General features: G+C 36.9%; 3 protein-coding genes and 1 pseudogene across 5 annotated transcripts; 3 read left to right on the top strand and 1 right to left on the bottom strand.

Annotated features, from left to right (window-relative positions):
• The first annotated feature begins 5,985 nt into the window (after positions 1 to 5,985).
• Positions 5,986 to 12,520, top strand: LOC145801052 (uncharacterized). Of its 3 annotated transcripts, none has more exons than XM_082891228.1 (3): positions 5,986 to 6,412; positions 6,915 to 7,823; positions 11,443 to 12,520. In XM_082891228.1, exons 2-3 carry the CDS (start codon positions 7,801 to 7,803, stop codon positions 12,278 to 12,280), a joined length of 861 nt encoding a protein of 286 aa, XP_082747354.1. In that variant the 5' UTR covers positions 5,986 to 6,412; positions 6,915 to 7,800; the 3' UTR covers positions 12,281 to 12,520. The 3 variants fall into 3 exon arrangements, with proteins under 3 accessions (XP_082747354.1, XP_082747353.1, XP_082747352.1); XM_082891227.1 differs by adding an exon at positions 6,574 to 6,619 and having other exon boundaries at positions 6,000 to 6,412; positions 6,915 to 12,520; XM_082891226.1 differs by having other exon boundaries at positions 6,000 to 6,412; positions 6,915 to 12,520.
• Positions 12,521 to 21,349: 8,829 nt separating this feature from the next.
• Positions 21,350 to 29,427, top strand: LOC145800276 (uncharacterized; annotated as a pseudogene).
• Positions 29,428 to 45,964: 16,537 nt separating this feature from the next.
• Positions 45,965 to 47,640, bottom strand: LOC145800275 (uncharacterized). The gene is made up of 3 exons (XM_082889938.1): positions 47,236 to 47,640; positions 46,675 to 47,148; positions 45,965 to 45,979 (listed from the first exon to the last, which is right to left on the bottom strand). Exons 1-3 carry the CDS (start codon positions 47,638 to 47,640, stop codon positions 45,965 to 45,967), a joined length of 894 nt encoding a protein of 297 aa, XP_082746064.1.
• A 6,574-nt stretch (positions 47,641 to 54,214) lies between these two features.
• On the top strand, positions 54,215 to 54,577 carry LOC145800274 (uncharacterized). The gene has a single exon (XM_082889937.1). It carries the CDS (start codon positions 54,215 to 54,217, stop codon positions 54,575 to 54,577), a length of 363 nt encoding a protein of 120 aa, XP_082746063.1.
• The last annotated feature ends 17,512 nt before the right edge of the window (positions 54,578 to 72,089 follow it).

Below are 72,089 nucleotides of genomic sequence, written 5' to 3'. Positions count from 1 at the left end.
CTTGGGGACTGAATTGAGGCTCAATACTGCATATCATCCATAAACAGATGGTCAGTCAGAACGAACTATTCGGATATTGGAAGATATGTTCAGAATGTGTGTGTTGGATTTCCAAGAAAATTGGGAAACTTACCTGCCTTTGGCCGAGTTTGTGTATAACAACAGTAATCATTCGAGTATTGGCATGTCACTTTATGAAGCTCTTTATGGAAGAAAATGTTGATCACCAATCTGTTGGGCCGAAGTAGGCGATAGACCTTTGTTGGGACCTGAGCTTGTGCAAGAAACGACTGAAAAAGTAAAAGTGATTTAGCAACGGTTGAAAACCACACAAAGTTGTCAAAAAAGTTACGCAGATGTTCGAAGAATGGATAGAGAATATGAAGTGGACGACCGTGTGTTTATCAAGGTGACTCCAATGAAAAGGCAAACACGGTTCAGATCAAAGGAAAAGTTGGCGCCTCGCTATATCGGACCGTATAAGATTATAGAGAAGATCAATCCGGTAACCTATGGCCTTACCTCCAGTCATGGAGTATATTTATAAAGTTTTCCATATCTCAATGCTTTGAGATTACCTAAGAGATTCGTTACATGTTATTGAGCCAACTCATGCACTTTTGAAAGATGGCTTTACCTACGAGAACGGCCAATCCAAATTGTTAATCGCCAGATCAAATGATTGAGGAATAAAGAAATCCCATTGGTGAAAGTTCACTAGCAACAACATGGAGGGACATATGCGACTTGGGAAAAAGAATAAGATATGATGGAAAGGTATCCGGAATTGTTTCCACTAGATCCTATGTTCGATGATAATAAAGGTAACTAAAAGTTTGGAGGACCAAACTCTTTAAGGGGGGAAGACTATAACAACCCCGATCCATAATTAGTCGTTAATCTGTAATTAAGGATGCCTAATAAGTATTTCAGATGAAATTACGAGTTAATTGCGCATTTTTGTGTGTTAATTGTATTCCTATCTGTCTATCGTAGGATTATCTGCTTAGAATTCTATTTCGATATGAAAATTGAAGGGCTTATCGGCATCCGAACACGAAATTGACTAGGTCAATGTATTATTTAGAATTTTTAGAGCCTTAAGGTATGTTAAATTAGAATTCGATTCAGAACCAAATAATTAGAATAAATTAAATAAAATTGAGTTGGATTAATTAACTTTAACCATACTTAATTAAATCCCACTAATCAAGCCTATATAAGGCTAAGACAAATTCTAGAACACACTCAACATTCCTTCATCATACTTGAACATCAAGAAAAACGTAGGGAGAGAGAAAGAGAGAGAGAAAGTTGAATTCAAGTTAGAAAAAAGGGAATTAAAGAGGATTTGGAATAGAATCAAACTACTAAACTCGTGAATTCAAGACACTAGGCAAGAATTCAACTCTTAAACCTTGTATTAAAGACATCAAGTGCATGAATTCAATAGGTTTTAGTGAGCTTTAGTGATTAAACATAAGAATTAAGCTTAGAACGTAGAATTGAGAATCAATCCATTCATGCATGCATAATTCATGGATTTTGAGTTTGAATTTCGACCAATTCTTACAAGAGTTTATTTTTGTCAAATTATGAGGGCTCATTATGATTTCATACTTAAATACTTCATTTGTCCATCTTTTGGAAGTTTGGAGTTCAAATCATTACATCAATACATGTAACATGAAGTTTCAAGTATGATTTTGAAGAATTGGTATACTTTTGGGCCTTGGTTTTGGGAATTGATCTTCATTTCATGTTTTTATACAAGTTTCCAAGTGTTTTCTAAAGTCTTGGCCCAAAAGAATGAGTTTTGATTCATTGAAGTTGAGTTTTGAACCTTGAATGCAATTTTGAAAATTCTAGAATTTGCACATTTCGCTCGAGCGATGAACACTTTGCTCGAGCACGCTTTGAAGGCTCACAGAACTTCAGCACAACAATGGATGAACACAGAACTGCTTTGGTGGATTGGTGAAATGGTGGATTGGTGGAACTGGCTCTGTAAGTTGAAGCTCTATTTGTGTCCAGTCAATTTTGTTACAAACATATTCTTCAAAGGTGGGTTTAGTTTGATTTGGATTTGTGGAATGGTAATATTGCATAGATTGTTATTGATAGTGATAATGATAAAGATGATAATGGAGATGACGATGTAGGTGATATTTTTTTTTGTTTTTAGAGTGATTGATTTTTTTTTAGATTTCTAATTCTATTGCAGCCATTGTTTCTAATTTTTTGTCAATCAGGGTGAATGTTAACATTTCGCATTGTTTGAAAGTTTAAGAAATAAGTGTTGAAATATAGATGTGAACATAATTATATATTTTGCAAGATGTGAATGTTCACATATCATTGATTATTTGTTATTATACTTGTTGTTTGAATAATCATTTTTTTTCCACTAAACAATTGAAATGGTCTTTTTTTTTTCTATTTTTTTTTTCTTTCAATTTTGTTTCATGTTACATTGTGAATGTTCACATTAATATGAATTTAGGTAGCGTTTGGTAAAGTTTGAGATAGAGTTGTATTTTGAGTTTATGAGTTTTGAAATTATGATTTGAGTGTGAAAAATTTGTTTGGTTATGAGTTTTGAAAAGAGTTTGAATTGAGTTTGAAATTTTTGATGTGACATATGATATTTGATTAAAAAAATTACAATTCATAACCAACACACACAACTCAAAATTCTATTAAAAGCTTATAAAATTTTTTAAAAATTTCAAAAATTATTTTTTATTTAAAATATAAAAAAATAACAGGTGTCAATTGCAAAAAAAAAAAAAAAAGAACACTATTTCGGTCATCTGGCCGGACATCCGAAGGGACGTCTGGGTAAACCAAATTTCAAAATTCAAATCCCGCCTAGAAAGTGTTTTCAAAAGTGGGTATGGAAATGTATTTATATTTTTCAACAATGCTACATACCACTAAATTCCTACCACTAACACCACCACTAATGATGTGGCAAGTAAAAAAAAAAAAAAAAAAAAACTAAGACACAAAACACATGTGGCACTGAGTGGGACCCACTGCCACATCCCTAGTGCAACCACTAATTAGTGGTCTGCATCATTTTTCTTATATTTTTTTGTTAAGGCCTCAAGTCTTTCGTCAACCCCTTTCTCTCTCTCTCTAAATTGGAGTTCTTGGACGAAAGTAGACCCAGATTTCAATCTTCATCTTCTTCTCTCTCTCTCTCTTTCTTCTTCTCTTCGTCCTCTCTTTCTTCTTCCTCCAATCTGAGCCCCTCAAATCCATCCTCTTTTGGTTTGCCCTCTCTCTCCTGTTCGGCCTTCTCGCCTCCTCTACCGCCACTGGCGGCAACATTCGCGTCGGCCTCGGAAAACTCATCGATCTACCCCTCTCTAAACTGACCACCTAGATCCGGCGACGACACGATGATGAAGAGCTATTCGGCGTCAATCGTGACTCCTCCAGCGTCAATCCTCCTCCTCCGACCTTGATCCAACGTCGATACTTTTTCTCCGGCGTCGATCCTTCTCCTTCAGCCTCGATCGTGGATTTTTTGAACAATAAAGTGAAGAAAGAAGATGAGTAGAGTTAGAGATAACGTATATATTACCGTTGTAGTTGGAAAATTGAAAAATGCTCATCCGCAGATTCGAACCATGGTCTGTGTTACTGTAGCTCTGCGTTTTTGGGCTTCCGTTTTCTGTTTAAAAACCAATGTAAACTCATTTTTTGAGTTTACAATTTTCCTCAAATTTACAAACTGAAACAACCATTTATAAACCAAAAAAAATTATCCAACAAATTTTTATGATAGCTTTTAAAATTTTTGTAAATATAAATTGAAAATTGAAAAAAAAAAGGTTACCAAACAGCCCCTATTGATTCGTTTTTTATTTTTTTATTTTTTTATAGGTAAATTAGGTTTGATTAAAATATGAATTGCTTCTTGTGGTTCTGAAAATTACATTTCTCTTTCTGAGATTTTGAATTTCATAATAAATCATTCATTTAGTTAATAAATCATTAAATCAACTAATAATTTTTAATGATATTACAAATAAATCATTAAATCCATTAACAGTTTTTAATGATATTACAAATATATTTCAATTAATAATTTAGATAATTTTATTATTGTAGAGGAGTGCAATTATGAATTTCATTTTTTTAGTTAATTATGTTAAATAAAAAAAATTTGACAAAAGAATATTTATAATTTTTCAAATTACAGGAATAATCTGTATTTTAAACAAACTTCAAAGGCGTATTTGTAATTTACCCTTTTTTTTGTTATTATTATTATTATTATTTTTTATAATGCTTGCTTATGTGAGTGCGTGAGCTGTCAATGCTTTATTTAGAGGAATTTTAATATATATTTCTTTAAAAATAGTGTACTATATGTATTCTTAATTATGTTATTTTTTTTTTAGTTATGATAATTTTTTAATTATATCTCATATTGTATTTAGTTATGAGATATATTTTTTGGTTATAACTCAAAAAATTAAAATTATGCTATTTTTTTTTTTAATTATAAGGTGCATTTGAAGAGTGTTAGCATAATTTTTCCCTAATTTAGAACTATTAATAAATTTGTAAGTAAGCGTAGCATTATTGTTGAAATTTTTATATTTAAAAAATAAGATAAATTACACTTTGCCTTTTTATGTTTAGTTACTTTTCTATTTTGATTTTTAAATTTTTTTTCTCACTGACCTTTCATATTTCAAGTTTTTCTCAATTTACTATTAAAATTAATTTCTATTAAAAATTAGACAAAAAAAATATTGACAATCATGTGACATAAAAATATTTTATTATATATAACTCATATATCTGACATAAAGTTAAATTTCAATATAATAATATATATTTTATATTATATGACAGTTATTAGGATATTTTTTTGTCTACTTTTGAATAGAAATTAAATTTAGTAATAAATTTAAAAAATTTAAAATAAAAAAGATCAAAGTAAAAAATAAAGAAATTTAAAGAAATAAAATAAAAAATTGATCAAATATAAAGTGACAAATTATAATTTATCCTAAAAAAATTATGGGATTTCACATGTAAAAGAAAGAGAAATGAGAAGGACATAAGAGAGATTTGTTTGAGAAGTTAGTTATTTTAGTAGATTATTTTAATTTTTAGTTATTTTAATATGTTAAAATTGTTGGGCTTGGAAAGAGGGTTATATTTTTTTTTATAATTAGATGTGATATTTGTGAGATAAAAAATAAAATAATTATAAATTTAATAAAATATTTTATCTTATTATTATTTTAATTTATTTTATGATTTCATAAATTTTTGTCAAAAAAAAAATAGTCAAAAAAATCCAAACTCAACTTGCCAACCATGGAGAGAGAAGAGAGAAAGAAAAAGAGGGTTGAAAAAATTCCACTTCTGGGTTGGTTCTCTTATAATTATTTTTAATGCAATGAACCTTCAACGAATTCAACCCTTTGATCTCTTTGGACCTTTCCTTTCTGTATAGACCTAATAAAAAGTAAATGGTGCAATAACAAAGGTGATGCCCCCTGTTGACGGAGAATTGGGATCCTCCGTTTGCACTCCCTTTCTATATCTTTCCTTATAAGGTTTTTGGACTCACTTTTAAGTCTAGTTTTGATAATCTGAACCGTTCATATTTTAAGATTTATTCATTATATTATACTTGTAAAAAATTAAGTTGATCGAATATCAGAAAACATGTGCTCGGAAAACTGTTTATTAAATTCTTTAAAAAAATAGTTTTTAGTTCGATTTTTTCGAACACATACTTTCTGAAATCCGATCAACTTGATTTTTTACAGGTATGATATACTGAATAAATTTTAAAATATTAACGGTTTGAATTATCAAAATTTAGCTTAAAAATGGGCCCGAAGGCCCTGAAAAGAGGGAGTACAAGGAGGGAGCGCAATGAGAGGATCTTGACTCTGATGGTGACACCGTCTGATAATGTTTGTCACCACCCATTGTCTAAAGTGTAGATACCCGTGTGAACACGCAAAATACCCCCACACCCATCTTTCGTTGCCATCTATATTTTGTGTTCCCGTTGCCATCTATGTTTTGTGCTGCTATCTATCATCTTTCCTATGTTCTGAATTTTGCGTTGATGAGATGGCTAAAATACCTTTGCTGCAGCAAGCTCACCACCGCCGGTTTCCGATGGCACTTGTCAGGAACACCGCCGATCTCAGCCGTCTTCTGCCGCCGCTGGCGATTGTGTTGAATCTGGCTTCTCTCCCCGAAACGTCTCAGATCTACAACTGGTGGTGGTGATTCTCGCTCTTTCCCTCTCTTACCGATGTCACTCGTCAGGATCTCAGCCCTCTTCGGCCGCCGCTGGCGATTGTGTTGAATATGGCTTTTCTCTCACTAATCTCGCCGAAGCATCTCAGATCTGCGTATGATGGTGATGATTCTCGCTCTTTCCCTCTCTATAGTCTTTCTTTCTCTCTAATCTCTCAGAAACATTTCAGATTTGAGTTTAATCTGCTGTCTGACGTCCAAAATTAGGTTTTTATTTGATAAAAATTTGTATTAATAAAATCTGTTTGTTTTTCTGGTGGCGAGTGTCGGGTCTGTACGAGTCGACTCGAAAGACGAGGTTTAAAAAACGGTGAGATGGGTTTCTTCTTCATATATGAATCCATCTTCAATAACAACCCCACCTTTCATTTTTAATTCACAATCGTTCAGGGTTTTTGAAGATTTTCAATCCAATCTCTTTCTGGGTGTGTGTGCTTGTATATATATATATATATATGGCTCTAGACTCCCAAGTTTACTGAAACATGATTAAATCTGTTTGTTTTTGTGGCTTGTGTTTGCGGAGACTCAACATGATTAAATCTGTTATATCCGATCTGCAGTTTTTGTGGATTGTACTTGATAATTTGCTATTGAATTTGCAGGGACTCCCAAGTTTGCTAAAATATGGAGCCCTTGTTATCCTTTTGAAGTTTTTTCCGGTGTTCTTTCGGTTTTCCGGAAGATTTGATGGTGTTTGGTGTGTGGGAAGGTTCACGCGCTGTGTTGGCCGGCTAAGTATTGAAGATCCTTCTAGAGCATGGTTTAGAAGAGTCAAATTGGGCCTGACGATGAGTCGGGCTGGGCCCAGATCTCGTGGGCCAAATGGGTTTTGAATCTCCTTTTAGAGCGGGTTTTGGAATGGTCACATTGGGCCCGACGATGAGTCGAGTTAAGCCCAGCTCATCTCCAATCCCATGTCCAAATCCTGATTGCAAAAGCACGACCCGACAAAACACCCACCCCCATTTTAGTTTTAATTTTCTGAATTCATTTTTTTAGAAATTGAATTTTTATCTTTTTATTTTTAGTGAATATTTTTAAAATTTTGAACAATTTTTTTAGAACATATTAAAAATTAAAATATGAAAAAAATATTTTAGAAATTAATAAATACATCAAAATATGAAAAATATGCTGAATTTATATATATATATATATATATATTTGTATTTTTTTGGTATTTAGTGAATTTTGTAAAGATATTTTCACAAAAATTATATTTTCAAGTGTATTTAAGTTAAGTGTGTTTAAAAACTAAAAAAAAATTGAAATAGAAAAAATAAAAATGGAGAATTTTCTAAAAATTAAATTTTGGAAACCAAAACCAAGTAGTAGAGTGGATTACATTGCTGACTCGCGTAGACTTGTACATCTTTAGCTGGTTTTGGGAAATTTGTTTTTAGATCTGTGACTCTATCTCTCTCTCTCTCTCTGGGACTGATTCTGGTTTCATATCTCTGGTCTCTTGGAATTTTGGGCGAATTGAAAATGGAGAACCCCGAGCATCAAAGGTTAGTTCAGTCAACTCTCTCAGTCCGTTTTACATAGCTAATATTGGATTCTAATTGTAATGATTAATTTTATTGGAGAAAACCAATTTCCATAACTTCAGAGAGTTGGATTGATGGTGGATCAAATTGTGGGTAGCAAAGGTGGATTGCCAGAGGAAATAGCAGAGCTGGTTGTGCTTTGGTGGAGATGGAGGTTGAGTGTGGTCGTGTAGTTGACAGAATGAAGAGAAAAAAAGAAGAAAGAGAAAGGTGGTCGATGAGAGAAGGATGAAGAGTAATTTAGGATGAGTGATGTGTGAGAGGTGCAAAAAAAGGCAATGAAACATTGCCATGAGTGCCATATAGTTTAACATTCTTAACAGACTATGGATGGATTGCTTAAATTCTACTTGATTTAAAAATTTAGGGTTTATACTGTAATAATTAAGAAGTTAGGGTTTAAATTGTTACAATGATCAAACCTTAGCGTTTTATTTTATTTTATTTTTTAAAGTTGAAATTTACCCTTTCTAGATAAATATTCAAAACATTTTTTCCTCTATGTGCGGCCTTCCTTCTATTTATCCTCTCCTTTTCTCAATCATTTTTTTTCCATCTCTCTCTAACTATCGATGCCTTGAATGGCATCAACTACAACCATTATTCGTTCCTCCTACACCACATATTACCCCTTACACCACATTTCCACCTCCATTGCACCATAGCAATGCCAATATATGACCACTGCACTGCCGTACCAGGCACTTCACCACCGGTCCACCAGCTCATGGCTACCGGTTACCACACCACTCTAGTGCACTAGGTACTTCTGGCATATGACGCGTATGCAAAAGTACTATGCTGAGTGCGGGTATGACATGTTTGTCGAAGTATACATGCTTTATAATAGCTTTAATTTAAGAAACCTTACTTTTGTAATTTTAAGAATAATACATTTTTTAATGTATTGTTCACTCAAAATATTTGTATTTTCTATTACTATTTTTTTTCCTGTCTATATTTAAAGACGTTAAAAAGTCTTGTGATCCACTATACGATATGCTATGTGATTTAGAAAGATAAAAAAAATGATACACAATTCGTATCTCAATTTGACAACAATGATCCTAGTGGCTGTTAGGGGATGGAAAATATACTAATTTGTTATGATGGTATCTACCACCACTAGTTTGTGGTTCTAACAAAATCTTAGTCGACATGGTCATGTTCTGATATGTTATGATATGCATTCTCCGGATGGGCCTTATCACTATGTTTGGCAATGGAAATGCATTAAATATGTTATGCTTAAAATGCAAATTAAGCTTCTAAGATTTTCGTAGACTTACAATTATTGAAATAGGAGATATCCTTGTCCTAAAATAGCTTTGCTGTATCATTGTTTATTGGGCTTTGGCTCACCTCTCTTCCCTATAAATTTAGGTCATAGTGATATAAAACATAATAATTTTGTGTTTAAAGCTATGTGCATATCTATATATAGATGCTTGTATGCCTAGATGTTGAATGGAAGGGCTAAATGTTTGAGATCTTTGTACACATTCAGCTTTGGAAAGAACAAGTTTGTTTTTTCTCTTCTCTTTATAATATCTTGTGCTCCTTGTGTTTGAGGCTGGGAAGGTATAATAAATGGTAGTGAATGTTTCATTTCATTTATTTATGCAATTGTTCTAAATGGATGTTTTTGGGATAATCAAGCCAAGGAAATTAAAATGTTTCCACCACGTAATCAATTATACCTCAAAATATACAGGGGTGTTACATGTTTGTATGACTATTGATTGTTCACTACTCTCTCAGTTTGGAATTGGATAGGGCCATGATGCGCGATATGCAATGGATACATATGTGTGTGTATTTCTTGACATACAAGCACACATAAATCAGTATGTATATGGAAGTTGTAACCTTGATTTTTTGGAAGCATTCAATTTGTGTTATTTATGTGAATATGTAGATATATGCATGCATTCCTCTCTATCAAATACAAAAAATATTTAGAAAACAAATGGTATATTTAGAAGAGGAAGAGAGATGGATGGGTAAGATTGTCATTTCAGTTTATAAGGCCAAGTTTGACATCTTTAAAAAAAGTTAAAAAGTTAAAAAGTCACTATCCTATTTCACATCATCTTATTTAAGTCACATCACCTCTCTATCACATCACTTCAAACCCAATCCATATTTTATAAAAAGTCAAAAAGTGCATTTACTTATAACATCTCAAACAACCCCTAAATTTGCATGTGACTTGCATATGTTCAATTTTGCGATAGACTATCAAAGGGGCACAGGATCTGAGTTTAACGGGTGTACCCATTAGGTAATATAATTTAGGGGGTGTGAGTTCAAATGGGTCATAGTTGAGGGTTGCCTATATAAATATTCAAAGAAAACAAATAAAAAGGAAAGAAAGTAAGAAAAGAGAAGAGGAAACTAAAAGAAAAAACTCAACTTAGCTAAAAGGAATGGAAATGTACCTCCATGAATGTGTATACGTAGAAATGTGTGTATGTAAAATTGTGTTACAACTCTTTCATAACCTTTTTGTCAGATTTGCTTTTCTCAAAAATTGACTATTGGATTTTTTACTCTTTTCATAGCCATAATATATACCATATTACCAAATTTCCAGCCCGACAAAGATTAAGAATTTAAGAGCCATCTCGTAGTTATGTCCACATTTCTTCACAGAATACAACTCTGATAGGAGGGCTTGTAGATGAGAGCTCTATCTATTTCTGTTCAACTTGAAATTTTCATGTGCAATTTATGGAAGAAATACTTAAATCGTAGTTTGTGGAGTTAAGATCCAATAAGAAGTCATGAATGGATGTAAGACTAAAAACTCTATATCAAGCATAGTTGATTATGTCCCATACGTTATGTTTATATGTGATGTGTATGTAAGTTTACATATTTAATAATATATGGATGGTATATTTATATATATGAAATAAATGTGTATATGCTTAAATTTACATGATATAAAATAAACTCGTATGCAAGGAAAAAAAAGCACTCAAAATGCAAACCCACTAACCTATGTAAGTTTACATATTTAATAATATATGGATGGTATATTTATATATATGAAATAAATGTGTATATGCTTAAATTTACATGATTAACATCATGTGCTAATTGGTCAAGTGGTTTAAGTATCTTTTTTGATGTGTAATTTATGTAGACTCAAAGTTGTGTTTTATTGGGGAAATGTGGCCTAAGCTGTTGGGGTGCCCCCTTAGGAGACTCTAGTGGTAAAGTATCTTCTTTTAACTTCAAGCCTTAATTTGCCCAAGTGTTGCATAATTAATTAATTAATTTTTATTTATTTCTTTTTAATCTATTTCTTGCCCCATGCTGTTAGGACTGCATACAGGCATCCTTTAAACATCAAGGTTTCCAAATGCGACCTTACATGTAAAAATAAATAAACCTAAACCACTAACTGGTAGCGGATTTGGCTGGGTTCCTGTGTCTGAGTTGGCATTGCATTTGCCACCCCTTGATCATACCTAGTGCATTTTTACTGCTTTTATTGTGCATTCAATTGTATTGCAGTTAACCCTTTATTTTGTATTCTAATGCCCGTTTCATTCTCTTGTGATGGTTGTAGGGAGCGGGCAGCTAACTTTGATAAATTCCACAGAATGTGTTGGGTTTTCATTGGATTGCTGGCTACTATACTCCAAACAATGTATCAACCATTTGAAACACATTATCCAGAGGTGGTAGCATTCATTTCCACTATAACGATCTATTTTTTATCATTGTTGGCTGAATTTGTACAACAAACCTATGGCATAAATCTTGTGATAGTGAACAAATTAAGTTCATTCTTGGGTGTACTTGCTGTTTTTTTGCTGGTACTGATCATTGTGCCAGCCATAGGGTGGTTGGTTTTGGGCCTATGGGGCTGTGTTCTTGGAATTGTTGCACGTAACTCGTATTTTCAGATCAAAAGTGACTTTGTCAACACTGTTGAAGAAATTAGAAGGGTAATGAATACATTGAGGAATGGCAATGCAAATGAGCAACAAGTTAATGGAATGCAGGGTGAAAATCTCGATGCTGTTGAAGAAATTAGAAGGGTTAATACATTGAGGAATGACAATGCAAATGAGCAACAAGTTAATGGAATGCTGGTTGAATTTCTCAACACTGTTGAAGAAATTAGAAGAAGGGTAATGGATACATCGAGGAATGGCAATGCAAATGAGCAAGAAGTTAATGGAATGCAGGATGAACTTCTCGAAGCTGTTGAAGAAATTAGAAGTGCAATGAATGCATTGAGGAATGGCAATGCAAATGAGCAACAAGTTAATGGAATGCATGATGAACTTCTCAAAGCTGTTGAAGAAATTAGAAGGGCAATGAGAATGGCAATGCAAATGAGCAACGAGTATGGAATGCAGGATGAAAATCAGCATCAGCATCACGAACTGCCTGTGTAATTTATGTTCATGCTGAACCAAGCTTGGGTGTTTGGTGTCTAATTTGTTGGAGACATTGTTACCAATTTCCACTGTTTGTAAGAAATAGCTCATCCCCGCCCTGGGGTAGCTTGTTATGTATGTTGTGCTCCGCTTGTTTTTCTGTTATTTAAGGAGGTCCCAAGATACTGCTACAAGTAGAAGGATGCCACTGGAATTAAAATGTGGAAATAATTTGGAGTACGTATTTTTTTGTTTGTCTATTAGAAATCTTATTTTAAAACGAAAAAGAACAAGAAAATCAAAACCAAAATAGTTTGTGATAGATGAGTGGATTTGAATCACCAATGTGTAGTTGTGTACTACCCAACAACCTTGGTTCATTTTCAGAGGAATTCTATCACGCGATGAACCCTGGTTAAGGGTATTATTTGTATAAAGTCTTCTGAAATTCAGTGGTAAGGGTAGTATTTGTATAAAGTCTTCTGAAATTCAATGTGTTAATATATGTATGGTATATATTCTTAGATATATTAAGTATTGAATTTTTAGATATATTCACCTTTCAGAAAATTTTACACTCTTATTTTTCATGTTTTTTTGTTTTTACTGAATTTTTAAAATATTTTATGCAATTTTTTTATTTTTTAGACACACCTAACATAAATATACTTAAAAAGTAAAAAAATTGTAAATTTTTTTTTTAAAAATTCATTAAATACCAAAAATATAAAAAAAATACAAGAATTTAGTATATTTTTTGTATTTTTATGTATTTCTTAATTTTTTAAAATATTTTTTCACAATTTTTTTACTTTTTAGACACATCTAAGTAAGGTGTATCTAAAAAAGTAAAAAAAATGTTTGAAATTTTAAAAATATTTACTAAAAACAAAAAAATACGAAAATCAAAAAACTTAGATTTTAAAAAACTTAATCCAGAAAACTCAAACCAAACACAGTGATTTGTATTGTCATAGTTAGGTTTCTTGTAGGATACTCTTTCTCATAATAGGATATTCTTTTTCAGGTTATATATACAGGTCTTCTATTATATAAGATTAATTCATTTAATATAATATATATTATTTTTTCCCTTTTTTTACTATTCTAACATAGTATCAGAGTTAGGTTAAGTACCTAATAATTTTGTTTTACCGGCAGGCGGTGGTAGCTTTGCCTTGGCCGCCAATCGGATCTTATTCCATTTTGCTGCTATATTTTCTTTTCAGCATTGCTCTGTGGCGATCTTTCTCTGTCTACTAGTTTATTCATATCTCTATCATATTTTTTTTACTCACAATCTATTTTTTTGTGTGTTTTTGCTCCACTTTGTCATTCCCTCTGTTTTAACCTCAAATAAGTTTTTATCTTCAAACCTATTTGAATTTGAGAGGGGTATTATACCTATATTATGGTGAGTATGGTGATATACCATATGAACCACCTAAGTCGCCTTCTCTAGCACACAATTCAAGCTGTCCCTTGTGGCGCACCATCCAAGCCGCCCCTTGGCGTACCATCTAAGCTGCCTCTTTTGGCACGCAACCCAAGCCGCCCTTGGCGCACTCAGTCATCTGTTGCCATCATCATTCAGTACCACGTCATAAGTTATGTGTATACCACGCTTGCTTGGTTCAACATCCAATCTCTAGCGCACAAGTTAAGCCGCTCCTTGTGTACCATCCAAGCCGCCCCTTAGCACACTTAGTCATCTGTTACCATTATCGTTCAGTACCACGTTATAAGTTGTGTGTGCCACACTTGTTGGTTCAACATCCAATCTCTACAAGGGTTCGGCATGACCCCGTAAACTGTTCCAACATTGATTCTAGTCAGTTCCTACAACGGTCCGGCATGACTTTAAACTGTTTCGGCATTAGTTTTGGCCAGTTCTTATAACGATTCGACACGATCATAAAACTATCTCCCGGTATTAGCTCTAGTCTCTGATATATCTCAAGCGCTCTTGCGCTTCCGTTCTAGACTTTGCAATCTATTTGTCTTTCATTTTATTTAGTTTTATTTCATATTTTAGTTTCTCTCTCCAAACTCAAGATGTTTATCCTTCTTGAGTTTGACGGGAGATATTAATATATATATATATATATAGTATATATTCTTAGATATATTAGGTATTGATTTCCTAAATATATTTATATTGTCATAGTTAGGTTTCTTATAAGATACTTTTTCTTATAGTTAGACTTTTAGTAGGATACTCTTTTTCAGCATATATATACAAGCCTTCTATTGTATATGATTAATTCATTTAATACAATATATATTATTTCCTCTATCTTTACTATTCTAACAATGTGAAAATTATGTAAAAATGAGTTGGAAGTGTAAAAGAATAAGTTATTATTAGCAGTTGACTTGTGTAGTGTACAGAATAAATATAAATTATTTTTAACTTTTAACCTTTGTAATGTATATTTTACAAGAAAAATATTTTTCTTGTAAAACTTTTTACTTGTAAAATAATTCATTGATCTTATTTTTTAATATTTGACAGCAAACCTTACAAAAAATAGCAGCTAATGCGAGAACCAAAAAAAGAAATCACTGCAAGGCTGTGCCTAAACGATGGTGAATTGGTCTCATTGCAAGTCCAATAAGGCAGTTTGAAACAAAATTACTAGTTTCTAATTATATAATAATTTAATTTCAAACAAATTATTAATTTTTTTAAACACAATTTGGGAGTAGAAAAGAAATACAGAAAGTTCTGAATTATGCAATAATAATACTCGAATATGGACATTACATTTAGGGGATTTTTTTTTAAGGTCCATGGTATTAAAATTTTATAGTATAATTGACACCAAATATTTTCATAATGTCTAAGGTCCCTCAATTTGATCCAAAGAAATTTCATCTAGAGAATTTCTCTAGACTTCCCAGAGAAATTTCTCTCCAGAGAAATTCTCATCCAGAGAAATTTCGTCCAAAGAAATTTCTCTCCAGAATTTCTATGGACCTTTGAATGTGAACGTGGTAAGAATGCAAGCATCAAACAACATTGATTTGCTTCTATTTCCCCTAACAGCAACAGGTTTAACTATTGTATCAACATCAAGGATACTTCTGCAGGCATGTTTGTGTACTTCATCTCATCATGTTTTCTCTTTTCAACATCATTTCTTGAAGCAAAATATATCCATGCATGATTTGCAGCTGGAGAAATATTTTTCAACAGGGAACATTGATATTGCTTTGTGGAAGTTTGAGACCACCAAATACTACTGCATTGTCATTGATGCTCCTGGCCATCGTGATTTCATCAACTCCACCACTGGTAGTTTTGAAGCTGGTATTTCCAAGGATGGTCAGACGACTGAGCAGCATGCTTTGCTTGCCTTCAATCTTGGTGTCAAGCAAATTATGGGAATTTCTCTGGCCTTTTTCAGAGAATAAGAGATGAAATCGAACTGCTTGAAGCTTAGTGAAAATGGTATAGAGATCAAGTAGCGAGAGAGGGAGAGAGAGAGATGAACTCGAGCTATGAGGAACTCATATTCATCTTCTCTGTATATTGGATGAGTCACATTATCTAAAACCCAATCTTCTTTGATTTTTAGAGAATTTCTCTGGATTTTTTCTGAATTTTCTTTGGATTTCAAGTGAACTATAAAGCATAAAGTTTGTTTGGTTGCCAAGAAAAATAAGTGAAAAATAATTTCCATCTACAGAATACTATGCTAATTGATGATAAATACCAAGTTAAACCACATCTTTTCTCCTTTTCAAGCACAGTATTGTATCTTCATCATCTCACTATGATTACTAAGCAAATGAATATAAAGAAATATATATAAAAAAAAAATTAGATACTTTCAACTAAACTTAATAATTTCATATCATAATATGCAATGTGCATTAAAAGCAGCTGTGGCTCAGCATTACAATAACAAACAACACAATTTACAGCATAGAACATCAATATTCACCTAATTTAAGCACCGATTCTTCTACTTTTAGTTTCAAATTTGGTAAACGCAAGTGCATATATATAGTATTATGTACCAGGATTAAAGCTAGAACGCATGGCGGAGAAAACTGACAATGCCAAGTCAACAATGTTCCGATCAAACACAGCAGATATGATCAAACAACAATCTGAACCGCTCACAACACCACCACCACTTGGATTCAATGCAGAGACTCAGTTAAGCAAGTCATCATCATTATTGAACAATTCAGAAACAAAGGAGAGCTCGGCGTAGAGGTCGAAGATGGCGCGGGAGGAGCAGAGGAAGCTGAATTTGGACTCGAACTGGATGATCTTCCATGCGACACGAGATTTATAGCCGTGTTCTTGTGCTAGGTGGCAGTACTTGTCCAAACGATGCTTGCGCTTGACTTTGCCCATCTCTTCTCTCTAGGGTTTCGGAGAGAAAGAGAGAGAGAAAGTGCTGCTCTGCAGTAGAGGAGGAGAGACAAAGAGTCAAATTTCTCTGATATATGTTTAGGGACCTTAGACATCAAAAAATAATTTTGTGGATCTCTTCCATTACTGAAAATGGGAGAGGGACCTTAGACTAATTTTCCCTTACATTTACAGTAATATTATAAATTCAGATTTAACTATTCAGAATTATCTTGTGATTCATATTTATTTTATACATAGATCCCACACTATATAAATTTAATTTTCACCATACAATTACTCAACCAGAAATTTAATAACGGGATACTTCATCCAGTAAGTCAATCTTTGATCTCTACCTTATCAATCATGTTGGATTACTTATTAAAAACAACAAAAATAAAATTCTTGGTACTCATTAATTTAATAAAGAAATATAACTGTAATACTTTTTTTTTTCACATTTAATACATTCTCTTTTCTTTCTAAATTTTGTACTTTACAACACAGACTTCAAAGTCGATCAGAAAGTGCAAACATAAAAGTAAAATTTTAATCTTATAATCATATTTGCATTTTAGGATTTGCAATGGAAGAAGAGAAATTAGCAGTTACTCTGATTACATATTTTCAAGACATAACAAGTAAATGGTTTTGTTGCCAATCTAATGTCGAAGTAAACAATTTTCTAATGGTTCTGTTCTGGTGTTCCTCAACCTCATTGCAGTATCTTTGTTTCTCTTCATCACAGCTGATGATAGGAAGCATCCATTGCCCAATCACAAAATCAACCGCCTCTGATCCCTCGGAAGTGGATCATTCGGATGTTCATCTAGTCAGTGGAGACTCCAAATTTTTTTTTTTTTTCAAGGTGTTCACTGTGGGTGACTTTTTTTTCAGAGTAAACATTTAAAAACTTAATTTTTTTTTTTTTACTTTTCAGATCACACAAATAAATAAATAAAATGAAATTCTAATATATTAATATCATTGTTTTAAAAAATAAAATGTAAATACAAAAATTTACATAAATATATTTTGTTTTTATCACTAGCATGATAAAGAAAAGAAAAAAAAGAAGAAGAAATCTCCTTTAATTTAAATTGAGATAAGGTATAAAACTGTTGATCGATATTAACATTCAAGTGGTATACTTGTTGGGAATTGTAAATTACATAATTTTGTCAAAGAAATACTTTGCACACATGAGGAAGCAAAACTTCAAAACATACTATGTATTGCTTCACAAAGCATATATAATTAAAGGGTTATGAGTTGGGTTGGGTGTTTAAGAAAGTGAGCTTGAGTGGGTGTTCAACTGAGTTGGATGTTCAGGAAGGTGGATTAGAGTGTTCAACATAAAGTTTTAAACTAAATTACATATATGTATCAAATAAAATAAAAAATTTCAAGGTGTCCAATTGAACACCTAATGATAGCTGTAGAGTTGCCTCTGTATCTAGTTGATCTGAGTGTCGATTGCAAATATTGATTTGGATCTGACTGGTGGAAAATGGACCAGCTGTAATTGAACGAGACCAATATAAACAACATTTGTATTGTGTGCCTCTCTTCATATAGGAGAATTAACGAGGACAGTGACAAAATATCATTTTCCTTGAAGAAAAATTGAATCATGGATTGTGAAGAAAGGGGAGGGTAAAAGAAACCAGAAAAAGTAAGAAGAAAATGGGGGAAAAGTGTGAAATTATTTCATAAATTTCATTTCATTTTGTTTGCCTTGATAGTGTTCAGAGCATTGGTATCTTTTGGGAAAAACATATTATTCAGTTGCACCATCCTCTCTAGTTGCAAATAGAAGAGCAATAAGTGTAGTTAATTAACATTTTCATCCTAAATCAATTCCTCTTGAGAGAGTAAGAATGATTTAATACTGAAATCAAGAAGCCAACTAGTGTGAGACTTTTTATTTATTTATTATTGGCTAAGTGAGCAAAATTTATTACAATAAAATATATGATACTTTCCCAAGGCTCAATACAGCTAAAAAAAAAAAAAAAAAAATTCACAAAAGTGAAAAAGAAAATCTCTTAACACGAGGAAAATACAAAACACATATGCTCTCAATCTTTCCCAGTCACAAAGCTGTCCACATTACCATAAATCAACCAGAAAAGGTTTCATTCAAGTGTCGTGCATTGAAATCCCCTCTTTCAAGTAAGTTCATCACATAGGCTTGTGCTCTGTCACAATTCTACTTCAGCTTATACTCTTTTGGGAGTTTTTTTGGGTGAATACTCTTTTGGGAGTTTGTCTCCATTAATTGGCTGAAAAGGCACAGACATTCAGATTGTTGTGACTTGATTGATGCCAATGTTATAGTGTGATAAAAAAAAATTGACATGTAACATCTATCTAGTAAAACTGGTTGTCGAATGAGATGCAATTTGGGTACTAATGGGAAAGCCGATTGATAAGGTAGATATCAAAGATTAACTTAACCTCGTTTGTCAATACGCAAAAATAGACAAAAAGCTAAAAAGACACTATAAGTTGTCACATCAGTCTTTTTAATTTTTGCAATCTTTTCATAAAAAGTTAAAAAGTTAATTAAAATAATCAATTCTCAAACGAGTTTTTAGTGGATGAAGTATCCCGTTATTAAATGTAATGTCCATATTAAAGTATTATCATTGCATAATTCAGTGTTCCATAGCAATGATTAAGCGAGAAGCTAATTGATAAATGGTGTCACTTGCCAGCCAAATCATACGAGCAATAAACTCAACTCAACTCAACTCAAGAGCCTTAATCTCAAAGAAAAAATGACAATTATTCAAATTGTTTTCGCTCAATCTACTTATGGGTTTCTAAAGAAAATAAAAACATCATGGGGAAATTGCAATTCAGTGAAACGAAAACAATTCAAAATAATTGCATCTTTATGAAAATACAAATGGATCTGTGTAAAACATACCTATCACTTGCATCCATTTGCTCGCAATTATTTTGATTTATTTTCACCTTTTTGCAATTCCCCCAAATATCATTTAAATGGGAAATGAGTAACAAGTTGCAAATCAGTAAAAACTTTGGGCCTGTTTGGTAACGTTTACGTTTTCAGTTTATATTTACAAAAATTTTATAAACTGGTTTTTGTTTATTTTTAAAAAAACATAAACTACAAACGCGTTTGGTTTAGACAAAATGTTTAAAAAAATTTAAAAATATAAAAAAAGTGAGAAATGACAAGTGGTGGCGGGTGGTGGGTGGTGACGAGTGGTGGCGGCAGAAGACGGTGGTGGAAAATGATGGCAGGTGGTGGTGGCGGCGGAAGATGGTGATGGAAAATGGTGACAAGTGGTGGGTGATGGTGGCAGAAAACGGTGGTGGAAAGTGGTGGCAAGTGGCGGGTGGATGGGTGGTGGTGGCGGAAGACGGTGGTGGAAAGTGATGCCAAGTGGTGGGTAGTGGCGGCGGAAGACGGTGGTGGAAAGCGGTGACGGATGGGTGGATGGTGGTGGCAGGTGGGTGGTGGATGGCGGGTGGGTGGTGGTAGCAGATAGTGGCGGTGGTGGTGGTGATCGATTACCTTCTTATAAAAGAATATTAGGGGGTTGCACACGTGATACGTGTATAATTTAAATAACTAATAATAAAAATAAACAATAAAGAATTTAATATCATAATATGTACGTTACTTAAGTAATAAATATATTCTTAATGAAACCCAAGGTTTTGGATTCAAAATTTGCTTACACTATATATAATAATTTTTTTATTTTAGCATATATAAAGTTGCCATGTGGCATAAGGAAAAAAAAGGTTTCGCTAAATCAATTTAAGCTTTAAACCAATTTAAGCCTTCACTTAATAATAGTATAGATAGATAGATAAGTATCGCTTGTTGAAATTTCAATTTTTTTAATAGATATTTTATAAGAAGCGCTTGTTGAAATTTTAATTTTTTTAATAGATATTTTGTCTTTTCAATATATTTAGATTAAATATCTATCTATTTTACTATTATTAAATGAAGGCCTAAATTGGTTTAGTGAAACATTCTTCTCCTCATATCACGTGATAACTTTATATATATTATAAAATAAAAAAATTATTATACACAGCATAAACAAATTTTCAACTCAAGAACTAGAGTTTCATTAAGAACATATTTATCACTTAAGTAACATACATATTATGATATTTATTTTTATTATTAGGTATCTGAATTGCACAAATATCGCGTATGTCACCCGCTAGACAAACACTGGAGAGTGTAATTGAAAGGTTATGAAACTAAGTTCTACTGAACCTGTTGGAACAATCTTCTGTCTATAATAAATAAATTGAAACTAAATCAAACAAAATAAAATAAATAACTTACAGAATTTATTTTACCGAACCAAATGAAAAATAAAAGAAAAAGTCGAGTGTGTGACACTCTATCCTTAAGACAGATTTGCCCCGCTACGGTGCTTACGGTTATGTGGCGTCTATCTCCCAGGATATAATGATCTTCCCAAATTTGTAGTAGCACTCCAAACAAATTTGTCCGGCGAACTAGAACCTTGTGTTCTATACTCTCTTTAATTTTCTCTAAAACTAATATGAAGAATTTATGCAAACAGAGCAAGAAAATGAAGAGAACAGAATTTTTTTGGATGATTTTCAAACCGATTTCGGATCTGGAAAAATGCCGGAACAGATCTGGTTTTATAGACCTGAGCAGGTGTTAATTTCAAACTGGTACAGATATGGAACAAGTGCACTGTTTCAACAAATACAGTTTGAAATTCAAACAGGTAACTGCAGTAGTTAAATAAACTGTCCAGATTTTGAATCTGTCTGGACAGTTATGAATCTGTTAAGGTTCCAACAGGTCAAAAAACTGTTTGAATCTGTTCAATCTGCCTAACAGATATGCAACTGCTTTGAACAGATGCAGTTCAAAACCTGGACAGATCTGCAGAACTGCTGGACAGATTTGAATCTGTCTGGGCAGTTTTCTAACTGTTCAACAGATGGAAAATTAGTGGAATTCGGACCTGATAAGGGGCATAAATAATGGACAAAAAACGATTTCAATTTAATTTTTCCCTCAAGAAATTTTGGAAAAAATTCAAACAAATTTTGTCCAAAAAATTAATATAAGAACTGACCTGACCCACACCCGGTACGGACAGCTAGCAGCAGCGGCGGTTTGGGCTAAGGTTCACTTTGTCCATAACTCCTCCCTTCTACAAACTTGGGGTGCCCCTTGGGGCCCAACCCAAGTGTTATAATCTAGAGCTTATATACTCACAAAAGCTCTCTTAAAGTTTCAATGTGTGATAACCATTTCAAGAAAACCCACATTTTACTTCTTTAAACATTCATTCCACGAACCTGAAAACGGCATCAAGTTCTCATTCACTCATAAATGGTTTTGACGAACCGTTTTCATTTTGTGACTTGCCACGCGACAAGGAACATGTCACCTTTTCAAGCCCATCCCAAAAGACGTTTGGAGCCCACTCAATTTTGAGCTCAAAAATGATCCAAAATAAGCCTTATAAAACTAAATTTTCCAACAAAACCAATGTACACTACTTTGGAATGCTTGGATGGAGTCCCATTTTATTCATATGAACATGACACATCTTTTACTTGGGCAACTTTACTTCCAACTCGTCCAAATTATCTCCATTGGGTGTAAGTAGACACTGTACGTGAAGTTCCTAAATTACCCCTCAAATAGATAGTTGTCAGCAAAGTATTTGTTAAGAGAAAGGGCAAAAAGTCTACATATTTCCATAAATGCCCCCACGACCTAATGACAAAGATTATTAGACAGATTGGCAAAATTGACTTTTCACGCATTGAAAAGCACCGTTCATTCCTGACTTAAAAGTAATATTCACTAGCGATAAGGATAAGCATATATATATATATATATATATATGCAAAGGAAGTGTTTATCTGCTTGAGACTTGTGTTTTTTTTGTTTAATTTTATCCGTTGGTTTAGAAAAAAAAATTAGGGTAAACTACCAATAGGTCTTAATAGTTGGACTTAATTCCTATCAAGTCTTATTGAAAATAAATCTTGGTAAAATTGTCGCTAAAAATAATTTTTTTGTGACAATTTTTTATATATGTTGCTAAAAATTGATAATTAGTGACTTTTTTTTGTCATGATTTTTATAAATTGTCGCTAAAACTTACAATTAGTGACTTTTTTTTATGACAAATTTTTTCTATAGGACCTACTAGACAATAAGTCTACTTATTAGGACCTACACGTAAGTATCCCAAAAAATTATTTATTATTAGAGGCTTGCATTTTAATTTTTCTATTTTGCTCTTTTATTTTGTATTATTTATCAAGGGACCATTGGTTCAATGATTAAGATTTGACCTAATAATCTTGAGATTATGAGTTCAAGTCACTTTGTATATTATGCTAAAAGTTAAATATGTACTCAATCTTTTCCCTTCTAAACACATATTAATGTGCAATAATTGAGTCGTTGTTTTTTACTTTGTATTATTGACCAATATTAAAAAAAAAGAATCCACTCATTTGAATTAAAATTTTATCTCATCTCTTTATTCCATAATTATATTTTATAATAGAAATTAAAGTTTCTATCATATATTTAATCATTGATTCTATTCAATTTTGTAAGAAGCTAAGCTTATTTTTGAAAAAAAGTTCAGGTAGTGGAATGGAATGAAATAATTATTTTCTTATTTTCTTATGGAATAATTATTATTTCTTTTACAATGCATTTTTTATTATTTTTTTGAATGAATCAAATATAAAATAAATATTTTCAAAAAAATGTCATATTATTCCATTTCATTTAGTATACTCAATAAAACATTAGAGTTAAAAGTCATACTAGCATGTGCCTTGCACGAGATTTTTTCACTAGTTTATATGTGTGTTTGTGTTCACATGTCTATATTTAAATTAATTTGTTAATTTCATGTTATTTTTCATTAAAAAAATTGTTGGGTGCTTGCAATTGATTTTTTGTTGTAGCAAACCTATATATGATTTTTATAATAAATAATTATTTGTGACCTTAAAAAAATGGTCGCTAAAACATAGATGTTGTTTTTTATTTTTTTTTTATTTTTTTTATTTTTTTGCAACTGCAACATAGCTATCACAAAAAGTAGTTAAAGTGATGTCGTAAAAAGTATTTGCTACCGCCACATTTGCGTCTCCTATTTGCATGATTGTTGCAAAAAATCTTTTACGACTGTATTTTTATTATTTGCGATGGCTTATGATGGTTACAAATTTTTTTTTTTTAGTATATGAAATGTATATTTGTCTACATATTGCCCTAATTAAGTTTGTTAGCGTCAATGCACCATTTAGAACTTGAAACCAATTACGGAAGTGAATTCCAATGAAAGAATCAATCATGGAGATGAGTGATGTTCACAATGAACAAAATAAGACTCTATCCAGGTGGTCCAATGCCGTGTATAGCTTGGTTCAGTAAGACTTAAATTCATATCCCTCCATCCTCCAATAGTTTGTCATTACAATATTTTCTCAAAGAAGTTATTGCACTTTGAACTACAATCCATTAGCCGATGCCCTACTCAACATTTTTCTCTCTCTCTCTACACTGGTATATAATAGTAATAATAAGAATAAGAATAAATAACGCTTTTCTCCAATCTAGATAATTAGATTGGAGCATATAGTTTGTTTATCATGAATCCATTTTGATAATCTGAACTATTCATCTTGTTGAATCCACTAAGAAAATTATTTATGTAAAAAATTAAGTTAATTAGATATCGATAGTTATATGATCACCACAAAATTATGTAAAAGAAATAGATAAGTCATATTGTTGTTTACTAGTTATACCGAAGAGAAACTAACAATATGACTAACTTACTTGACCGGATATCTTCTCCAATTTTTTCTAGAGGTATTTGTCATAATAAATAAATAAAAAATGAGTGGGTGTAAAATCACCAAGAACATGAATTCCGGATTAAGATGTCTAACCCATTTCTTGGGCTGATCTAGATCACATCAATTACACCAATCTTGACTTCTAGTCAACATAGAAGAAACAAATAGCAAAAACAGAGTATGTGGAAACTATATGTCAAATTCTCGTGGCTTTAAGCAGCCACAGAGCAGGTTGGCATATTAATAAATTCATATTCACCTAGTAATTGTTGATTTAAAATTCAATAATATATTACAATCTTGTAAATTGAAATGGAAATCTCTAATCTATGTCATACAGGGACTTATGTATAAATTTTCATAGGTGAACTTATTGTTCAATATGTCCTCTAATAATTAATGACGTTTTTCATCAAATACTATTATAAAAAGTCACTAATTACTAATTTTTAGTGCCAGTTTAAAAAAATCGTCACCAAAAAAGTTACTAATGTTTAACTTTTAGCGACAGTTTGAAAAATTCATCACAAAAAAGGTAACTAATTGTAAGTTTTAGCGACGATTCATAAAAACGTGACAAAAAAAGTCACTAATTGTCAACTTTTAGTTATATATGTAAAAAATTATTTTTAGCGACAATTTTACTAAGATTTATTTTCAATAGAACTTAATGGGAATTAAGTCCAATTATTAAGACCTATTAACAATTTATCCATTCATAAATAATAACATACTTTTCCTTATTGTGTTACCCATTATTGTTTGCTTGTCTTTCCAAAGATATTGAATCAAGTCCAAATGGTAATCGTCAAAGCTGAGGAATATTGTCCATAGCCATCTCAAAACCACATTTATAGCAGATTTGGGTTAGTTTCCTAGACCTTTAGCACCTCGGCTGAGGGGTATTGTACTTGAATCAACTCAAGAACAGTAGAGGCTAAAGATTTGTTGATTTCATCAGTCTATATATTAAAACATGACCTTATGATATTAGAACCTTTGATTGTAAGAAATTTTAAATTTTCTTTTATTAAATCCAATGAATTAAGTTACCAAATGATTTACCTAGTCATTGGGAATGGGACTAGAGTAGAAATTACAAGACCAAATATCCAAAAAAAGAGTACCCTTTGGGCTTGTTTGATTGATAGAATTAGAGCATGAGATTGAGATTATTAATTCGTGAGTCCAATAATTCTGTGTTTGTTTTGAAATTTTGTTTAAGAATTATTATATGGATAATTAATCCAACAAATTTGTAAGATTATTAGTAATGGGGTAGGGGTGAGATTATATATCCTAAGTTAGGAAATAAAATAAAAAACTCTTTTACCTACTAATCCATTGCAAATCAAACAATTGACAAAGGGATAATTTATCCTACTAATCCAATTAGATAATGAATACTACACTAATTTGATAGGATTATTTACACATTCACTATTAATCTTGTGAATCAAACCTTTAAGATTATAATCCCATGAAAAAGGAAAGGTGATGCTATTTTGCCAAACAGTAAAAAGAACTGCACCAATTGAAGGAGAAAATATTGGAAGACCAGCCTTTAGATTTTCCAAGTGGCTTTTTACTAGAAGAATAGACCTGATAAAGAAGCCTCCACTCCCAACTTGAGCAATTCATTTCATTTCCATTGTTGCGCTTGTGCTTCACAACACCCTTAAACATGAGAATTGCATTCTTTGCTTGGCTTTTCTCTATCACTCTTCTCTTGAGCTTCTGCATTAGTACTGTTCCAGTACACAGCCAATGCCTCAATGATTAGAGCTCACTGTTGCTCCAATTGAAGAACAACCTCAGATATAATTCAGCAGTTTCTGTCAAGTTGGTAAATTGGACTCAAACAACTGATTGTTGCCGTTGGAAGGGCGTTACTTGCGACAAAGAGGGTCATGTTATTGGTCTCGACTTGAACAGAGAATCAATCTCAGGTGGAATCAGCCACTTGAGTAGTCTTTTCATTCTCCAATTTCTTCAAAACCTGAATTTGGCTTACAACAACTTCAACTTCACACAAATTCCACCCAATTTCGGCAATCTTACCAGACTGACATATTTGAATTTGTCAAATGCAAATTTTGCTGGGCAAATTCCGATTGTATTGTCGCGCATGACAACATAGGTTACTCTTGATCTATCTACCCTATACTTCCCTGGAGCACCTTCACTGAAACTTGAGAACCCAAATTTATTAAAGCTCGTTCAAAACCTCACGGGGCTGAAAACACTCCTACTTGATGGGGTAAATATTTCGGCCCAGGCAAGCCAGTGGTGTGAGGCCATTTCGTCTTCACTACCTAATCTGCGAGTCTTGAGCTTGTCCAATTGCAATCTTTCAGGTCCTATTGATTCTTCTCTCTAGAAGCTTCAGTTTCTTTCCGACATCCGACTTGGTCAAAACAGTCTCTATGCCCAAGTTCCGAAGTTCTTTGCAGATTTGCCTAATTTGAGATCCTTGCATCTCTATTCTTCCAACTTGCATGGAAAATTTCCGAAAAAGATATTCCAAGTATCAACATTGGAGGCTCTTGACTTGTCAGGAAATAGTTATCTTCAGGGGTTTTGCCACAGTTTCCTCCAAATGGATCCCTTCACACCCTGGTCCTTAGCAACACAAATTTTTCAGGGACATTACCAGATTCTGTTGGTAACCTGAAGATGCTATCCATAATAGAGCTTCCAGGCTGCAATGTCAACGGAACGATTCTGAGTACTATGGAAAACCTTAATCAACTTGTTTATTTGGACTTGTCATCCAACAGTTTTACCGGTACAATCCCATCCTTTCAGGCGTCCAAGAATATTAAATACATAGACCTATCTCATAATGCTGTAACAGGTCATGCTCCTTCCACTCACTTTCAAGGCCTTTCAAATCTTCTAAATATTGATTTAGCGCACAATTCATTCAATGGGAGAATTCCTTTGTCTTTGTTTTCACTACCATTGCTGCAAAAAATTCAGCTTTCCAAAAATCAATTTGATGGTCCTGTTATTGGATTTTCTAACAAATCCTTGCCTTCATTGGATGCATTGGATTTGAGTAGAAACAAATTACAAGGGTCAATTCCCTCATCTTTCTTTGAACTTCGGAGTCTCAATGTCCTCTCACTTTCTTTCAACAACTTCAGTGGCACCATACAGCTAGAAATGATCCAGAGGCTCCAAAATCTCACAAGTCTTGAGCTTTCATACAATAGCTTGTCAATTAATGCAAGTGACAGTGAGTCTAGCTTGTCTTCCTTTCCCTAGCTCAGTATATTAAAAATGGCTTCTTGCAAGCTGCGAAGATTTTCTGAGCTACGGAACTGATAAAAAATGATTAGTTTGGACCTCTCAGCCAATCAAATTTCAGGGAGAATACCAAACTGGATTTCGAAAATTAGATCTTTGATGCAGTTGAATCTCTCTCATAATCTCCTAGTAGATTTGGAAAACCCATATAAATTTCCTAGTCTTTCTATCCTTGACCTGCATTCTAACCAACTTCATGGGGAAATTCCAATACCACTAGAGTCTGTTACCTATATGGATTCCTCAAGCAATAATTTCAACTCTTCTATACCTGCTAAAATTGGCAACAAGCTCACCTTTGCTTATTTCTTCTCTCTTTCAAGTAATAGCGTCACAGGAACCATCCCCAAATCAATATGCAACGCAAGGTTCCTCAATGTTCTTGATTTATCCAATAATAATTTCAGTGGCACAATACCTCCATGCTTGATTGAAAGGAGTACTGAGACTCTTGGGGTGCTGACTTTGAGAAATAACAGTCTTGGTGGTAATCTTGGGTACATTTCCGAAAAGTTGTGCTTTGAAGACACTAGACATCAGTAGGAATCATTTGGAAGGGCAGGTTCCCAAATCTCTTGCCAATTGCACAGTGTTAGAGGTTTTAAATGTTGGTAACAATCAGATAAATGATAGTTTCCCGTGCTTCTTGGGGAACTCATCTAGCTTGCGTGTACTAGTTTTGCGATCCAACAAGTTTCATGGAGGCATTCACATTCGTCTACTAGGCTATTATATGTGGCCAAAGCTTCAAATCATTGACCTAGCTTCGAATAACTTTAGTGGTGATCTGCCATATAAAGTCTTCTTACATTGGACAGCAATGACTGCTGCTGATCATAATGCAAAATCAAATTTCAGTCACCTGCAGTTTGAGTTCCTAAAACTTAACGGCTTCTACTATCAAGATACAGTAACACTCAACAATAAAGGGATGGAGATGGAGCTAGTGAAAATTTTAACTATTTTTACCTCCATTGATATCTCGAACAACAATTTCCAAGGGGTGATACCAAATACAGTAGGGTTTCTCAAATCTCTCTATGTTCTTAACCCATCGCACAATGCTCTCACAGGTCCAATTCCATCATCAATTGGGAACTTGACACAGCTTGGATCATTAGACCTCTCACATAACAAGCTAAGTGGGAGCATCCCAATGCAACTTGAAAGCCTTACATTTCTTGCATTCCTGAACTTATCATATAATCAATTAATTGGAATGATCCCAAAAGGCTCTCAAGTTCAAACATTTTGAGACACTTCCTTTCAAGGAAACAAGGCATTATGTGGGTATCCTTTGAACATCAGTTGCAACAATGCCTCACCGGTACCATCACCGGTGTCGAGATCTGACAGAGTGCCCTTAGAATTTCCACTAAGTTTAGAGCCCGAAATCTTTATAAATGCTTCTGTTGGATTTGTGGTGGGTTTGGGAATCTTCATTGGGTTACTTGTTTGTTGTAAAAGATGGAATGAATGGTACTTCAAACATGTTGAACAAGTTCTTGAGAGGATTTTCCATCAGGAAGAAAAACGAAGAAGAAGAAGAAATCGTAGACGACAAGCTTACAGAGATCCCTTTCGGAGACTTTAGTGGTGGTGGAAGGTTAGAATAAATCTTAACAACACTATATTATTGTTTAGGACTTGCTTGATTTCCCCCCCCCCCCTTTTTTTTGGTTATAGTTGAAGTGTGTTCATCGCTGTAATGTTAAGATAAATGGTAGTGTTAAGTTCATTGCTGAAAGGAGTGATTCAGAAACTATAATGATGACAACAACGTCAGGACTCAGAAAATTTATTTTAAAAAAAGAGTCATGATAGAGACCCCCTCTAATCACCGCCCCCATAACCCCCACAGGCACGTGGCGGGTGGTGATTGGAGGAGCAGAAAAAAAAAAAAAAATGTAACCAATGAGAGAGAGAGGGGGTCAAAGGGGGTGGGGGGAAAAGGGGCATGAAACATTTTTGTTAAAAAAATTCTAAAATGTATTGTGTGGTTATGACTAATTTGATGCGTGAGTCCTACTTTACAAATATTAAAAAATCTAGAACACATCTCACTATTCAGAGTACATTTCTTGACAATTTGCCTAGGTTACTATCTTTTCTATAATGATTAAAAGCTCTTGATGTTTTCTACAGTCAAATGTACCTCGAAAACTAAAATTGTTTTGGTCATACATTTGAGAAGTGTGTGAACAAAATATAATTTGTAATAAGTCCTATATCTATATATACTACATAGTGAAGTTGGAACAAAATACAATAATAATATTATCTAAATTATCAATTAAAATAAATTTATTCTATTATTAAAAACTGTTAATTGATTTAATTATTTATTAATAAAAAGGATTATTTGTTATAAAATTAAAAATTTTAGGGGGCGGGATATAATTTTCAAAATTACAGGGAATAATTGATATTTTAACCAAACTTTATAAACTTGCATTTGTAATTTACCAAAAAAAAAAAAAGGAAAAAAAGAAGAAGATGAACATGAATATGAATATGAATATGAATATGAACAGTATATTTGCTTACATTTTGCCCTAATTAAGGCATCTTTTGGGAAATGGGTTAAAAGTCACTTCCTATATTTTAACTCATTTTAGGGCATATGATCTCTCATATATTTTTATACATTTTTTAAAAAAAAGTTAAAAAAAATTAAAAAATTAAATTTTAACCATCTTTCCAAAACACTCTATGCTAGCGTTAAGGCACCATTTAGAGCTTGTAACCTTGATGGAGGTGAATTCGAATGAAAGAATCAATGATGGAGATGAGTAATGTTCACAACGAACCAATGCTTTTTTTCTTTTTTATTTTTTTCTAATTAAAAATTACAAAAAAATAAAATAAGTTAAAATAGTCAATAAGATAAAGGATTAATTTGATAACATGGTTAAAAGTCAAATTTGGATCACATCACCTATACTTTTTTACACGTTTTTTTAAAAGAAGTTAAAAAAAATTAAAAAGTCTGCTTTTAACCAACTTTTCAAAACAATTCAAAATATGACATCAAATCCATAATCATTTTACTTTTTTTCTCACAAACATTATATCCAATTACAAAAAAATTTAACCATCTTTCTAAATATAAATATTTTAACTTATTAAAATAATCAAAAATTAAAATAACTTAATAAAATAATCAATTTCCCAAACGAGGTCAAAATCAAACTCCATCCAGGTGGTCCAATACCGTGAAGCTTGGTTCAGTAAGACGTAAAATTCATATCCCTCCATCCTCCAATAGTTTGTCATTACAATATTTTCACAAAAACAGGAAAAGAAAAAAGGTTACTGCATTCTGAAGTACAATCCACTAGCCAATGCCCTACTCGACATTTTTTCCTTTACTCGGTATATAATAAGAATAAGAATAATGCTTATTCTCTGATCTAGATAATTAGATTGGTTTGCTTACTATGAATTCATAATAATTAAAATCATTCATCTTTAAAAAATTTAAAAACTCCTGATATATTGATTTGTGATTCTGATTTTGTTGACTATATATTTTGTATAAGCCAATCACAGCTTAACACATGACTCGTAAAGGATAATTTGAGGAGTTAATGCAAGTCTCCAGTCAACGGCAGACACGTGACAGTTCAACTTGGTGACAATGGATCTGCGCAGCATTAAAGTAGTTAGAAGGCGCAAGGTGACATGGCTCAACAGTTACTCACAATTCAAATTCAAATTCAAATTCATGAGGGAAGCCCAACTGCAATAATGGCATAGTAGAAGCAATCAGTGATCGTGGAAGGGCACTTCGACTATTAGAAGCCCACTTTGACGGTTACCATATAAATAGAAGAGAAGGTTAACAGAAGAAGGACCAAGACTCAGGTTCAGAAACTAGTTATTTACTTTATATTTTCTTTCCAGTTTTTACATTTCATGTTCTTCAATTCTTGTACTGCACTTCAATTCTTAGGAGTAATTACAAGTAGTCTGTTGCTAGAAAACCCTTCGAGACTATGGAAGTGCGAAAGTATCATTGTAAGTTCTCATTACTTAATGAAATTCAATTCATGAAACTGTTTTTATCTATTGTTATTTTCAATAGCTTTAACTTTCTCCCCTAAGCAAAACCACCAGTAAAAAGTCCTCTTCATTGAAGTTGAAAGAACTTTAACACAATCGTCTGACAATTGGTTGGCAATTAAAATTTCTGTAAGGACTTATTGATCCTTGCTGGTATGCTTAAAATTACATTATTAACCTTCGAAAGCCAAAAAAACCAACAGATTCAATTTTAAACAATGAATAATAATTTTAATCAAACAATCAACAACAAATCGATATAATAATTTAATGTGGAAAAAACAATAATTAGAGGAGTCTAATTGTGATAAAAAAATCATGCGCCAAAGCCATAAAATAATCCATTAAGAAGATAAAAAGGAATTACATACGAGAACCTTCAATTACTTAGTGAATTCGTGCCTTAATTAAATAAAACCCGATGTGCCTCTTCCACCACCGTTTACACCTCGAAATTGTTTTGCCCAATGTTAAATCCACAATGCCAATGTCAAATTCACAACGATGAGTTATTTCGAAATTTACCAAAACTTCAGGCTTAAGTTTCCCGGAATCCACCGATGAACACATCTCACCTTTTGTGAATAAAAGAACAAAAAAACCCTTGATGATAGTTAATATGAAGCTCATTAATCAATTAATCACTCTCAAATCATCAAGAAAATCAATACATAAATACCATCCAATATAGAATACTTTGTTTTCTTCTCCTCTCTAAGAATCTGGATGGGTTAAATCTTAAAAATAACAAACAGTGCACTTTATACTAAACAAAGCCATGAAGACCGCTCGAGTGCTCAGTTTACCGCTTGAGTGGTGTGACTAAAGGTGGTACTCACATATAGGCCAACCGCTCAAGCGTAAAATCTACCGCTCGAGCGATAAAATATGTTTCCCAGAAGTTCAGAATGCAGGCAGTGATACTGGATGAACCATTTCACCACTCGAGTACACCTCGTGCTTAGTCAGTGAAGTGGCAAATAAGGAATGCTCAAGTCAAAATATAGAATGTTAGCACAAACTCCTCTACACAGGCACAACTCGGGTTAGATTCGCATCTAAAGTCTCATAACTCACAGATACAATAGAGCAAATGAATATATAATTAAATAAAGTTTTGTCCAACAAGATTGTCAATTACAAAAACCTAACAATCTTGTTGAACCCATCGAGAAGATTATTTATGTAAAAATTAAGTTAATTGGATAGCGATAGTTATATGATCACCACAAAATCATGTCAAAGAAATAGATGGTTCAAATCATTGTCTATTATTTACATTAAAGAGAAGCTAACGATATGACTAACTTACATGACCGGTTATCTTTTCGAATTTTCTCGAGAAGTAGTTGTCAGAAAAATAAATAAATAAATAAATAAATAAAAATTTGAGTGGGTGTGAAATCACCAAGAACATGAATTCCAGATTAAGACATCTAACCCATTTCTTGGACTGATCTAGATCAAATCAATTGTCACGCCCTCAAAAATAATCCATTATATATATCAATGTCATGCATTATTTAAAGAAAACATTTCAATAATTCATTATAGTATTCATCAGAGTCTTACTAAACAAGAGCATTACATGTAACATCAAATTATATGCCCTACGGGCTTACATCTTTCCGAGCCAACACTTGGACACAAAAGTATGAGTTCTAACTCAATTACAAGAATAGCCCTAGGCTTGAGTGTTTACATGTACTAACAAATAAAAGCAAACAACTGAAAATAGTCTTCAGAATCCAAGTCCTTCCAAGCTAAGTCCTTGGAGGTAGCTTATCACCTGAACCTGAAAATGATGTTCCCATAAAGGGTGAGCCACAGCCCAGTAGAAATATACTAAACCACACATAAGCAATGAATAAAGCAATAGCATTCAACAGATGGTTAACCAAGATAATCAATTACTTCATTTTACAGTCTCATGACACTATTGTCTAAGATACGTTTTACTTTCCAACTTTATCATTATGGCTCAGAACCTGGCCAAGCTTACAACAGTGAATTATATATATATCATATTCACATTCTTCCAATGTCAACAAACAAATGAGACTCAAGCTCAAATCAAAACACTTCATACTTCCAGATTGATACACATTTTAGTGCTGTATCAATAAAAACACTTCTATATAAATAAGCACACATAAAAGTGATGCTAATGGAGTCCACCCCCTATCTCCTCCCAAACAAAATCCGGTTTAGAGGTCCATCCCCTATCTTCCCCTAAACCGTGGAGTACATCCCCTATCTCCTCCCACACAAAACAATGTATGTAAACACATAACATATAACACACAATCAATACTCATAATGTCGGTATTAATTCAGCAGTTAAAATGAATGACTCAACCAATGTGATTAGTTTCAGTTATCCCTAATCCACATGCAATGTCTACAACAAGTACGACTATCCTCCACCGATAGCCCAAAACAGTTATTTCTAGACTGAAAATAACTATGACAACTATTCAATAGACAAATGATTCAAATTATCCAGTTATGCCATTTAATCAATGAATTCCCCACTTTCATGAATTTAACCATCTTTTCCCAATTCCATGAATTAATTATACAAATTAATTTAATAATTCAACTAGGGTTTTTCCCAAAATTTACCAAAGTATCCCCAACATATCAAAATACCAAGACTTAGAACAAAACCTATGAAATGGAGTAGGAAATCCCTACCTCGAAACAGACAACCCAAATGGAGAAGACAGAGATGAATACCCAAATACCAATGTGCTCCAAATCACCAATTGTTCAGATTAAATGAAAGCCCTCGACTCCCTCTATCTTTTTAATAAAGCAACTAGGGTAGAAACACCCTCTAAATAGATCAAACCTAAGAAAGAAGGTGAGTAGGGAGAGAGAGAAGTCGGACCTAGGGTTTGGAATCAAAAGAAGATGAAAAAGACTGATCAAAACCCGTTGCTGTGTATATAAACTGGACAGGCTCGCTCGAGCGAAGACTTGGTCGCTCGAGCGACCAGACACAGAGAAGCTACGCTCGAGCCAAGGAAGCCTTGCTCGAGCCAACAACCCAAAAGCTCGCTCAAGAGAAAGAAAACTCGATGGAGCGAAGAACTCAAACCCTCAGGTCTGTAACTAGACACACGCTCGAGCGAAGGAACTATTGCTCGAGCGAAGAACGAACTAACTCGCTCGAGCGAAGAAAAGCTCGCTCGAGCCAAGAATGCAAAGCTACAGGTCCAAATCAGATGCAAACTCTCGCTCGAGCTACCAAACCCCGGCTCGAGCGAAGAACCAAAACAACATCTCGCTCGAGCGACCAACTACTCGCTCGAGCGAAGATCCAAAATTCTGGACAGCAACACTTGGTTTCTAAACCCAACTAACCTGAAACAAACCTGCCCAACACATCCTATAACTCCAAATGAGAAGATAAGGGACAACAACAACAATTATAAAAAGACAGAATCTACGGAACTTAAGTCCGGATACAATAATCAAATGGGAAAAGACCGGGGTCGCTATAACCTCCCCCCCTTAAAAGAATTTCGTCCCCGAAATTAAGCATAAGTTTTTGAAAACAGGTTGTTGTTTGTTTTTTTTTTTATAAGACAATTCAATAGTAAACAACTTGACCAAAACTGGTCACTTCATCTCTTTATCAAGAGGCATCTCACAATATATATATAAAACAACATATATCTCAACCTGTATCATTATTAAGCATTATTCTTTTCAATGATAGCAATCCCCATATCATATTCAATTTCATGATATATACAACACATTCAGCAATGTAATCAACATATGCAATGCTACACTAAACTTCTATAATGAAGCAAGTTTCAAGATACACCCATTTACTAAAACATACTCAACGTTTTACAACTTAAGACACATGTAAAGCTCTTAAGTTCAACCAATATTACAAAATCTAAATACAAGATTACAAATCAATAAACATGTCCGGGTATTTCTGGCGGACTTCCAATTCACGTTCCCAAGTGGCTTCCTCCACTCCGTGATGTTTCCACAAAACTTTCACCAAAGGGATGGTTTTGCCTCGCAAAACTTGATCCCGCCTATCCAAGACCCGAACCGGTCTCTCCTCATACGAGACATCTACATCAACCACTAAATCAGTCCAATCCAACACATGTGATGGATCCGGCTCATACTTCCGAAGCATACTCACATGAAACACGTCATGTACTCCGGTCAACTGCGGTGGCAAAGCTAAATGATAGGCAGCCTCGCCAATCCTCTCAAGGATCTCAAAAGGACCAATGAACCGAGGGGACAACTTCCCGCTCTTCCCAAACCTCATCAAACCCCGCCTAGGTGATATCTTCAGAAAGACATGATCACCCACCTCAAATACCAAAGGTCTCCTCCTACGGTCTGCATAAGATTTCTGACGACTCTGTGCTGTAACAAGCCTCTTACGGATAAGCTCAACTTTCTCCGTCGTTTCCCTCACCAACTCCGGGCCCAACAGAGGTGCGTCACCCACCTCGGCCCAACACACTGGAGATCTACACGGTCGGCCATACAAGGCCTCAAACGGTGCCATACCGATACTAGACTGGAAACTGTTGTTGTAGGCAAACTCCACCAACGGCAAGTGCCTCTCCCACGACCCACTAAAGTCTAGAACACAACCCCGAAGCATATCCTCAAGGATCTAAATAGTACGCTCGGACTGCCCGTCAGTCTGAGGATGATAAGCCGTGCTAAAGGTCAACTTAGTGCCTAAGGCACTCTGCAAACTCTGCCACAACCTGGCAGTAAAACGAGGATCTCTATCTGAGACGATCGTCACTGGAACCTCGTGTAACCTCACTATGTCCCGAATATACAAGTCGACAAGATGATCAACTGAATCCCTAACACGCATAGGTATAAAGTGCGCCGACTTAGTCAACCGGTCCACAACTACCCAAATCGCATCACTACCCCACTGAGTCCTTGGAAGACCCACAACGAAGTCCATAGTGACGTGTTCCCACTTCCACTCGGCAATAGGCAAGGGTTGCAACAAACCCGCTGGCCTCTGATGTTCGGCCTTCACTTGCTGACAAGTAAGGCACTTAGATACGAAAGCTGCCACATCTCTCTTCATACCCCGCCACCAGAACTGGCGACCCAAATCCCGATACATTTTAGTGCCTACCGGATGCACCGCAAGGCGTGAATGATGAAAATCTCGAAGTACCTCCTCTCGACAAGACTCTGGCATAAACAGACGGTCTCGGTATCTCACACTCAGGTCGGGATACACTGTCAAACCCTTCTCAACCTTCCCACCGGAAATCTTCTCACGAAGAGATTCTACCTCAAGGTCACCCCTCTGAGCCTCTAACACTCGAGTCACAAGTGTAGGCTGTGCAACAACAGAAAACAAGGCCGCAGCCTCAACGGATTCGCCCAAAAGTAAATCAAACTCCCCAAGTGCACCCAACATCTCCCATTCTCGAATGGCTATACTAGCTATGTCACCAACAGGTTTCCTGCTAAGGGCATCGGCCACCACATTGGCCTTTCCCGGATGATAATGTAACTCAAAGTCATAATCCTCTATGAACTCCATCCACCTCCTCTGCCTCAAGTTCAAGTCTTTCTGTGTAAACAAATATTTCAGACTCTTATGATCCGAGAATACCTCAAATCTCTCACCGTAAAGATAATGCCTCCAAATTTTCAAGGCAAATATCACAGCTGCTAACTCTAGATCATGCGTAGGGTAACTCTGCTCGTGAATTTTCAACTGACGTGAGCCATAGGCAACTACTTTCCCTTCTTGCATCAACACACAGCCCAGACCCTCTCGTGAGGCGTCACAATAGACTTCATAACCCAACCCTCTCTCCGGAATAATCAACACTGGAGCGGTGGTCAGTCTAACTTTCAACTCCTGGAATGACTTTTCACAAGTCTCACTCCATACAAATTTGACTCCCTTCCGAGTCAACCTAGTCAAAGGCGAAGCTAATCTGGAGAAATCTTTCACAAACCGACGATAATACCCAGCTAACCCCAGAAAACTGCAAATCTCAAACACACTCTTAGGCTGTGCCCAATCTTGCACTGCCTCAGTTTTGGATGTATCAACAGACACTCCTTCCCCAGAAACTACATGGCCTAAGAACTTGACCTCTTCCAGCCAGAACTCACACTTCCCAAACTTAGCATAAAGCTTATGGGCTCTAAGTAACTCAAGCACCACTCTCAAGTGTTCCTTGTGCTTCTCCTCAGAAGGTGAATAGATAAGGATGTCGTCCACGAAGACGACTACAAAACGATCTAAGAATTCCCGGAATATCCGGTTCATCAAATCCATAAAAACTGTCGGTGCATTGGTGAGCCCAAATGGCATCACCAGAAACTCATAGTGGCCATACCGTGTACGGAATGCCGTCTTCGAAATATCCTCCTCCCGGACTCTTAACTGATGATAACCCGATCTCAAGTCTATTTTCGAGAAACAACGGGAACCCTTCAACTGATCGAATAGATCATCTATACGAGGCATAGGGTACTTATTCTTAACCGTAGCCCGATTCAATTTCGGGTAATCTATACAAAGCCTCAAAGCACCTCCTTTCTTTTTAACAAATAGGGCCGGTGCTCCCCACGGCGAAACACTAGGACGTATAAAGCCCTTATCTAGCAACTCCTGGAGTTGAATCTTCAACTCAACTAACTCGGCTGGGGCAAAACGATAAGGTGCCATAGAAATCGGCGCCGTGCCGGGCACTAGGTCAATAGAGAATTCAATCTCCCGATGCGGTGGCAAACCAATAAGATCCTCGGGAAAGACGTCCGAGTACTCACAAACCACCCTTGGCAACACAATCTGCGTCTCAACATCCTCACTAATCGAAAGGTTAGCAAGTAGACCACTAAGCTCACTCCGTCCTCGCGGAACATACCCCGGTGGCAACACATCACCAACCCGGTCCCCCAGAAAATGAAAATACTCTCCGCTCACGGTACAACAAGTGACCCTCTGGCGGTAGCAATCAATAACTGCCCGGTATGACGATAACCAGTTCATACCCAAAATAACATCGAAACCCCTCATAGGCATAACTATAAAGGAGAATGAGATTCTATGATAATCAACCTCTATATCTCAACCCCTAACACCTTGTTTCAAGATCAATTCACCCCCAAGAGGTGACACTACACAAATAGGAGATGCTAACTGTGCTAACTCCAACTCCAAAACAGATGCAAATGCAGCAGACACAAAGGAATGAGATGCACTCGTATCAATCAAAACATTAGCAACCGAGTTGCAAAACAAGAAGGTACCTCTCACAACTGATGGTGCCGGCACAAGATCCTGCGCTGTAACAGCATACACGCACCCAGACGACCTCTGATCAACCTGCTCAACCCGAGGAGCATAAGATTACTGCACCAACTGGGACGATGAAGCCCCTGATTGGCCCTCGAGGCCTGACCCGACTGAGCTAGCTGCTGACCCTGAACCGGCCTCAAACCAGATGCACCAGGTGTGCCACCCAACTGCGGGCAATACCTCTTCATATGCCCTGGCTGACCACACTGATAACACGAGAGTGGCTGGCCTCTACCCTGACTCTGGCTCTGAGATCGAGCCGAAGAAGATGCTACTCTCTGAACTCCTCCTCTCTGAGGACAAACTGGAGACTTGTGGCCAAGCTGGCCACACTTGAAGCAGGTAATGTCTCCCTGACTGCCTTTCCCCGAACTAGCACTCGGCACAGGAAAAGTCGATCTAGAAAAGCTACCTTGAGACTGCTGAGGATTAAAACCCTTCTGTCTCCTACCATCACTCTGACCATCCTGACTCCTCTTGGAGCCCTTCTGTCCTTCCTCCTCCTCCTGCATCATGATTTCCATGTGGGCTGCAGCATCAACCATACGCCCATAATCCCGAATCATAGTTCCCCCAACTCTCAGCTTGAGGCCACGCCTCAACTTCTTCTCAAACTCAATGCAACGGCGTTCCTCAGGCGCCACCAACTCAGGTGCAAACCTGGACAAACTAGTAAATGCAGCCTCAAACTCGGCCACTGAAGAACTCGACTGTTTAAGCTGGCAGAACTGGTCTCTCAGCTTCTCCCTGACTGCTGGAGATAAAAATTTCTCCTGGAAAGCATTCACAAAAGCCTCCCATGTACCTCCTATACGACCCTTAGTAAACTTCCACCACTGACCCGCATCCCCCTTCAACTGGAAAGATGCCAAGGTCACTTTCAATCCCTCGTCTTCGATGCCAAGCATCTCAAACGTCTTCGTTGTCTGTTCGAGCCATTCATCTGCCTTAAGCGGCTCTTTAGGGAAGTGCCCTACCGATGTCGAGGCCGGCTCAGAAGAAGATCGCGCTGACAAACGGCCTCGTTTGGAGGAGTCGGATGCGATTGTACATTTTGTTATTAAGCCGAAGATGAAAAATACGCTGATCTTCTCCGATGCTTCGGTAATCAAAGATCCAACGGTTGCACTTAGTTTAGCGACATTCGTTTCACTGCCTGCTGATAAGGCTACTTTTCGGGCGTAGTTGGATCTGGTTACAATCGCGTTGGCCGCGCAATTGGCTCTTTTGGTACATATCTTGACTCTGTTTTTTCTCCTTACACATTATTTTGGTTTTAACTTCCTGTTTTGCAGACCGTCGAAAGGATAGCCGACATGGGCCGTCGCTATCATGATGCCGTGGAGCAGATTGGCCGTTTACAAGCGAAGGTCGAGGACCAAAGGAGTAGGGCGTAGATCGAGGGCGCTCGTGCCGAGGCCGAGTTAGAGAGAGCCCGTAATGCTGAAGATTTGAGATCGATCGCCGAGGAGAGGGCGAATGCGAACGAAGCTGCACTTAAATTGGCCCAAGAGGCAAATTCTAAATTGAAGGCTGAGTTGGAAGAGATGAAGGCGACGAACCACACAACTGACCTGAAGGCTTCCAGCGCATTTGATGTCGGAAAAAAAATCTGCTTATGATGAATACGTAGACAAAGTCCCCAAGTTTGAGAATCGGGGCTTTAAACACGGCTGGCTCAAAGCCCTTGCTGCCGCTAATGTGTCTTTGGCTGCGCCAATTCCATATGAGCAAGTGGATGTTGAGCCGTTGGAGTCTGATTCCGATGGCTGATTTCAAAGGAGCTTTTTTTTTGTTTTAGGATTTGAGTGTATTTTTCAACTTTTTACAGTTTTTTGCTTAGTAATTTTCATATGTAAAATGGTTACAATTTATGTCCAATTTACTTAATGAAAATTCATTTTGTACCTCGCTATTACTGATGAATGGAATTGCTTTGGGTCAAATGTTGTATAATTGCCGACTAAATGATTAGGACGCTTTAAAAGCCAAAAATTGGTTAATGAACTGGCTGCAGCACATATCGATCGGCATGAGGTCAGGGTATGCGGCCGACTAGATTAATAAATCTGCCCTTGTCCCAGCCAGTGCATGAACATCAAAGGCATTGATCAAAAATTGTCGTTTAGATAGTTAGGCCGTTTTAAAAGCCAAAAATTGGAGAATGAACTGGCTGCGGCACATATCGATCGGCATGAGGCCAGGGTACGCGGCCGGCTAGATTAATAAATCTGCCCTTGCCCTTGCCCTAGCCAGTGCATGAACTTCAAAGGCATCGATCAAAAATTGCCGTTTAGATAGTTAGGCCGTTTTAAAAGCCAAAAATTGGAGAATGAACTGGCTGCGGGGCATATCGATATGCCCTGTCATTTGGAGAGTAGCGTTAATGAAATTGCCTCGAGGGCGCTGCAAGTATTAGAAATAAATGGGGGTGGCGGTTTGCGCCAGTAACTTCACTTACTGTGCTTTCAAGGCAACTTATCATGAATGGCAAATAGAGTTTTCTTCAATAACAGAGGCGAAGGTCGAACTTTGGCTGAGCTTGATAGTGCGATGAATCACGGCAGAGAAACCACCCGTGTGGGAAGTGGAGCGTCCAAAGAACGAGAAAAATGTCAGCCTCCAAGTCGTCGAAGCAGATCACCCCGAAAGGAGAAACAGCAACGGGGAAGCTCTCCGCGACCGCGACCGTTAAGTTTCACAGTTTTCGCGGGGAATAGACCGATGACGGAGGCAGACTCTATTATTAGGGACCCAGTAGTGGCGGTCAAATTTGCTCGACAGATTTTTCCACCGGAGGTGCAGCAGTCGATGGTTGGCCGACAAGATTTCGACGTCTTTCGAGAGGGAATCCACGGGGCGGTGAAGGGGCTGTACACCGCTTACGAAGTCGACATGTGGCTGCACGCCGTGCGGTGGGAGATAGAGAAGATAGACGAACAGGTCCGCAGTTCGGAGGTTCGGGCGGAGAAAGCCGAGTGCGAACTTAATGAGCTTAGGATGGCTAAAGCCGCCGAGCTGCACATGGCGGGTCGATCTAATCCAATCGTGGACAAAAGGGTGACCCAACGGCTATTGAGTCATGCTATTGCCGATCGAGACACGGCTAGCATGTTTGCCGTAGAAAATGCGAGATCCAAAGGTTATGAGCAAGGCTTTCATGCGGGCCGGAAGGTTGGGATCGACAAAATGAAGGAGAATCTTGCAGAGGAGGTCTGCCGATGAGAGAATCGGGGATTTAAGCATGGTTGGATCGCGGCACTTCAGGCCGCAGAGGCTCTTCAAGCATAGGGTGTCGATTCGGCGTTGCCGCGGTACCGACGCAATCATTTTCCCTTTTCCGCCTTTGAGGTCGAAAAGAGCGACGATGAGAGAGAGGCCGCACAAGAATATTCGTTGTAATGTTCAGGCGCGGATTGCGTCGAAAATTATGTAATTACTTGTCAGATGAATAAAATGCTATGTTGTTAATATTCCTGTTGCCTTATAATTACTTATCAAATTGCGTAATTGTGTAATTCTTTGGCGTATGTATGTTTGCATGTTTTGTGCTTTATTGGACAGAGATTGTTCGAATAAATGGTTTTAGCCAGCTCATCATAATGGAGCACGTCACTAAATATTTATTCAGTATGCTCGTTACATTGCCAAAAAACGGTGTTGATAAGACGCCGAATTCGGAATTTTCTTTAGGTATTTATTCGGCTCCAGGCTCACTCTTGGACGACATCATGCGCCGAAGGGACAACGAATCCGGAGACTTTAAGTGGCCGATCGGGATATCCACGAAGGGCGCTCCGAATCCGAAGACTCTGATTGGCCGATCGTGATATCCACGAAGGGTGCTCCAAATCCAGAGGCTTTTTCGTCCCAACGGCGTCATGTGCCGAAGGGGCTCCGAATCCGGAGACTTTGAGTGGCCGATTGTGATATCCACGAAGGGCGCTTCGAATCCGGAGGCTTTTTCGGCCCAATGACGTCATGCGCCGAAGGGGCTCCGAATCCGGAGACTCTGAGTGGCCGATCGTGATATCCACGAAGGGCGCTCCGAATCTGAAGTCTTTTTCGGCCCAACGGTGTCATGCGCCGAAGGGGCTCTGAATCCGGAGACTTTGAGTGGCCGATCGTGATATCCACGAAGGGCGCTCCGAATCCGGAGGCTTTTTCGGCCCAACAACGTCATGCGCCGAAGGGGCTCCGAATCCGAAGACTTTGAGTGGCCGATCGTGATATCCACGAAGGGCGCTCCGAATCCGGAGGCTTTTTCGGCCCAACGGTGTCATGCGCCGAAGGGGCTCCGAATCCGAAGACTTTGAGTCGCCGATCGTGATATCCACGAAGGGCGCTCCGAATCCAGAGGCTTTTTCGGAACACTTTTAGAATAATTTTCAACTAGAATCCTCGTATTACAAAAGTGGAATTTGTACATGGCGAATCGTTTAACACTAAAATCATTCCCCATAGGTCGGGTTTAATAATAAAACTTTCACAAGTGGGTCGAGTTCCAGGGCCTTGGAAGATTCCTTCCTGTCATATCTTTCAGCCGATATGCCCCTATTCCTGCGATGGAATCTATTTGATAGGGGCCGTCCCAGTTTGGAATAAGTTTTCCATTAGCCGACTTCCTGTCGGCTAGAAGCACCTTCTTCAGGACCAATTCTCCTGGTGTGTAGCGGCGCAGCTGAACTCGTTGATTGTATGATTTCGCCAATTGTTGCTGGTACCGTGCCATGGACGCAAGGGCGCGGTCTCTTCATTCCTCGATTAGAATCAAATCCAAAGGCAGCATCATGTCGTTTCGGCCTGTATCAAAAACTTTCGACTTGAGGATCGGGAGGCCGATCTCCAGGGGTAAGATCGCCTGGTTGCCAAAGCATAGGGCAAACGGAGTTTCTCCAGTTGATCTCCTCGGCGTTGTTCGATGAGCCCACAATACACTCGCCAATTCTTCAACCCATTTGCCTTTGGCTTTCTCCAGCCTTTTCTTGATGCCGTCCAGGATGGATTTTTTCGAAGCTTCGGCCTGACCATTGCTTTCGGGATACGCCGGCGTAGAAAAATACGGCCGGATACCATATTTGTCACACAGTTCTCGGTAAACACCACAATCAAATTGAGTGCTGTTGTCTGAAATAAGGGCTCTTGGAATTCCGAATCATGTTATGATGTTCCTCCACACAAAGCGTTTAACATCAACGTCTCGAATGTGTGTTAATGCCTCCGCTTCGACCCATTTTGTGAAGTAATCAGTTGCGACGATCAAGAATCGCTTATTCCCTGGGGCCCTCGGCAATGGTCCTACGATATCGAGCCCCCACTGGGCGAACGGCTAGGGACTGGTAACAGAGTTCAGCTCTTCTGCGAGTAAATGGGTTAGTGGGGAGAACTTCTGGCACTGTTCACACTTTTTCGCATAACACTCGCTGCCCGCTCTCATTGTCGGCAATTAATAGCCCTGCGCTATAGCTCGATGGGCCAAAGAACGCCTGCCAGAATGGGCACCACAACTGCCCTCATGTATCTCAGTCAGAAGCTCCTCGACTTTGTCTGGGTGCACGCATGCCAAATATGGACCAGAGAGGGATTTTTTATAGAGCCCTCCTTACGGATCTAAGTAGTATCTCATGGCTTTGTTTCGCAACTTGTGCACTTCTTTCTTCTCCTCTAGGAGTTGGTTAGAAGACAGGAAAACAGCAATGGGATCCATCCAGCTTGGGGCAGATTCTATAACGTTAATCTGGACTTCCTCCGAAGGGGAAATGCTTGGCTCCGGGATGAAACTTACTTCGATAATCCGTTTAATCTCTGAGTTGATGGCGGAGGCTAGGCAAGCCAAGGCATCTGCATGGGTGTTCTGATCACGTGTTATCTGGTTCAACTCATGATGGTTGAATTTTGCCAACAAGGAATTGGCCGTTTTCATGTAGGCCGCCATGCGGTCGTTCCTTGCCGCGTACTCCCCCTTTAGCTGGTTGATCACCAGTTTTGAATCACAAAACACAAGCAAACGCCGAGCGCCAAAAACATGCGCATTCCGTAAACCGGCTTGGAGGGCTTCGTATTCGGCTTCATTATTTAATGCTTCGAAGCCAAGCTTGACGGCCTGCTCAATTATTGCGCCGTTCAAAGACATGATGACAACTCCGGCTCCATTACCCCGCTGATTGGACGATCCATCACAATACAACTGCCAAATATCCCCAACGTAAATCCTCCAGTTCGGCTTCGGTCGAATTTCGTCAGGCTTGAAGTCGGTCAGGACACTAGTGAATTCGGCGACAAAGTCGGCAAGCACCTGCCCTTTGATTAAGGTTCTGGGTAGAAATTGAATATCGTATTGGCCGAGTTCCAGAGCCCACTTTGAAACACGTCCGGAAGTTTCTGCGCTGCGTAGTACAGACCGAAGGGGATAGTCTGTTAGCATCCCAATGCTATGACCCTGGAAGTAATGCATCAGTCTCCTCACCGCCATGACTAGGGCTAGGATGAGCTTTTCCAGCGGAAGGTAGCGTGTTTCGGCATCAACCATTGCCTTGCTCACATAATGCACCGGCCGTTACTCTCCCGGCTCTTCCTTTATCAGCACGGTGCTGACGGCCCGGTCAGAAACTGCCAGATACATAATGAGCGGGTTACCAAGAGAGGGCGTTGCCAAGAGTAGTACTGAGTGGAGGTAAGTCTTAAGGCCATTGAAAGCAGCTTCGCATTCAGAGGACCATTAAAAATCCTTGCCCTGCCGTAGTGTATGAAAGAATTGTCAGCAGCGATCTGTGGAACGGCTGATGAACCTGTTGAGCGCGACAGCCATCCCCATTAACTTTTGCACCTCTTTTACTGATCGCGGGAGGGGGGGCTGAGCTCGAAGATTGCTGTGATTTGCCTTGGGTTAGCTTCGATTCCTCGATGATTGACGATATATCCCAAGAATTTGCCAGAGCCGATTCCAAAGCCACATTTGGAAGCGTTCAGCTTCATTCCATATTTGCGTAGGATGCCGAATGTTTCTTCAAGATCGGCTATATGATTCTGCTTTACCTTTGACTTGACCATCATATCATCAATGTACACTTCCATTGTGCGACCGAGTTTCTTTTTGAACATGGTGGTGACTAGTCTTTGGTAGGTTGCCCCGGTGTTCTTCAGCCCAAAAGGCATAACCTTATAGCAGTAGGTTCCTCTTAGGGTGAGGAATGCAGTTTTCTCCTGGTTCTCTGGATGCATGGCAATTTGATGGTAGCCTCTGTAAGCGTCAAGGAAACTCATCCGCTGATGGCGTGCTGTAGCATCTACCAGTTGGTCTATCACTGGGAGAGGAAAACAGTCTTTGGGGCAGGTTTTGTTTAGGTCCGTGAAATCAACGCAGACTCGCCATGTACCGTTCTTATTCTTCACAACTACAGTATTAGAGAGCCATGTGGGGTAGGTAACTTCCCTGATTGCCCCTGCATCAAGCAGCTGGTCAACCTCTTCAATCACGGCAGTAGTGTGCTCGGCGGCAAATCGATGGCTTTTCTGAACGATCGGCTTGCACTTAGGGTCAACATTCAAACTATGCTCGGAAACAGTTGGGTCGACGCCCGGCATTTCATATGGAGTCCATGAAAATACATCAAAATTATCGAGCAGGAAGGATACTAGCTGCTGTCTGTCAGCTTGATTCAAGGAGGCGCCGACCATGAAGAATCTCTCTGGATTGCCGTCAATCTCAATTTGGTCTAAGTCTTCCGTGGCTTTCTCATTCGGGAGCCGCCCGACATCGTCGAGGCTTTCACGATCCGGCACCTCGATGGAATTAACTTGCAAATCCTTTGGCGTCTTTCCGGAGAGGAGATAGCATGCTTGTGCCGATTGTTGGGAACCACGGATCTGCTCGATGTCGTATTCTGTCGAGAAGCGCAGAAGCTGATGATAGGTGCTTGGGACAGCCCGCATAGTATGCAACCAAGTTCGCCCCATGATGAGATTGTACGGCGAAAGCAGCCAGACGACCAAGAATTCCACATCCAATGTTCGGGAGCCTGCTCGGAGGGGTAGTATGATTTTCCCCAACAGATATTCTGGATTTGCGTTGAAGCCGAATAATGGATAAGGAGCCGGAGACAAGTCTGATTCGTTTAAGCCAAGTTTGATGAAGGTCTTGTAATACACAACCTCAGAAGTACTTCCCTGGTCTATGAGAACGCACTCGATAGTAAATCGGATGACACGTAGTTCAATGACCAGTGGATCAATGTGGGGGACTGTTATGCCGATAAGATCAGAATCGTCGAAGGTGATAAGATCAGAGTCATGCGGAGCTTCATGCGGCCGTTTCGCCGGCGTGAGTTGCTTCTGGGATGCAGGGTGTGTTTGAACTGTATGCACGGCTGACGGCGTTGGCAGGCTGTATATCATATGGATGACTGCAAGCGGAGGTGATTCCCGCCGAAGTACAATTGGTCAGGTTACGCACGTATGGGCATGTTGCTGGGGCTGAACATCTCGGACCAACTCCTGAAGGTCTTTCATGGCATAGCTACTGTCACGATCATGATCTTCGCGATATTCATGCCGTCTATCCCTTCTTGTCATGTCAGGAGGTGCCACCGCTTCGGATGGCCTGGTGTAGAACGAGGGGGCCCACTTTATATGCGGACTTTCTTCGGAGGAACTGGAAACTTCAGATCGTCCATTCTTCTTGGGATCCAGAGATAATAAGTCGGAGCTGCTATCGGTGTCTCGAAGCCGGGCTCGAGGTCGTCGATCACCTACTTTCAGAGGTCGCTCGGGATTTTGGAGCACGGCTTGTTGGGATTTTGCTACCTCCAAAGCCAAATCCTGACGGAGGCGCTCATTCTCATCGATCAAGTTTTCCAACCTCTGCTCATTTTACTTTGCCTGCTCCATGATCCCTTGCATTGCCTCATGTTCTAGAGTCGAAGTGAGGCGAAGTTCAAAACGCATCTTGCTAGGATAAGCTCCGATCTGTGCGTGTTTGTTGGAGTGAAAACGTCTGCCTGCATGTTTTCATCAGTGACTATTAGAGGGTCCTCCGTCACGTCCGCCATGGATATTCTTGAGTATTCCCATAGACGGCGCCAATTGTGGGGAAGTGGTTTTTGGAAATACTCTTCTGATCCTGGGGGACGCTCGTAATCCACTAATAGGCACCTGAAAGGAAGTAAACACTCCAGTCAGGGGTGCCGGAATTAGCACTCCGACGGACAAGTCAGTCTCTCGTTCTAGATTACTTGTATTCTAAGTTAAACACCACAATTATCACATACCTCTTTCTGGATGATGTCTCTTCTATTTATATCTTTTCTTCTTTGGGCCTCGGGATTAGTTCCAAATCCAACCTCCTAATCGGCATATTTTGTAATAAACTGATCTTCACTCGGCCCCTTGCTTAATCGACTATCTAGCCAAATAAGGTTGGGTTCGAGTTTCCGTGGCAATGGCGGAATGTTTCAAATCTTGATTTTTCAATGTTCGACTCTCCGGAATCTCTATGACTCCCATTATTCGGCCCCCACAGGTGTCTACTCCAATACTTATAGTTCCGTTCGGAGACGAAGGTTTTACCATCTATAGTGATGCATCGAAGATGGGCTTGGGTTGTGTCCTAATGCAGAATGATAAGGTAGTGGCATATGCGTCTAGGCAGTTGAAGTCATATGAGCAGAATTATCCTACGCATGATTTGGAGTTGGCTGCCGTGGTGTTTGCATTGAAAATCTGGAGGCACTACCTGTATGGGGTGAAATGCGAGATATTCACTGATCATAAAAGTTTGAAGTATATTTTCATTCAAAAAGAATTGAATATGAGGCAAAGGTGATGGTTGGAGCTATTAAAGGACTATGATTTGACTATCAATTATCATTCAGGAAAAGCTAATGCAGTGGCTGATGCCTTGAGTAGAAAGACCCCGAGTAATTTGGCTACCTTGATCACTGACCAAAAGAATATCTTAGAGGACTTGCGAAGGTTGAATATTGAGATTAGATGGCACAACCATGGAGTGCATTTGGCAAACCTTAGGGTTCAACCCACATTGATTGATAGAATTAAAGATGCTCAAGGAAGAGATCCTCAGTTGCAAAAACTTAAGGCATAAATGGAAATAGGGCTACAGAGGGAATTTTGTATGCATAAAGATGGAACCTTGAGATTTGGAGAGAGGTTATAGGTGTCTAATGATTTAGAGCTCAAGAGAGAAATCCTAAGAGAAGCTCATAGTTCAGGATATACTGTACATCCAGGGAGCACTAAAATGTATAAAGACTTAAAGAGGAACTTTTGGTGGAATAATATGAAGAGGGAAATTGCCCAGTATGGTGGTCAATGTTTGCTATGTCAACAAGTGAAAGTTGAACATCAGAGACCTGCAGGTAAGTTACAACCTCTTCCTATTCCCAAGTGGAAGTGGGAACATATTACCATAGATTTTGTGACAGGGTTGCCTAGAACCCAAGGTGGGAACAATGCTATTTGGGTTATCGTTGATCGATTGACAAAATCTGCCCACTTTCTAGCTTTTAAGGTGGGGTTTTCCTTAGAGAGGTTTGCAAAATTGTATATCAAGGAGATTGTGAGGTTGCATGGTATTCCGATGACCATAGTGTCTGACAGAGATAACAGATTTGTATCTATGTTTTGGAGAAGCTTGCATGCAGCTTTGGGTACTAAGTTGAATTTTAGCACTGCCTTTCATCCTTAAACTGATGGACAGTCAGAGAGAACTATTCAAACCCTGGAAGACATGCTGAGGGCTTGTGTTATTGATCTTGGAGGTTCTTGGGATGAGCATTTGGCCTTAGTGGAATTCTCTTATAATAACAGTTATCATGCGAGCATTCAGATGGCACCATATGAGGCTTTATATGGACGGAAGTGTAGATCACCTATTTGTTGGGATCATGTGGGCGAAAGGAAGTTGTTAGGGCCTGAAATTGTGCAACAAACAGTGGACAAGATCAATCTTATTAGAGAGCGACTACGCACGGCACAGAGTAGACAGAAAAGTTATGCAGATAATAGGAGACGCGATTTGGTGTTTGGGGTTTGTAGAAACCCTATTTTTGACCGTCCTCAAGACTTCAACGTCACCATTGGAACACTTGGTGATTACCCTTGTTTGTGTTCATCTTGAGTTCCCGGAGGTCTCGGTTGTGCGCCTAGCCTCAGGATCTCTCGACTCGACCGCGTTGTGTCTGGTTTTGCAACAAACACTTGTGTTTTGCCTTGGAGGGGCAGGGAATGCCTTGTGAGGCATCCCCACACATCACCGGCCATGGCTTGAGGCCACCGGCCAGTGATTTTATGCCATCGGCAATGTATATTGCCGGTCGGCACTCTTTATTGCCGGTCGGCCATTTATTTTGCCAAAATGGCAATTTTGAATGGCCGATCACTGTTCATCTACTTTTGGTAGATATTTTGTGCCAGCTGTGATAGCTGGCACCCACCTTTTCTCCCCTCCATACACGTGTATGGAGGGATCTCTCTCTTGACAAGCTTATTTGACAAGCTTTACAAGAGAGAGCTCTATAAGAGAGAGTCTCCTCTCTTGGATTTAGGGTTAGACAACATTTTTAGAGAGCTTTGATATTAGGGTTAGGAATTTGTATCTATTCCATCTCTATATTTCCCTCTCTTGTTAGTGTGTGTGTTTTGTCTTACTTTTGCTCACAAGCACCCACCATCACACCATCCCTTGGAGCTGAGGCCTCTTGAGGGTTGTTTTGGAGGTTTTGAAGCTGGTTTCAACCTAAAGAAGCTGCTGGAGCTCCATTGTTGAAGAGGGTCTTCAAGGGTAAGAAGCTTGCTCCTTTTTACCCCTTTCTTGCATTGTATTTTTGCCTACCTTACAACTATTTTTGTGTTTAGTATATAACATAAAAAAGTTCTATTTTTAGACCCTCTAAATAGTTTGTTAAGAGTGTTTTAAGCTTTGGGGTTGTTTGACCCCTCTTAAGCCTTGTAAGGCTCCATTTTGTGCCATTTTGGGTGAGCTCCGAGGCCTTGGTGTTTGGGCCTCCTCACCACTGAAATCTTGAGGGATTTCAGAGGTGAGGATGGTGCCTTGAGGTCCTAGGAAGGAGAGGGCCACCCCCTCTCCTTGTTGTCCTTGAAAAGGACCATTTTTGCCTCTTGAGGGAGCACCTAGCTTAGGCTCTTGTTGACCATCCCTAGCTGATATTTATGCTTATTTTGCCATGAAATAGCATTGTTTTAAGTTGGTTTTGGTACACCATGCTTGCTTAGCATACATGCCTTGTAATGCCATTTTGTTGCCTTAACATGCATCTAGGTTTTAACCCTTGTTCAAGCATGCTTTAGGCCTAGCTTTATGAAGCTTTCATGTTTATTTTGCCATGATTAAGGTCTGTCCATAGTTGTTTGGGTCGACTTTGGCATGCATTGTATAGCCCCTTTACATTTTGGCTTGTTGGCCTTAAGGGTGCGAGTGTATAGAATGCATTACTTGCTTTGATTTAGTGGTTTGGAACCTCTTAACATGTCATTTCAGTCCACTCAACATGCTTATATGCTTGCATTTAACCCTCCTTCAATGTGTTTAACGGTTGTTGCCTTATGCCCCTTGTTTAGGCCTTGGAGTGTGCTTGCCTTTTTTTTGACCACTTAGATACCATCTAAGTACATCCTTAGCTTTGTTTAAGTCTGCATTAGACCTATTTTAAGTCCCTTTGGCCTTGTGAGGTTTGGTGGACTTGACCTTGGTTTAAGCCTCCTTGGCTTGTCTTAAGTACTTGGGCCATTGTTGCATGATATGCTTGCTTTGTTTAGTTGGTTTGGCACCTCCTATAGCATGATTTTCAGAGCTTAATTTGCATGCTATATGTCCATGTTCACATCCTCTTGAGTGTGCTTGAGAATTGCTCTTTAATGTTTGAAGTGTTGGAGATCATTTGCATGCATGTTTGTGTGCCTATTAGTCCTTCATTTTTGAGCACCTTGGCCACTATTTTAGGTTAGTTTGAGGGCTGCCTAAATTAGTCTAAGTCCATTCTTGCATATTGTGACATGCTTAACTTGTGTGTTGATTGCATGCTTGGCCTATCACGTGTTGTGGCATGTCTAAGTGACTTTGCATTTGGCATGCATTTCTCTTAGTTGGAATTACCTAACATGTTGCATGCTTTGCATACTTGCATGCTTGAGTAACTAGCATAGTTGTCACATGCCTTGTATGCTTGTTTGCATTACCATATTGCATGCCTAGTTAACATGCTTAGGTTGCATTGAATGCATGCTTTGCCTCTTGATTATCCATGATTGAGGTTAAGCTCCTCACTTGTTTGTTGGTTTACATTGCATTTGAAATCAACATGCATAACTTGGTCTCTTGGGCCATCACGCATTGAAATGCGCGATTGATGGTTCGAGAACCAAGGACCATGTCCCTTTGAGTCATAAACATGATAAGGGATATGGTTGGTGCATACATTGCTTGAATTGCATTGCCATGCAAAGCTCTGTCCTCTGCTGCTGTCAAACAGATTCTGCAGGAGCTTTTTGCCGATCGACTGCACATAGTGCCGACCGGCAATCCATCCGTGGCCGATAGCTTCATCAACAGCCGATGATCACATCTTATTACCGGTGGACATTCTACTCAGCCGGTGGTGTCTCCCAATGTCCAGGGAAGCAATTCTGAGACTTTGGCAGTTTTCAGAGGGGCAGAGCAGGGAAAACAGAGGCAGCTTGCGCATGGCAGTGGACTTCCGAGCAAGACCCGAGCACGCGTGCATGGAGCCCTCTTCCTGAGGCCCTTTTTCTTGCTTTCTTAAATTAATTAATTTGTTTAATTAATTTAGTTGGTCTGTAATAATTAATTAGCTAGGTTAGTTAATTCATTATTCGAATTGTATTATTCTTTTGGTCCCTCCGAGCGAGGGCGAACTTGTAATAAGTATGGGTGAGTGCATGCATGTCTTCCAACCCCCACTTCTTTCTCCCTTTTACTTACCTGCTTTGATGGTTAGTAATAGGACATGTTTAATTTAGCATACTTTATGCTATGCATGCGTGCATCATTCATCAGTATTGCATGCACCGGGCTCAGCGCATCATGCTAACAGCATTAGTATTTCAAATCTAACTTAAATACATGCTACCTGTGCATTTTCACATGTCATTCATAGATTAGCCGAGCCTACTCTAGTGACATTCCGTATGCGTTGCATTAGACATTTAAACATGGACTTGGATCATGCATTGATTGCTAACGAGTTCTTTGTTTTGGCACGGAGTACGATGTAAATATTTATGCTTTAGCATCCTTGCATGCGTGTGAGTGTTGCCATGATAGCATGATTACCATGAGGCTAGCTGCTTATGTGATATAACTGCTTGAATGCCTGTGGGTGAAAGTTGGATTGTCTGAGTTGGAATAGCTCATTGAAATCCGTGTTTTAGCCTACTTGCGAGTAGCAAATTTCGAAACATTTTTCCAAAACAGACGGATATGCAATGCTTATTCCCAAATTAGGCAATCTAGTCTATACTTTGTGCTGTGTGCATAACATAGTAATTCTAGGCTAATAACCGGTTTAAGAACACATAACGTTTTCAAAATCGGATATCATGGTTAGTAGAGGCCGATCTTCGGATCGGGTGAGAGGGGGTGCTCATAGCTGACCTTCCCTAATCGTACCCAAGTTCCCGAGCCGAGGCAACTTTGGTGATGACGGACACGTGGCCTTTGGCACCGAGTCAGGGTTTCCTAAATTCCCCCAAAAATAAAATATTTAGGTGGCGACTCTGTATCTGGCAAAGCAGTCCATGTTTGGCACTTCTTTTCAAAAATCTGTTTCTCAAAACGATTTGCCGGATTTGGACTCTTTGGTTCAGATTAAGAACCGTGACACAAATCGAGTCTGAACTGTAGCGGGGTCCCTCGCGGACGTGTTACAGGGTTGGACACCATGTGTTCCTTAAGGTGTCTCCCATGAAAGGAGTAATGAGGTTCGGTGTTCGTGGTAAATTGAGTCCTAGATTTGTTGGGCCATTTGAGGTTTTAGATCGAATTGGAGAGGTAGCTTACAGACTTGCCCTACCACCTTCAGTAGCTAGAGTTCATAATGTTTTTCATGTCTCAATGTTAAGGAAGTATATACCGGATCCTAGTCATGTGATTGATCATGCACCGTTGCAGTTTAAGGAGGATTTGACATATGAGGAACACCCTATACGAATTGTTGATAGGAAGGAACAGGTTTTGAGGCGTCGAGTCATCCACTATGTTAAGGTTCAATGGAGTAATCACTCAGAAAGAGAAGCAACTTGGGAACTCGAAGATGAAATGAAACGAAAGTATCCATAACTTTTTGAGACTTCAGGTATGTCAAATTTCGAGGACGAAATTTTTTATAAGGAGGGAAGGATGTAAAACCCAAATTTTGTATATTATTATTTTTGGATAGATTGGTAATTAAATTTATTTATATGGGTCACTTAGTAATATCAAGGAATTAATTATGAGATGGCATTATCATTTCTATAACATAGGTGGGTAATTTTGTAATTTTGGAAAAAGAAAAGAATATCAGGTTAAGTAAGCCATCATGCCGTGGCTTTGTCTTGGAGAAGAAAACAAAAAAAAAAAAAAAAAAAAGCACAAACAAACAAGGGGAGGCGTGGATGTTGCGGAAAGGCAAGGTAACAAGGGTTTGAAAAAGAAAAATTAAAGAAAAGAAAACAAAACCAAAGTGAAGGAGGATTCATAGAGTGGTGATTTTTTTTTATTCATCACTTAGGTAAGATTTATTTTATTGTATTCCTATCTATGATTTTAGTGTTAATATATCAATAGATGATTTTATGGGCATACATGATTAAATAATTATATTGATGTAGTCTATGTTGGGGTTCTCGATTTTGCTCAATTTTAGAGTGTATTTTGCATTCCGTTTGGGTGGTTCATATTTTGAGATTAATATGTGATGGGTTAAGTTTAATAGTGGTGTGTTTGTGGGATACAAGATTGGCTACAAGCAATTACAAATTTATTCATGTATATGAACAACAATAGGATAATATAGGTTGAGAATTTTCAAAGCCGTAATGGCTTTGTTTTGATGCTGAATTGTGGGGGTCCCTAATAGACAATTGGATTAATTTATTCTATTGTCACTACAAGAAGAGAAGGATGGGTGCAAATAATAATTGTTTATGTGGTGTAATATTTTATTATGTTTGTGAGATTGAGGTGGATCTTGGCAAATTGAGATTAGCTTGGGAAATATTATTTTAGCTGTTTAAGGTAAGTAACCCTCTATCACTGTTGGTTCATTTTTATTCCTACTAAATCGTTTAAAATTATAAATATTTATTTATAGCCTTCATGTTCTCTTAAAATAAAATATGGGTCAAGTATAAAACAATATCGAATATTATTATGAAAGTTATTTGAATATTTTGTGAAACTATTCTAAAAATTGTACCAAATGTTTACTCTGCAAATATCGAATATTTTATTTTAAAGTTGTGTATTGTTTGAATTTTTGAACCTCACTCTAGTCTGACTATGATTTGGACCCTAGCCAATGGGGGTTATTTATTGGCACAGAAACTAGTTTCTTTTGGGGCTTTACCACCGGCCTATGTGTGGTTCTGGGCCTTGTCACAGGCTAAGTGACCGTAGTCACCAAGACTTGGGTTTTGTGAATCAAATCATTGAACCATTTGAATATCGAACCATCGATTTGAACAATGAATTACTTTGAATTATCTTGTTGGCTTTTCATTTAAATTGTATTGTACATTGTTTATTTTTAGCTATGAAACCATCTTACAAATAATTGTTCATTTATTGAACTGTAGAAAAAAATTATATTTATTGGTTATCGATTTATTTATTTATTTATTTATTTATTTATTTTGTATACTTGATCCAGCTAGCAGTGATGGTTGGTTATTTACTGGGCTATCCAGCTTACCCTTATTTTTTTTTTTTTCCAGATTTTGAAGAGTAGAGTTGCGCGGGATTTTTACATGTGGGAGTGCCGAGAGTAGGACTATGATTTAAGTACTTGGATTATTGTTTTGTTAATGGATTTTATTAGTGGACTTGGTGGATAATTTCATATAATAAGAATAATCAATTTTTATGGATTTTAGCATTATGATAATTGAGGATTTAATTGGAGTATTTTACATTATTGGTTATGTGTTGGACTCTTAGCCTTGCATGCTCACTTAAATGAGTGTGCGGCGTTGTCACGGAGCTTGGGGCATGACACACTCAGTCACCGGTGCTTTGGCTTGCTTAAGAGCTGCAATGTTAGCTTCGACCATGAGAGCGCAATCAAGAACATTTACACATTTTATTAGTTTGAGGACATTCACCCGGTTCAGCACTTCAACATCCATTCCACCCTCGAATTTTCTGGCTTTTTTATTATTTGTGTCTACCATATGTGGTGCATACCGAGCAAGCTCCGTGAATTTAGCCTCGTATTTAGCCACAAATGTGGTGCCCTGCTTCAACTGCTCAAACTCCGATACTTTACAGTCATGGACACATTGAGGGAATATTTTTCATAAAATGCCTCCTTAAATTGAGCTCATGTCATGGAATTATTACCCTCTTGGACTAGTATCCACCACTGTCTTGCTTCCTCTTGAAGAGTAAAGGTTGCTAACAAAACCTTTTGTACCTCTGAACATGGAAAAACTTCAAACAACTTTTCTATTTCCAGGATCCAAGCCTTGGCTTTCAATGAATCAATACCTCCTTGGAAAGTTGGAGGCTTTATTTTATTAAACTTCTGATTAAACTAATTCAACTCATCAATTTCACATTTTTGAGCCATTTATGCTTTCAATTTCTAATCCCAACATAAATCCTTAATCAAATCGTATACAAATCAAACAGAATAATTCCCATAAATCTCAAATTGAATCAGAATAATGAACAATTAAAATTCAAATCTCTTTAGTTAATTAAATGCTAATTATTATATGAGGTGGGGTAGTTACAATAATCAAACTGTAGGATATTTAAAATCAAATTTACAATTACTTGTTGATGGTGATTTATTTCTTGTTCGTTGTTGTGCCCATTTTTTAAACTTGATTGTTAAAGAAGCTATGCATGTATGCGAGACATATGTACTTGTAATAAAAAATACAGTTGTTACTATTATGTCTTCTGCTAATCAAATTTTGGAAATATAAAAAAATTTGTCAACGAGAAAGTATGCCATTTAAAAATTAATTTTAGATATAGATAGTAAGTGGAATTCAACATATAATATGTTAAAAAGAGCTTGTAAACAAAGAAGAGTAGTAGATTTATTTTTTGCAACAACATCAATAGGAAGAATACTGACTCCCACAGAACTTAATTGGCGCCAAGTAGCCTTGTATAAAGATTTTTTAAAAAATTTTGATACTTCAACAAAGTTATTTTCTTATATATATATATATATATATTCCTACTTCACCATTTGTATTACATAGGTTAGCAGAAATAATTAAATTTTCATAAAATATACGAGTAATGAATATTTATATAACTATTATTACTTCAATGAAAGTAAAATTTGATATATATTTTGATCATTTGCCTCATCTTTTAGGTTTAGCCATAATAATTGATCCTAAGTATAAAGAAGTTGGTTTACAAAAAAATTTAGAACATATTTTTCGTTGATCAAACACAGTTTGTCCCTATTATGCATACATACAACAGATTATTTGAAGAATACAAGGCAACTATATCTATAAATACAGCTACACACACTACACTAGCAGTCTTATCTCGAGGCAGAACGTTAAGTGTTTTTTCAGCAATAAAAAGTAGAAGAATATATCAACATACAAGCGTAAGTAGTTCTGAACTACAACGTTATTTGAAAAGCCTGACAGTGGATAATTTCGATGATTTTGACATTTTGGATTGGTGGAAACAAAATGAAATTATGTAGCCTATGGTTTCACAGATGGCCCGTGATATACTAACTGTTGCTATTTCTACAGTTGCTTTGGAAACAACTTTTAGTGCAAGTGGACTGGTGCTAAGCGATTACTGCAGCAGGCTTTCATCCCAAATGGTTAAGGCACTGATGATATCCAGAGATCATATGCATGCACTTACGAGAAGACAAAATTATAGTGAAAATAAGAGAATTCAAAATGATTTAGGTGACATATCCTCGGGTAACATGATTGCAATGTCTCTCTCCTCCGATAATTGATCAATAATTTGTTTTTTACTATCTCATTTCGTTTTTTTTTTTTTGGTATTAGATTATTGAGGTGGAGTATAATGCAAATGATTGGTAGGCTAATAATAAGTGCCAACCTAATTCAAATGCACTTGACCTATAAGGATGCAATTGCTCTACCATCATCAACAATCTACACCTATTTTATTTAATGATATAAATTTTTGTAATATTTTATTTCATTTTGAAATAAAAATTATTCATTCAATAAATATTATATAATTAATTTAATATTGTACTATTGAAAGTTTCGTTTTCATATATATATAATTATTCATTTCAAAAGAAAAAAATTGCATAATTGCATATTTTTTTAGTTATAAGTTCATAATTAAAAAAACATAAGTCATACATAATTAAATTAAAATACTACCATGAAATATAACCAAACAAAACATCTCATTAATCTTGACTAAAATACTATAATATAATTTTTCTTTTATTTTTTTATCCCTAATAAATAATTTGCATAAATAATGTATTTATCGTTCATTTTTCTATTAAAAAAAAGAAAAAGAAAAAAGGCCCACCCAAGCTCGGCCCGTAGCCTAAGCCCAGGCCCTATTCTGAGAGGGTTTGGGCTTGGGCTTGGGCTTGGGCCCCACTTTTCAGTCCATAGGCCCAACTTACCAAAAAAATGAGAGCCTACGAGGCTTGTTTAGGCTAACCCGAGCTCAGGCCCGAATGGGCCGAACCGGGCCATTATTATATCCATATCATGAATGCATGATGGATGAAATTTTCTGCCTCACCGAAATGATGTTATTGGCCCTTTTTGCTCAAAGTCTCAAAATGACGTCGTTTTAGGCATAAATCTTTTGGCAAAAATAATAATAATAATAATAATAATAATAATAATAATAATAATAATAAACTCTTCTCAATTTGGGAACCCACCTACGTAAAAAACAAAATTATTATTAGTCATGTCATGTCATGTCATCTCTCATGTCATCTACTTTTTCTTTTCTTTTTTCCTAGGTTCAAATAACATTTATGTTGTATTTAAATTATAAAATTGGATAGATTTTTCATAGCTACGTATTAAAGATTTATACATATCAATATACAATTCTAAACATTACCTTCACATCATGAGTATTATAAATATTTACAAACTAATAAGAATAAATTTAAAAACATATAAAAAGGTCGAACCATAGAAATAATAATTTTAACATAACAACATAACATGAATATAATTTTTTGCTCACAACAACCTTACACTAAGAAAAAACAACTAAGAGTATCTCCAGCCCTTCCCTCTACTCATATAAGATTGAATTTCAAAATAAATACAATATTGACCCTAAAAAGAGCATAACACTAATGTCAAACCAAACTTGGACATAACATTTGCTAATTTACTGCTTGGGAGAAAAATAAAATAAAAACCAAACATACAGAAAAACAAGAAACAAGAAACAAGAAACAAAAACATAAAAAAAAGAAGAAGAAGAAGAAGAAGAAAGAAAGAACGAAAAAAGAAAAAAATCAAAACAAAGAACAAGAAAAAAAATCAAAAAAATCAAAAAAATCAAAAAAATAAATGAAAAAAACCAACAAAAATGAAGAAAATCAAACATCATTTTCCCCTTCCAAAATAGAACAAGAAAGAAGTATTACAAATAGGATAAACACCATTTTTACGTTACTTAATAAATAATAATAATAATAATAATAATAATAATAATAATATACTTTACCTAAAGATATAAAGATGAAAAAACCCTAATTTTATTAGGCAAGATCCCAAAACAAATCTACACGTATTGTTTTTTTCCTATTTGCCTTGCATCTTCTTTAGTCGATTTAGGTATAAAACATCATATTATTCAGTTGGGATTATGATTTGTGGCCCCAAAAAATAGGTAAAATTAGGGTTTGATCCTTGTAGTTTTTTTTTTACAAGAAAAACTATTTTCACAAGAAGAGAAATGATGAACAGGAAAAAAAAAATTTAAAAACAAAAATCAAATATTGTATGTATGAAAACCATAACTTCTAAAAAACGAACCTGAACGATGGGAGAGGGAAGTGTGAGAACTCTGGTAGGAGGGAGAAGTGCAAAAGCTCGTTCGCTGCTTAGCTGCTGCGGACGAATGTCAACAGTGACGGTAGTCACCGATGGGTCTTCCTCCCCCGTCTCCTTCGATATCTTCTTCTTCTTCTTCTTCTTCTCTCTCTCTCTCCCTCCCTCCCTCCTCTAGGCAATACAAACGTGATTTGTGTTTTGTTGGTTTTGTTTTTAGGTTTTACTAGCAGTTGACCCGTACAATACACGTGTTTTTTTTTTTTCAAAAAATATTTGATGGTATAATGTGTGTTATAAAAGAATAATTTTACTAGCATGAACACTTTGATATGTTCGGTAAGGGGGATTGGCTTTAATTGTTTTGCAAATTGCTATGCACTGTTTGCTAATTATTTCCTTTTTGTATGTTCTTGGTATTTACATCGTCATATCATTGCTTGTGTGGTTTATGATCTTGCTTTTGTTGTTTGAGAGTTGTTTTTCATGAGTCTTAGTTTTCATCTATTCATGTTTTCCATCTCATGTTTCAAGATAATCGTGTCATATGTCTATTACTTTTTCATATACTCTTGTGGGACTAATAGTTGTTTTGGAGATTGTGGCACTATAGCTATTTTGCAGATCATGACCTTGAGAAAGAAGTTGGCTTTTGTTGGCTGTAATGGGTTAGGGTGTTTAGGATTTTATTTGTTAGGTGTTTTTTGTCACGGCATTGCCAAAGGGGGAGATTGTTAGGTTTTATTCTTGGCAACCCCGTTTGACAAAACTCCTTTCAGTTGCATTTATTTTCGCACTTTTATTTCAGTGAGGCTATGAGTGTTTAGATGCGAATCCAACCCGAATCAAGCCTTTCAGAGAAGTTTGTGATGCTAATGCTTTCAAGATTGCCACTTCGCTGATTATGACGGGGATCGAGCTGCCTGTCCGCTCGAGCAGACTTTACCCCGCTCGAGCGGAGAATCCCTGGTTCCAGAAGTTTTGGTTGCCTGTAAAAGTACTGAGCTGTGTGATTTCGCGCTCAAGCGGGTTCTCTAGTGCTCGAGTAGACCTCTGTTATATCACGCGCATATTTTGCTGAAGCCGCTCGAGCGGGCTGTTGGGCGATCGAGCAGAGATCGCGGGACAGATTCTATAAATTCGCGTGATGGGTCAGATTTTAGGATTACGACTCCAGATCTGGGGATATTTTGTTAGTTTTCTTTGATGTTTTGATTGAGTATTCAACTCATGTTTTAAAGAGTATACATCAAAGGTCTTGTTTGTTCTACAAAAGAGAGTGTTGTTCTTCGGTGGATTCTGAGGAATTCGAGCCTGAAGCTTTGGTGGATTCCGGAGTGGCTCATCGTAAAGACAATTCTGAGGTAAAGACGGGGTTGGAAGAGGCACATAGAGGTTGGTTCAATTAGGTGTGGATTCGCTAGGTAGTTGAGAGTATACCTGTGTAATTCCTTTAAATCTTCTTAGTGGATTGTTTTGCGGCTGTTGCCTGTGGTTTTTTAATCACAGTTGGAGGTGTTCAATTGTGGTTTTTCCACGTTAAAATTGATTGTTTGATTGGGATTGTTATATACTGCTTAAAATTGTTACATAATCACAAATCAATATCTAGGGAATTTCTAGATTTTTCAAAACGTAAGCCCTTATAATGTGCCACCTAAGCACGAGAAAAACACTGCTTTTAATAATATATATGATTATAAGTAAAGATCAAGGGACAAAACAGACATTTCAACACATGAGAGGTATTGTTCATCCGAGGCAAAAAACACTGTTCACTATACATTGATGCTTGATATATATTGTATAGACATTGACCAAGAGGCAAAATAGACATTTCAACACATGAAAGGTTACTATTCATCAGAGGCAGAAAACATTGGGAAATTCTATTTCCACACACATAGTTACCTCACTGCACACATTTAATAGTTTGATTATTAATTTTTATTCTCATTCCACACACCAATTATATCAATCATACCCTTAACTCATATATTGTACACACACCACCTCAACCCTCTTTCCACATACTAACCCTCTTTCTACACAGCTATTCAAGTTGAAGAGCAACATCTTTCCTATTTTGGTTCACAGTGAAGACTTCAACAGTGAAGAGAAACTCCATTGAACAAAATAAAGACCTGAGAGAAAACAAGAACAAACACTGTAGCAATGGCAGTCCAGGGGCTCCTAAAATGGTCGTGCATCACTTCAGATATCCAGAATGCTATCCAGGTCTTTCCTTTGTGGCCGTGGTATTTTTCAATTCTAGACTTGACCAAAAAATAAATTGTATCTCTACAATCTGACACCAACTCAGTAGTCATTCCATGGATTACTTTCACAACTTCATCATCGTTCCTAAGAAAACTGCAGATGATACCTGCATATTTCAGCTCCTTAACATTGTTAGCAGAGTCAATGATCGAATCTAGAAAGCATATATATAATTGGTCGCCCATAAGGGATGAGCACGAGTATCAGGGCAGTGTTCATAGGCAACCATGTTCATAAGCAAAGAAATGGTTGTGTCATCAATATTTATTTTAGGAAGTGTTAGTATTCCACCATTTCATATAGACTTGAATGCTATTTATGATAAGTCATCACCACGAGAGCAAGGCTTGAATTGGATCCCTACCATCTTAAGGTCCATGGCTGAACGACATGTGAACCATTGAATGCTCTGAGTTTGAGATCTCTGGGTATGAGTATTTGGAACTGAGCTGTGAGAGAGAGAGAGAGAGAACGGCGAGGGAAAATTTCCAAATGGAGCCATGTGATGTTCTCTGATTTGATTGCTACCCATAATGAAGTTAGGGGTTTTTTTTTTTAACTCAAAAAGTGTATATTGAGATTTTTTTTTTTTTTTTTAAAAACATGTATACAGAAAATATTTTTATATAATATTATGGGTGCTGGTGCATATCCATTATGGTCATTTTTATTTATGGTATAATTGTCATTAAAATAATATTTTATTAAGTATATACACTAAGATAATTAGGCGTGTGGAAATTGAATTTTCTGAAAATACTATTCACTATACATTGATGCTTTATATGTATTGTATAGACATTGTCCAAGGGGCAAAACAGCCATTTCAATACATGAGAGGATACTATCCATCGAAAGTAGAAAACATTGTTCGTTATACATTGATGCTTTATATAAATCCCAAGGGGCAAAACATACATTTCATATGTGTGTTCATAGGAGGCACAAAACACGGACAGGGACATTTAAACCAGGGGCAAAACAGACATTTCATATATGTGTTAATAGGAACTGACATTGACATTTACACCACTGTGTTAATAGGAAGAATTTCTCTGAACTTTCCAGAAAAATTTCTCTGGCCTTCCCTAAACTTCCCACTGTAAATTTCTTTGCCCTTCCCTTCTCCAAATTTCTCTGCCCTCCATATACTTCCCACTCTCCCAGAGAAATTTCTCTACCTTTCTACAAAATTACATCTCCAAAGAAATTTTAAATTTCTCTGCGCTCCCTGCCTCTCTTGGACTTAACTCTCCAAAGAAAATTTGGAAATTTCTCTGGTCTTTCCTTCTTTCCAGAGAAATTTTCCTTCTCTGGCCTTCAGAGAAATTTCCATCTCCAAAGAAAATTTTTCTGGCCTTCCTGGCCTTCCATTCTCTCCAGAGAAATTTCCCTTCTCCAAACCCATAGAAATTCACTCGAACCAAAGAAATTCCCCCTCTCCAAACCCAAAAAAATTCTCCCTCACAATTTTTCCTGGTTGAAAATCATAATTTGGATTCTCAAGCAAGAAGGAAGAACAGAAAAAACTATAAAAGACTCACAAAAAGCATCCAAATACAAAAAAATATCACAAAATATGATAAAACTCTCTTACTAGATCAAGAAAAACCCTTTGAAGGTCCATAATTTTTGCCTCATAACAGTTTTATGACATTATCTTTCTCTTTTCCTTCACAAAATCAAGATCCAAACACAGCCTAAGCGCCTTTGAAATTTTCAAATCTCAAAAAGTCTTAATAAGCAAGGTTTGAATAGGAATTCACAAAACAGCTAAAACATCTCAGCCACATAACTTGTATGCATAGATTTGCACTTTGTCTTTCTCTGAAAAAAAGAAATAAAAAAAAAAGAAAACCAAACCCAGATCATTAAATTGTCTAACCTTCATTAATAGTAATCACATGGACATAATTCTGCAACGACACCACCAATCTCACCAACAACCAAACAAAAAAGAAAAAAAGAAAAAAAAAGTACATGAATTTGAAAAAGAGAAACAAAATTAGAAGGTTTGATTGATGCATAGTAGTAGGGGAGAGAGAGAGAGAGAGAGTAATATTTTTATCTGGTTGGGGTGTTACAGAGCAAGCAATCGAAGAGCCTAGAACAAGCATAGCGAAGACACAGATAGAATCTACCCGTGTAGAGATTGTATTCCCTACGAACAAATTCAAGCTTCTTACTGGAGGCACGTACAGGGTCAGAGGCACTGCCGAGAACGCCACTTCTAGGAACAACTGCAATATCTCTACAGAGGCACTGCAAAAATGAATCACTCGGTGGGTGTGGCAGTGAATGAGAGTGAGAGTGGAGGCAACGGTTCATGGTTGATCGAATCAGAGAGAGAGAGAGAGAGAGAGAGAGAATGATGAAAGCCCTAGCTAGAGGAAAGAAGAAAGCGAGAAAGTGAATTTTCTCTGAAATATACGGGTGTAGGATCAAGGGACCTCAGACGTTACAAAATAATACTGTGGATCTCTTCCATTACAAAAAATAGAAGAGGGACATTAGACTAATTTTCCCTTATTATTTTTTGAATGAGAGTTATAGAGGATTTTTTTTAATTATTTAAAATAAAAAAAATTAGAAATTTTAGTTTGAGATATTGGAACACTCACAAAACTTGTGGTTAGAAAGCCCCTTTTACTTATATAATATATAGATAGATAAATAGATTTAATAAAAATTTATATTTGTTTTAGATAATTTTTTAATATACAAATTTTTTTTATAGTTTTTTTATAAAAATAATTTAACAATCTCATCCTTAATCATAATGTATGAGAGAAGTTGAAAAGGGTGCGTAATTATGAGAGAAGTCAAAAAGGCTTGTGGGTTAAGAGAAGTCAATAAATGTTGAGGTTATTATTTTTTTAATCAAAAAATTAAAATATTAAAATTGGGATATTGGAACTCCCACAAGGTTTATGGGTTAAAAACCCGTTTTTTTTCTTTATATAATACTAGTCTATCACCCGTGCTATGCACGGGATAATTATAAATATTTATATTTGTTTTAGACTTTTTTTAAAATGTGAATTATGTTTTTTTAAGATTTTTTTATAAAAATAATTTAACAATCTTATCACTAACCATAGTGTATGGGAGAAGTTGAAAATGGTACTCAGTAATTATGCACAGATTGTATCTATAATTATTTGTTTGAGGGGATTTTAAATGTTGTTGAGGGGCTTTTAACCAAATCAATAAATGCATACATGTGGAAAAACGTATGGATTGAAAAAAGTTAATAAATGCTGATCAGGGGAGTTTGACCAAATCAATAAATGCTGAGTTTTTTTTTTTAAATAAAAAATTTAAAAAATTAAGATTAGGATATTGGAACTCCCACAGGCCTTGGGGGTTAAAAACCTCTTTTTGCTTAATATATAGTATAGATAGAGATAGATAGATTAGCTAAGTGAGAAAATTTTATTACAATAAAATATATGATACTTTTCCAAGGCTCAACAAGGCTTAAAAAAAAAAAAAAAAAAAAAAAAAAACATTCGCAAATGCGAAAAAGAAAATCTCTTACTAGTGGAGAGACTAGGCACTAGGAAAAACAAAACGCATATCCTCTCGTCTTTCTCGGTTACAAAGTTGTCCACAGTACCATAATTTACCAAGCAAAGAAAGAGAACCAACCAGAAAAGGTTCCATTCTAGTGTGGGGCATTGACATCCCCTCTTTCAAATAAGTCAATTAAATACTTTGGCCTGTGCTTTGTCACAATTCTACTTCAGCTCATACTCTTTTGGGACTCTTGTCTCCATTAATTGGATGAAAAGGCCATACATTCAGATTGTTGAGACTTGATGACAATGCTAGAGCGTGATGAAAAAAAATTGACATGTGAAATCTATTTAGCAAAATTTGTTGTTGGATGAGATGCAATTCGGGTACCGGTGCGGAAGCTGTATGTCTATCTATAGCAATGATTAAGGTAGCAACTAATTGGTAAATGGTGTCACTTGCCAAATCATATGACCATTAAATTCAACTCAACTCAACTCAACTGGAGCCATCTCAAAGAAAACACGACAATTGTTCAAATTGTTTTAGCTCAAGCTACTTATGGGTTTCTAAAGAAAAGAAAAATATCATGGGGATATTGCAATTTAGTAAAAACAATTCAAAACGATTGCATTTTTATGGAAATGCAAATGAATCTGTGTTCGTGCCACATCAAACATAACTATCACTTGCATCCATTTGCTCGCAATTATTTTAATTTGTTTTCACCTTTTTGTAATTCCCCCAAGTATCATATAAATGGGAACTGAGTAACAAGTTGGAACATTTATGTGATATTCCAAAAATAAAAAAATAAAGACAAAAAAAAAAATAGAAATATTGGGTATGCTTGAATTGTCATCAAGACCAACAACAATTTAATTTTAACGCTATCAAATCTACCAAATGAATAATAAAAAAATGGTCAGGAAACAACAAAATCCATGTGCTTCATTAGCCCCAATGAAAAGTAAAACACGAAATGAAAAGTAACAGCTTAATAGAACCCTAAGGACAGAAATGGCAGTGAGAAAAACCACCAACATCTGTAGAGAGACGATTACTTGGATCTCTGCCTCATCTTTCTACACTTCCTCTTCAATCTCCTCATGCACTTCTTCTTCCACTGTAAAAGACATACAAACAAAAAGTGTAATTAGAACAAGCAAATAGATTCTGAAAGATTGGAATGGAAGGGATGAAGAGATCTTACTTTGGCTCTCATCGCGACAAAGACAGTTTACCTTTCTGAAACCTAGAAAGATCAGATACGAAGGGAAACCATAAGCCCTAGGGTTTGTATTATATATTTAGATTGAGAATAAAAAGATAAAAAAGATAAAAAGCTAACAATATTACATAATTATAAAAATTACCTAGAAAAAATGCATTCATAGATCACAATTATTCTAAGGATGACTCATTTCCCACAAATTATAAATCTACACCATCTATTTGATTTTCAAAATAGGATTTGAAACACAACTCATGGTACATAACAATTTTCCACAAAAAGTATGGTAACAGCATCCATCTCAGCTTCACTACATAGAAAAATAATTGTTGAGTAAATGAGATTAGTAAAATATTATATTTTTACTTCAGTGATTGATTACCTTCTTAAAAATTATAAGTAGAGCTTCTTAAAATTTTTAATTTTTTTTTTTAAATATCTAGATTAAATACATTTAAAATTTTAAAAAATGTAACTAAAGATATGAAAAAAAAAATTGTATATGCGAGTTAAAAAACCAAACAGTCTGTCTTTGCACTACTTGAGAAAATATTGTAATGACAAACTCTGGAGAATGGAATTTGAGGGTTATGAAACTGAGTTTTACTGAACCAAACTACACTACTTTGGATTTCTTGGATGGAGTTCGATTTTGTTCACATGAATATGACACACCTTGTAATTGGTTTTTCCATTAGGATCCACCTTCCGGTTCCAAATAGATTTCACATTCCAAATGGGCTTATTTTATTTGGCCAACTTTGTTTTGAGACTCGTTTAAATTCTCAAAAATTTTATTGTCCCAGAATATAAAATTAGAAAATAAATCAGAATATTTGATCTATGGTTCATATTTGATGTTGTTGTTGTGGGTCCATATCCTCAATAAATCTGGACCATTGATTTTGAATTCTGAGTATCGTTTGGGTGTTTACTTATGGGATTGTATTGTTCTTAAATTGTCCCATTGGGTGTAAGTAAACACCATACAAGTAAGTTGTGAGCACATAAGTTTAATTGTGTATCGGTTGCACTCTGTAAAGGATATAGAATTTATACTATGAATCTTATAAAATTAATAGTTTAGATCGTAAAGATAAGATTAAATTTCTATTATGTTCACATATCAACATATGAGAACTTGAGGGGCCGTTAGAGTCCGCCATGAGTTCTCTTTTGATAATTTGAACTCTTCATTTTTGTAACGCCCTCAAAATAATAACATTAAACCCATCAAATAAGACATTCGTTGACATATGAAATAACCACATTCTTATATACATCAGTGTTTCATTACAAAAGTATTACATGTTAACAACAAAAGCAAATGCCCTATGGGCTTACAGCTTTCCAAGTTAACACTTGGTTACAACAAAAGAGTACTAACTCATACACGTTAAGCCCTTGGCTTGAATTTACATGTAATACATCAAAAAGTAAAGCGACAAAAGCAGATCCGCCTCTAGCCTCCCAAGCTATGTCCTTGGAGGTGGCATGCTACCTGTACCTGAAAATGATATTCCCATATAGAGTGAGCCACAGCCCAGTAGAAATATACTAAACCAACCATGAACATTGACTAAAATATTAGCAATTGATAGATGGCTAACACTGATACATTCACATAAATCACACATTTATGTCATACAACTTAAGAGTCCAAGTTCCTTTCCATTTTCCCTTTTTTTTTAATAGATAAGCATATTAGCTCTATCATCATTTCAACAGATATGTATAAAAACTATATCCCACATTCACAGATAAGCATATGAGCTATATCCACACTCTCAACAGATATGTATAACAACAATATCCACATTCACAGATAAGCATATAAGCTATATCCACACTTCACAAAGATAAGCATATGAGCTCTATCTTCACTTCTTTAGACAAGCATAAGAGCTGTATCTACGGAGTTCATCCCCTATCTTCTCCCAATACTATCCGGTTTAGAGGTACATCCCCTATCTTCCCCTAAACCGCGGAGTACATCCCCCATCTCCTCCTCTACACATAACGTATACAAACACATTGGTTCTATATACAATCACTCAATACATGTAATTAATGTATTCTAACAACCTTCACTTTTCATGACACATTCCATTAATTAGTTTCCGTTTGCCTAATCATCATGCATTGTCTACAACAATCACGACTATCCTCCACCGATAGCCCAAAGCAGTTATTTCTAAACAGAAAATAAATGCACAATGGATATTCAATCAACATTTCATTTCGGTGAGTGATAAATAGTTCAACTACACCCTTTAACCCCATATATTTCCAATCTCAACAATTCCATTTCATTTCCTCATTTCGCACAATTAATTATCCCAATTAATTAAACAATGTAATTAGGTCAATTCCCATAATTAACATTACAACCCTTAGGTCCCATTTTCATCAATGATTCAACTTATATTCCATTTCTCTATGCCAAACATGCATCTGGGTCTATTATGAATAAAACCCCAACTTTTGTAAAATTACACAAAAGCCCCAAACTTTCACAAAATTACCAAACCAACCCCCAACATCTCAAAATACTAAAATTTAAAGACAAAATCCATAGAGAGGAGTAGGATATCCCTACCTCAAATTCGGAGCCCCAAAGGAGAAGATGACAAAACCCAACGTGCTCCAAATCCCGAAAATTTCATATTAAAAAGTAGCCCTCGACGATCAACAACTTTTTTGTAAAGGCCAAAGATGAGCAAATCACTCCTACTAGATCAAAACCTAGAGAGAAGGTAGAGTTCTAGAGTGAGAGGCTCAACAATGGTGATTTTGGAAAAGTAAGAGAGAGAAGAGAAAGTAAAAAGTGATTTGAAAAGTCACAATTTCGGGACTTAAACCCAGTCTCCCGCTCGAGCGTAAAACACCCCGCTCGAGCGTCACTCACAGACTCCCGCTCGAGCGTCCAAACTTCCGCTCGAGCGCCGGATGCACTCTCCCAGCATTTATACAGAACCAGGCCTCCGCTCGAGCTTCCAACTCTACGCTCGAGCGGCACTCAGACAACCCCGCTCGAGCGGCCAGTCCCACGCTCGAGCATACAACGTTGCACAGGAAAAATACTGAATGGGTGTAATATCCGCTCGAGCGCCAAAACCCCCGCTCGAGCGTACAGGCCAAAATCTGGGCAACTAGTTTTGGTTTCTAGACTCAACCAACCTGTAACAAACCTGCCCAACACATCCTATAACTCAATTACGAAGTAAAAAGGATGTAAACAAAATAATAAACAACTACCAACATCCACGGACACATGTCCGGATCACTGTACAACAAGGGTAAACCCGGGATCGCTATAACCTCCCCCCCTTAAGGAATTTCGTCCCCGAAATTAAGCACAAGTTTTCAAAAAACAGGTTTTCCTCCATTTTAGACAATGTTACACTTTAACTTTCAACAATTTGACCCATTACCAGTCACCCCCTCCCTTTAACAAGAGGTATTTCACAATATGTAAACAACATATGTACTTTCAACGTGCATCAACATTACGCACTATCCTTTCAATTTCAACAATATATTCAACATACATAATGTTACACTCAACTTCCGTATGAGGCAAGTTCCAAAACATACTTCCAATAACTAAAACATTTTCAATGTTTCACAACTTAAGACATATATAAAAGCTCTTAAGTTCAATAACAGTTCAAAATTTAAATACAAGATTACAAATCAACAAACAAGTCCGAATATTTCTCACGGACCTCCAACTCACGTTCCCAAGTGGCTTCCTCCACTCCGTGATGTTTCCACAAGACTTTCACCAAAGGAATGGTCTTGCCACGCAGGACCTGATCCCGCCTATCCAAGACCCGAACCGGTCTCTCCTCATACGAGGCATCCTCATCTACCTCTAAATCAGTCCAATCCAAGACGTGTGATGGATCTGGCTCATACTTCCGAAGCATACTCACATGAAACACGTCATGCACTCCGAACAACTGCGGCGGTAAGGCTAACCGATAAGCAACCTCGCCAATCCTCTCAAGGATTTCAAAAGGACCAATAAACCGAGGGGATAACTTCCCACTCTTCCCAAACCTCATCAAACCTCGCCTAGGTGATATCTTCAGAAAGACATGATCACCTACCTCAAACGCCAAAGGCCTCCTTCTACGGTCGGCATAACTCTTTTGTCGACTCTGGGCTGTAACAAGCCTCCTACGGATAAGCTCAACTTTCTCCGTCGTCTCCCTAACCAACTCCGGATCCAACAAAGGTGCATCACCCACCTCGGCCCAAGAAACTGGAGACCTACACGGTCGGCCATACAAGGCCTCAAACGGTGCCATACCGATGCTAGACTGAAAACTGTTGTTATAGGCAAACTCTACCAATGGCAAGTGCCTCTCCCACGTCCCACTGAAGTCAAGGACACAACCCCGAAGCATATCCTCGAGGATCTGGATAGTACGCTCGGACTGCCCGTCAGTCTGAGGATGATAAGCCGTACTAAAGGTCAACTTAGTGCCCAAGGCACTCTGCAAACTCTGCCACAACCTTGCAGTAAAACGAG

This window comes from Camellia sinensis, chromosome 10 (assembly GCF_055761805.1).
Source record: "Camellia sinensis isolate YWXY chromosome 10, ASM5576180v1, whole genome shotgun sequence".
NCBI lineage: Eukaryota > Viridiplantae > Streptophyta > Magnoliopsida > Ericales > Theaceae > Camellia > Camellia sinensis.
This window is presented reverse-complemented; position numbering and strand designations above follow the sequence as displayed.

Bases quoted from the DNA above. Each gene is read 5' to 3' on its own strand.
- LOC145801052 (XM_082891226.1), top strand. From the start codon at position 11,411: ATGCCCGTTTCATTCTCTTGTGATGGTTGTAGGGAGCGGGCAGCTAAC.
- LOC145800275 (XM_082889938.1), bottom strand. From the start codon at position 47,640: ATGATATACAGCCTGCCAACGCCGTCAGCCGTGCATACAGTTCAAACA. The intron at 47,149-47,235 runs GTCGTCTGGCTG...ACCTATCATCAG, and splicing joins CATTGGATGTGGAATTCTTG to CTTCTGCGCTTCTCGACAGA.
- LOC145800274 (XM_082889937.1), top strand. From the start codon at position 54,215: ATGAGGTTCGGTGTTCGTGGTAAATTGAGTCCTAGATTTGTTGGGCCA.